This window comes from Engystomops pustulosus, chromosome 5 (assembly GCF_040894005.1).
Source record: "Engystomops pustulosus chromosome 5, aEngPut4.maternal, whole genome shotgun sequence".
Lineage (NCBI taxonomy): Eukaryota > Metazoa > Chordata > Amphibia > Anura > Leptodactylidae > Engystomops > Engystomops pustulosus.
In genome coordinates, this window is record NC_092415.1 from 196,940,192 (window position 1) to 197,012,280 (window position 72,089).

At 43.8% G+C, this 72,089-nt stretch overlaps 2 protein-coding genes across 3 annotated transcripts; both read left to right on the forward strand.

The window, feature by feature from the left end:
- The first annotated feature begins 19,138 nt into the window (after positions 1-19,138).
- On the forward strand, positions 19,139-26,921 carry LOC140133723 (metalloreductase STEAP4-like). 2 transcript variants are annotated; one of them, XM_072154277.1, is made up of 5 exons: positions 19,139-19,278; positions 20,552-21,007; positions 22,281-22,808; positions 24,260-24,424; positions 25,059-26,921. In XM_072154277.1, the coding sequence occupies exons 1-5, from the start codon at positions 19,210-19,212 to the stop codon at positions 25,302-25,304; spliced, it is 1,464 nt and encodes a 487-aa protein (XP_072010378.1). In that variant the 5' UTR covers positions 19,139-19,209; the 3' UTR covers positions 25,305-26,921. The 2 variants fall into 2 exon arrangements, with proteins under 2 accessions (XP_072010378.1, XP_072010379.1); XM_072154278.1 differs by having other exon boundaries at positions 19,154-19,278; positions 20,555-21,007.
- A 1,681-nt stretch (positions 26,922-28,602) lies between these two features.
- LOC140133724 (metalloreductase STEAP4-like) lies at positions 28,603-49,994 on the forward strand. The gene is made up of 7 exons (XM_072154279.1): positions 28,603-28,717; positions 34,948-35,067; positions 37,389-37,538; positions 41,897-42,349; positions 44,253-44,777; positions 48,385-48,549; positions 49,464-49,994. The coding sequence occupies exons 4-7, from the start codon at positions 41,900-41,902 to the stop codon at positions 49,731-49,733; spliced, it is 1,410 nt and encodes a 469-aa protein (XP_072010380.1). The 5' UTR covers positions 28,603-28,717; positions 34,948-35,067; positions 37,389-37,538; positions 41,897-41,899; the 3' UTR covers positions 49,734-49,994.
- Positions 49,995-72,089: the final 22,095 nt, after the last annotated feature.

Genomic DNA, 72,089 nt, shown 5'->3' on the forward strand with positions numbered 1-72,089 from the left:
GGGCCAAAAAATTTTTTGTCTGGATCTACAATTATAAAATATACAGTTTCGACTTACATGCAAATTCAACTTAAGAACAAACCTCTGGACCCTATCTTGTACGTAACCCGGGGACTGCCTGTACTAGACAATGACCTGGACATTTAGGAAATTGTGTGTTGTTCTCTAATTTTGGTGTCTAGTGTATATAATGGAGCAGATTTATCAAGCTGTCTGAAAGTCAGAATATTTCTTGTTGCCCATGGCAACAAATCACAGCTCGACTTTAAAATATTCATGAGCACTGGTAAAATGAAAGCAGAGTTGTGATTGGTTGCCATGGGCAACTAGAAATGTTCTGAATTTCAGACAGCTTGATAAATCTGTCCCAATGTGTACACACCCACGTATCTAATAACACTGCCACAACCAGTCTGGATTATTCTGTCAATCCTTCACAAGTGATTTCCTGCTTTTCTGTTTTGCCTGGCACCTACCATGATCCCTACAAGATCTGAATTCCGAATGTCGATGGCAATTATAGCGCCGCCCACATCTTGTAAAACAAGTTACAGTATAATCTAATAACCGGCAAGTCCTGTGTCATCTAATAACCAGTCCTGTTTTATTTTTATTTATTAAAATGTTTTTCAAGGATGTGAACAATTCCGCTTGCTGTCTGTGAACGGAATTATTCAATTTCACTATTAAGGGCTCAAAGTAAGCTTTTTTGTCTGAAAGGGATGTATATTGACAGACAGTCCCTGTCTAGTACTAGTTCCATACAGCAGCATGGTGGTGGCAGTGAGACCTGTCGATCAGGAACAAGGAAGCAGGGCAGTGCAAGTAAAACTTAATGGGGCAGATTTACTTACCCGGTCCATTCACGTTCCAGCGGCGCGTTCTCTGCGGTGGATTCGGGTCCGGCCGGGATTCACTAAGGCAGTTCCTCCGACGTCTACCAGGTGTCGCTGCTGTGCTGAAGTTCCCCGGAATGCACTGATCTTCATCAAGCCGGACCAAGTGAAGGTATGCGCGAGTCACGCAACACTTTTTTTTTTAAATGCGGCGGTTTTTCCGAATCCATTGGGTTTTCGTTCGGCCACGCCCCTCCATTTCCGTCGCGTGCATGCCGGCGCCGATGCGGCACAATCCGATCGCTTGTGCCAAAATCCCGGGGCAATTCAGGGAAAATCGGCGCAAATCGGAAATATTCGGGTAACACGTCGGGAAAACGCGAATTGGGCCCTTAGTAAATGACCCCCAATGGGTCTTATTTACTACAGGTCCGCAGATGCACTTTCGTCGGATTTTCCGACGCTTCTGGGATTTGCGCCGCTGTGACAGGTATTTAACTGGGGATTGTGACGCACGCGGGCAGATTGTGGCGCGGCTGCGCTGCTTTCATGCAACGGGAAGGGGGGGAGGGGATGCCATTGGACGATCCAACGGATTCGGACTGAGCGCGGGATTTAACAATCAAATTGTGTCGCAAGATCAACCATTTACATGCACCAGGAAGAAGAAGATGAACTCCGGGGACCTGAGCGGGGAAGCGACACATGCAGGATATCGGGCGCAGGATCTTAGTGAATCCCGGCACAGGGCATTATCGGCGGACAATGCACATTCGGTGAACTCGTCCGGACGGGTAAGTGAATGTGCCCCAATATGCAGGACCCCTTGTTTTCGTGATCCCGTGGATAGGGCCTAACTTTAGTTTGTGGGAAATCCCCTTCAAGAAACACTTAGGTCTGGTTAGTCTGGTCGTTAAGTAGTTAACTAAGGTTTTTTAATGAAACTTTCACATCTATAAAAATAATCAGAAACAATAAGTTTCTCCGAAAACATTACCCTAAAAATGTCATCACCCATCAAGACCTGGTGTTCTCTGTCCCGAAAAATTGTAGCAAGAACAGTAAATCCCGTCATTATGCAATATGTTACTGACACATGTTTTTCCTAAGGCCGAAATCACAGAACGGCTACTGTGAGCTCCTCTGCTGAGATCCAGAGCGGCCGAGCAGGCAGAGGCCCAGAGCTGACAGCAAGACCTTAACCCAATAAGAGAGGCCACGCGAGGTCCACGTTACCCGATCCGTCGCTTCAAAAAGGAAACTAAACAAATATCCTTAAAATAAAGATTGCAAAATATTATGCAAAGGTTCAGCTCTGATTAAGTCATCCATCTGCAGATTAGAGCACAATGCGAGGTTCATAGTGTTACTAGGCAATGCAGCGTCTGCTTGAGGCTGATGTATTCACGTGCTATGGTGAACTATTGAACTTGTGCTTTTCCAATCAGGCAGATTGGGACCGTGACACGGCGGGGACAGAAGGACCAATAAAGCCGCTGATGGTTGTCATAAATTCACGCCGGCTTTATCATATGCTGACTCTTTATTATACTTTTGGAAATTTTGCATTTCACCTTTATCCATGGAGCTAAATTTGTGCTAATGTTTACTCACGGAGATCGAAAATGTGTCAGGAATGAATGAAATGCAGGGAAATTTTTCCCAGACATAACTGAGCTGACAATGATATCCGAAGGCTGTATTATTGTTATTGATGTCGCCCACTTACCTGTTTTAGCATTTTTTATGCAGCTCTTGTTGTTCTAACACTAAGGCCCCGTGCACACAACCATGACTGTGATCTGGCCAATAAAATTGCTCCTGTAGAGGTCTATTATACCTAGTTATGGTGACCGTGACACAAGGGGGCTCATTTACTAAGGGTCCAAATCGTGCACTTTCGTCGGGTTTCCCGATGATTTCCGACCTGGGATTTTGACGCACACAACCGGATTTTGGCGCAGTGGCTCCAACTTTCACGCGACATAAATCAGGGAGCGTGGCCATCGGACAACCCGACGGATTCGGAAAAACCGCAGAATTTAAAAAAGAATTTGTGTCGCAAGATCAGCACTCACATGCACCGGGAAGAAGCAGGTGAACTCCGGCGGACCTCAGCGCAGCAGCGACACCTGCAGGATATCGGGCGCATGACCTTAATGAATCCCGGCAGAACCCGAATCCACGTCGGACAACGTGCCGCAGGATCAGGACAGGATCGGGTAAGTAAATGAGCCCCAATGTCTGCTCAGCTTCCTATGGAGAGAGAAGGGTTGAGGAGCTCTCACCTTTCATCTTCTCCAACCGGCCATGTGCTTTGCCCGAAATCCGGCAAATACAGGCAACAGCTGTAGCCTTTAGCAGATGCGTGTCACTAACATCACTGCTGAGCCTTTGTATGCCAGCTAAAGAGAACGGAAGGGATGGGAGGAGCCATGCTGGATTGGAGGTAAGGACTGAGTTAAATATAACTACACTGCCTAGGGTCAACAGGAAAAATATTTCCCCCCCCCCCAGACATCTCTTTATCTCTGCAGAACACATGGGAATGACCATGCAGAGTAAGGACCGGACTGCCCATACATATAAAATTAGTAGGCAGGGCCGGCTCCAGGTTTCGGTAGGCCCCTGGGCGGCAGAGCCTCAGTTGGCCCCTTTGCAATGATCTCGGGTGGTGGAATTAAAAATTCAGAAACTAAAATAGTTTCCTGTTCCCTAAAATATTCCCTTGTTTATCATCCCAAAGAGCCCCCTCATGGGTTATTTTATATTAAACCCCTACATAGGTTGCCGGCGACTGAGATTGGGCCATGTGGGCCCCTCCAGTAGCTCTGGGCCCCAGCACTTGCCCAGGTATGCCGGGCAAGAGAGTTCCGGCCACACAGTAGAAAATGCGGCATGACATCCTTCATGTGATTGCCACTCGATCGTCTGGTGTTTGTTTGTCCCCTATACATCCGTTCATTCAAAAGTTATGGCCCTCAAAAGGGAGGGGGATTGTAACACCCATGCCGGAATTATCCTCTGTCCGTAGAATATGGCTATGGATGAGCTGATTTTGTCATTGTGTTTCGCTTTGAGATTGCTAGTGTGAACACTGGTTAATACTTGCTGGCTATCTTGATTGATTTTGCATCACACCTGTCAGTCTCATGCAGTTATACTGCAGTTAATCTATAGTGACAGTATTCCTCTCCAATCACCTTCCGGACCAGGACTATGATTCTGTTTTAAGCTTTTCATGGTCAATACTCTGTAGCTTCTTTAGACTTGTTTGTACTAAGCTCCTTGTATCTTGAGTTTTCTGTACTCTGTATTTTGGTATCCTGACCTTCTACCTGTTTTCTGACTATTCTTCGGCCTTGTGATTTTGTACTGTGTTGTGTCCTCTATTTTTTGTGACCTGGTTCTGGAGACTATACTTCAGTGTGTGTTTGTTTGTTTTGTCTTGTCTTCATCTCTGTGTTTTTAACTTTGGCAAATGAAGGGAAAGTTGACTAGTTGTCCCTTAGGGCCTCGGTTAAGTTATGCAAGTAGAAAGGGACAACTCGGAAGCAAAAAAGTCTCAGGAACCACTGTCTACAGTATGTCATCAGTCCGTTCCCAGAGCCTGCATTACAGGGATTGTTGGATTTTGCAGGTACCCATTCTTGTGATTACCTGGGCCTGGTAAATAGTGGTTGGTAGAACAAACCACTTTAATAATAATAATTACTAGTTATATAGCGCACACAGATTCCGCAGCGCTGCACAGAGCTTGCCAAATTGGTCGCTGTCCCCAATGGGGCTCACAATCTAATAAACCAACCAGTATGTTTTGGAGTGTGGAAGGAGAGAACATACAAACTCTTTGTAGATGTTGACCCTGGGACTTGAACCCAAGTCCCCAGCACTGCAAGGCTGTAATGCTAACCACTAAGCCACCACGCTTTAAGAGTTAACACTTATTGAACCTCCAGACATAAGAATTATCCAACGATGCTATCATTTCTCACACCACACAATAAATGTATGTTACAAAACATCCAAATCCGTGACATTCTCAAATTACCCATAGTATATACCTAGATCACAATTGTCTCAGTATTGATGGGAAATACGACAATCCTCTCCAGGCTCTATTCACTATATAGACCACACAAGCTGCTCAACACAAAAGTGCTAAGCTAACAAAACACACTGCATAGTTCACACCTTACATCACCAATAGCCTATGATGACGCGCCCTGGATGCTTTACTTGGGTGGCACTTGATAATCTTTCTCCCATGGCCCACATGACTCTTTACACCCATATGTTGCTGTGCCCAAAAGAAAAAACAACCCCATATTATGATCCAAGTCCTCTCACCCAGCCAACTAGCACCCTACTGGTCCCTTATGAGGGCAGACACCCTAAAGCTGGTGTAATCTGTGTTGGCCTCTCATGGACTTTGATTTCCAGGTTGGACCAGTGAAATGGAAGAGAGTTCTTACCATTGTTGTTGATATGATGAGGCATGTTGTCAGGCTCCAAAGCTAACTCACTTTTCTTTGACCTGGAATTGGTACCAGATTGGTTTATAATCATAGGTTGAATGTCAAGAGTCAACTGAAGAAGTTTGAGCCATGAGCTTCCTACAATCTGTCACTTGCCTGCCCTGCGCTAATACGAAAGTGACAACTCGGTGGCAGTCCCTACTCTGGATAAGGTAGCAAAGGAGCCATTGTTTCTCTTGTCCCATCCTGAAAAACGTATTAGCATATTTCCCAGAATCCCCTAGTGGTGCATTAATGGCTATAAATCTCCACACACTTGCACGGGGTCCTTAATTGGCAAAGTCTCTGTAAGGAGAGCCCTTACTTTCCGACCTCAGTACAGTAAACAAACAGACAGCATGCCAAGTCAGACAAACCGGGTCAAAACCAAGATGACGGTGAGGTACAAAATCATAAGTATAGTAGTATAGTCAAGGTAAAAGCAAAAGGTCAGTATCACAGCAAAACATAGTAGAATACACAGAATCACAAAGAACCAGGAAGACAAATCTTAACCAACACCTGTATATGGGTCAAACAGGAATATACAGAACACAACCTAGAAGCTGATTGGTGCAGTCATAGGATTGAGTGGACACACATTACCAGCCGAGAGAGGCTGTTGACTTGCAGGAGCGCATTAAGACAGCAACAGACCTTGAGCTGTTTGAAAATTGTAGGACCCTACAATCACAGCTTTCTGTCCCAAAGTTTAAGGACCTGTATCGAGAGACATCGCCACTGTATGAGGATTTCAGGGCTGGAGGTCCCTCTCCTAATTATTGGCAGTATCAAACTTGGTGTGTGGTGCTCAGCCAGGAGAACATAATCTGCTGAGGTCGTTCCAGAAGAAGTTATGATATCAAAGAAGATAAGTGTAACTATGGATACAGAGGTTCCTTGATTATCCTAATGCAAGTAGATTCTATCCCCCGGTTGGCTTTGGGGGCCTGAAAGCTGATAGTTATGAGAACTTATTTTGGCCATAGTATTAGCCTTCAAATTCTTGTGGTTCTCCATCAATTATCCTGTTAAGAAGATGGATGATAAATCTTATTTGATAGTTACTCAGATGGTAAGTCCATTAAGATCTTTATCTAAGGTTTGGTTGGAAAAGGAAGATACCGTAAAGAAATTGGTAAGACAGGGCATTCCCTGTACCATTCCTCCAAGTTTTACTAGCACCAAATCCAAGACTTGAATAGAGCAGCTCTTTAGGTTTCAGATTGTCTTCAGATTATTCCCACTCTGATCAAGGAAGCAATGGGGCAGATTTACTTACCCGTTCCTGTCGCGATCCTGTGGAGCGTTGTCCGACCTGGATACAAGTCTGCCCTGATTCACTAAGCCCGTGCACCCGAGTTCTTGAATCCGTCGCTTCTGCACCGAGGTCCGCTGGAGTTCACCTGCTTCTTCCTGCTGTATGTGAGTGCTTGTCTTGCGACACATTTCCGTTTTTAAATTCTGCGGCCATGTCCCCCGATTTCTGTCACGTGCAAGCCGGCGCCGATGTGCCAAAATCCGATCGTGTGCGCCAAAATCCTGGGGGAATTCGACACACAATGGAAATATTCAGGAAACCCGACGGAATTGCAGTCCCGCGGACCCTTAGTAAATGAGCCCCATTGACTTTAATACCTATCAGCATGACTATGATAGAGAACCAAAGCCAACGACCAGCAAGTTTTGAGATGGCAAGAAAAAACTGCAGAATCTGGCCAATCTTGTGTTTTATCCCCTTTTATAGTTAGGGTGGTCAGTATAGAGGCCACCAAAGAGAAACTTTATATACACAACAACAACAACCATAATAATAGTAGATTTCTTCAGACCTACAGAATTTTAACAATTTTAGTAGAAGTCGGAAAGAAGATGTGAGCTCTAATTCTGGGTTATGTTTTGGTCCAAGAAGATAATGCTGGAAATAGAAGGGAATTTGACATGACTAGTAGGAATGTGTAGTCTGAGCCAAGGCTTCTCCAGGAACTTCCTACTTGAATAACAATCAAGGAACAAAACCTCAAAGCCAATCAGCATAAAAACCATGGAGAACCAAAGACAACAACCAGCAAGTTTTGAGATGGCAAGAGACCAACACCGTAGAATCAGGCCAATCTGGTGTTTTATCCCATTTTATAGATAGGGTGGCCAGTATAGAAGCCACCAAAGAGAAACTTTAAATACACAACAACCATAATAATAGTAGGTATCTTGAGGCCTACAGATTTTTAACAATTTTAGAGAGAAGATGTGAGTTCTAATTCTGAGTTATGTTTTGGTCCAAGAAGGTGAATCTGGAAATAGGAGGGAATTTGACATGTGGCCCATGAATAGTAGGAATGTGTAGTCTGAGCCAAGGCTACTCCAGGAGCTTGGTACTTAAAGAACAATCAAGGAACCAAACCTCAAAGCCAACAGAGCATAAAAACCATGGAGAACCAAAGCCAACAACCAGCAAGTTTTGAGATGGCAAAAGACCAATCGGAAAAAGTTGGCCAGTTTTGAGTATTAGCCCCTTGTTTAGTAAGGGTGGTCAACGGAGAGACTACCTAGAGAAACTTTGAATACACTGAAAATAATAATAGGTGTATAGTAGGTCTTTTGAGAAGATCTGAGCTCTAATTACAGGTTTATGATTTGGTCCACAAAGGTAATGCTGGAAATAGAAGGGAATGTGACTTGTGGTCCATGAATGGTAGGAATGTATAGTCTCAGACAAGTTATACCAGTAGCTTGTTGAAGAACACTGAAGGAACCAGGAAAAGTTCTTTTTGATGTGGGAAACATGAGAAATTCTTCGTTGGGCGAAATGTCCCGACAAGGTGACAAGGACCCATTGATATTGATTGAAATCATGTGTGGAAGAGTTATTTGGCGTTTCTTGACCAGACAACCCAGAAAGATCGAGCATTTTGAGGGTCTTAGGAACCAGGCTCTTGATCTTAAGATTTGTAAAAATGTAAAAACCTGCTTTTCTGGAAAGAACTCTGCATTGCTATCCTCTGGTAAGTGATATCCAAAAGGATTACATGTTAAATGTGACACCGCCACACAATAAGGATGACTACTGTATAGATCAATGGGATTTTTTTCCGAAGAAGAGGCTTAAATGACTCCTATCTATTCATTGAGCCCCCTCCCAGCTTCAAGGAGGTTTTCTATTGGTTGACTATAGGTTTAAAAGTTCTGACTGTCACCTGTCAACTTATTCTACAAGTAAGAACCCGATGAGATTTGAGACGGGTAAGTTTATTATATAAAGACTATGAGGGATCTTTCTAGAGGTAGACGCATCATTTCTGGCAACATGTTCATTCTACCGTATCTACTGTGAAAGTGATGCCATGGGGAAGGGAGCTGCAGATATTCCAGTTCTTAAACTTTGCATACATCAATTTAAAGGAAACCTACCGTCGGGAATCTACCTATTAAGGTAGATCTGCTGGTAGGTTCCCTTTAATAACCCTAAACTTGTCTAACCTCCTCTAGAGTTTATCTATCTAATATGCCAGTTTTTCAGATTGGGGTGTGGAGTAGCCTCTCTGTGGAGCAGGAGCATAGGCTACTCCACACATGCCCACATGGTCGCTTACACCCTGCAGGGAAGCCATAGCTACTGCGCATACGCAGAGCTCCAGTATCCGGTGGTGTGCAGGTAGGAGAAACAGCAGAGGCTACCGAGGCGAGGAGTAGCCCCATCCGTGGGGCAAGAGCACTCCAGGCACGCACACCGCTGTTCGTCCGGTACTGAAGCCTGAGCTACTGCGCATGCGCAGAGCTCCAGAGTCTGGTGGCGTGCAGGTAGGAGGAACATCAGAAGCGTGGAGTAACCCCCTCTGTGGGGCACGAGCATAGGCTACTCCAGGCATGCACATCGCTTCTCGCCCAGTACTGAAGCCGGAGCTACTGCGCATGTGCAGGGAAGCTAGGTAGGAACAGCATAGGCTACTAGTGCATGGAGTAACCTCTGTTCCCACTCCGTGAGAAGCTACTCCACGCCCCAGTAGCCTCTTCCAAAAATCTGCATATTAGATAGATAAACTCTAAATTAGGTTAGACATTGTTAAAGAGTTAGATAAGCAAAGTTTAGGGTTTAGGATATTAATAGGTAGATTCCTGCTGGTAGGTTTCCTTTAAAGGAGATTAAGATGAAGGAGATATCATCAACATCCATCATGATGAACCAGGGACATTACTCATAGATCCAGGCACCGTGACTGTGGTAATCTTTATTAACCTTCGCTTCCTTCCTTCTAAAATCAACTCTTAAAAATATGCTAAAGAGTCAGAAGGGCTGTTAGGGGTGTTACCAGAGCTGTTTCGTGTAGCTTCACTGGCTGTTACACAGTGGGGCAGATTTACTTACCCTGCCCATTCGCGATCCAGCGGCGCGTTCTATGCGGTGGATTCGGGTCCGGCGGGGATTCATTAAGGTAGTTCCTCCGACGTCCACCAGGTGGCGCTGCTGCACTGAAAAGCATCGGAACGCGCTCAAGTTCACCGGCCTATTCCTAGTGAAGGTAAGTGCAAGCTCCGCGACACTTTTTTTGTTTTAAATGCGGCGGTTTTTCCAAATCCGTCCCGCATGCAATCGCCGATGGGCCACAATCCGATCGCGTGCGCCAAAATCCCGGGGCAGTTCAGGGGAAATCGGCGCAAATCGGAAATATTCGGGTTACACGTCGGGAAAACGCAAATCGGGCCCTTAGTAAATGACCCCCAGTGAGTATGACTCCCCTGTGTGAGGTTACAGCAGGCAGAGGGAAGGGGAAGTGCCAAGGGAGCATGGGGAGGAGGAATACTCTTGCACAGTGTAACTGCCTGTGGAGCTATAGCACGGAGGGGCTCTGGTAACGCACCCCAGAGCCCTACAGTCTAATTAGCATAGCATCAGGCTCAGTTGCATCATTTAAAGAGCATATATATATATACACTCACCGGCCACTTTATTAGGTACACCATGCTAGTAACGGGTTGGACGCCCTTTTGCCTTCAGAACTGCCTCAATTCTTCGTGGCATAGATTCAACAAGGTGCTGGAAGCTCCTCAGAGATTTTGGTCCATATTGACATGATGACATCACACAGTTGCCGCAGATTTGTCGGCTGCACTTCCATGATGCGAATCTCCCGTTCCACCACATCCCAAAGATGCTCTATTGGATTGAGATCTGGTGACCGTGGAGGCCATTTGTGTCCAGTGACCTCATTGTCATGTTCTAGAAACCAGTCTGAGATGATTCCAGCTTTATGCCATGGCGCATTATCCTGCTGAAAGTAGCCATCAGATGTTACAGGGTACATTGTGCTCATAAAGGGATGGACATGGTCAGCAACAATACTCAGGTAGGCTGTGGCGTTGCAACGAAGAAAATATTCCCCACACCATGACACCACCACCACCAGCCTGAACCGTTGATACAAGGCAGGATGGATCCATGCTTTCATGTTGTTGACGCCAAATTCTGACCCTACCATCCGAATGTCGCAGCAGAAATCGAGACTCATCAGACCAGGCAACGTTTTTCCAATCTTCTACTGTCCAATTTCGATGCGCTTGTGCAAATTGTAGCCTCAGTTTCCTGTTCTTAGCTGAAAGGAGTGGCACCCGGTGTGGTCTTCTGCTGCTGTAGCCCATCTGCCTCAAAGTTTGACGTACTGTGCGTTCAGAGATGCTCTTCTGCCTACCTTGGTTGTAACGGGAGGCGATTTGAGTCACTGTTGCCTTTCTATCAGCTCGAACCAGTCTGCCCATTCTCCTCTGACCTCTGGCATCAACAAGGCATTTCCACCCACAGAACTGCCGCTCACTGGATGTTTTTTCTTTTTCGGACCATTCTCTGTAAACCCTAGAGATGGTTGTGCGTGAAAATCCCAGTAGATCAGCAGTTTCTGAAATACTCAGACCAGCCCTTCTGGCACCAACAACCATGCCACGTTCAAAGGCCCCAAATCACCTTTCTTCCCCATACTGATGCTCGGTTTGAACTGCAGGAGATTGTCTTGACCATGTCTACATGCCTAAATGCACTGAGTTGCCGCCATGTGATTGGCTGACTAGAAATTAAGTGTTAACGAGCAGTTGGACAGGTGTACCTAATAAAGTGGCCGGTGAGTGTATATATATATACCAGGGCATAAGAAGCTAAGAGAAGAGCTGATCCTGCCAGAGGGGGCACACACCATTATGTAAGTGTGCTTGGTTTACAATCCTTCATCTTGGTAGAAGATGTCCTTAAATCAGAGAAAAATGCTTCCTTCTTCACTTACTCATGTATAAGCCGATTTTTTTCAGCACAAAAAAATCAATGTGACAAATCAAAATGTGGCTTCAATTCAGCTTATACATGAGTGGATACAAAATTATAAACTTCCATACTCACCTTCCAATGCTCCTGATGCTCCGCGTGGTTCCTTTTCCTTCTTCTCCTTCACTCTTAACAGAGCGGGAGGGACGCGTCCATGTACTCTGCCCGCCAGCGCACACTATGATGCGGTGGTGTCACTGCTACTGGTGTCATAGTGTGCGCCGGCAGGCAGAGTGCATGGACGTCTATCTCCACTCTGTTAAGAGTGAAGAGAAGAAGGAAAAGGAGTCGCGCGGAGCACCGGGAGCATTGGAAGGTGAGTATGGAAGTTTATTGGTTTTACACATTGAGGGTCTGTAGGGCATTTCATTATTTAGGGGGCTGCAGGGTATTTCACAAGGGGGATGCAGGGTATTTTATTATTTTGGGGGCTGCAGGGCATTTCATTGTTTGGGGGGCTGCAGGGTATTTTCAAAAGGGGGATGCAGTGCATTTCATTACTAAGGAAGGGCTGCATGGGGCATTTTATGGGGGGAGGGCTGCATGGGTCATTTCATAACTGGGGGGGCTGCTGTAGGGCATTTCATTACTCGAGGAGGCTGTAACTAATGCATTTCCCACCCAAGGCTTATACTTGTATAAGTCAATGGGGCTTACTAAGGGTCCGCGTGTCGGACTTCCTGACATTTTCATCATTTGTGGCGCTTGAACAGGGATTTAGCAGGAGATTGTGTCGCACACGATCTGATTTTGGGCCAGCGGCGCTGGCTTTCATGTGATAGGGGGGGGTGGCGGGCAGCCGGACGATCCGACTGATTCAGACTGAGCGCAGGATTTGAGATTAAAATTGTGTCGCAATGCACTTACATATACCGGGTAGAAGAAGGGTAGACCCTTTAAAGGGAACCTGTCACCAAGAGACCCCTTTATAGCACACACACCCTGTCCCTATAGAGCATTGTACATACACTGCTAAACATGTTTTGTATAAAAACTCGGTTTTACAGAACAAAAGATAAGTTATATACAGGCGGTCCCCTACTTAAGGACAACCGACTTACAGACAACTAATTACAGACCCCTGTGACCTCTGGTGAAGTCTCTGGATGTTACTATAGTCCCAGATTGCAGTGTTCATAATCCTTGGTCCCATTACAGCTAAAAATGTTTAAACTCCAATTGTCACTGGGGCCAAAATTTATTTGTTTGGATCTACAATTATAAAATATACAGTTTCGACTTACATACAAATTCAACTTAAGAACAAATCTCCGGACCCTATCTTGTACGTAACCCGGGGACTGCCTGTGTTACCTTAGAATGACATGTGCTCTGTTTCCTCAGGAAACCGCTCTTCCATGTGTGATTTTCAAAAGACTAATCCCTCACCCGCCCTTCTCCCGTCATTTAAACGCCCCATGGGTCGCAAACCCCCCTCACCCAACCAGCAGAGGTCGACCATCCATGTCCCGCCTGCTGTCCGTAACTGTCGCTGACCGCGCCAGGTATTCTCACGCCTGTGTAGTCAGCATCTCTTGTAATGTGCGCACAGACAAGCACAGATGAAGCCGTGCGGCCACCAGGACCCCGCATTCATCTGCGCATGCGCCACACTACGCCGACGACTCGGAGTAGTCTTTTGAAAATCACAGGTTCCCTTTAAAGGAGCTTTGACCATGATGATTTTTTGTGGTAACTATATTCTGTAGGAGACAAATAAGCAGAATCCTCAGGATAGGACATGACCAGTAACCTGTATTCTTGCTGAAGGCTCTGAGATAAAAGCTGCTCTGCTGATAAGGAGAATATCTTCCTACAGGTGCAGTAAATTCTGTCTTATCAAGGGCAAAATAACTGTATGACAATGTTTCTGGTCTCACAAACTTTTTTTTTTACATCCGTCCATCGACTCACAAATTAGATTTCTTCTAGGGAACTTTTGTATCCAATGTTTGTTTACAAATCTAATTTTTTCACTTTTTTCTTAGAGGGGTTGTCCAGCAGGGGAAAGACAATGGGGCTCATTTACTAAGGGTCCGCGGGACCGCGATTCCGTCGGGTTTCCTGAATATTTCCATTGTGCGCCAAATTGCCCCGTGTTTTTGGCGCACGTGATCGGATTGTGGCACATCGTCGCCGGCTTGCGCGGCACAGAAATAGGGGGGGCGTGTCCGACGGTCAAGCCAAAGGATTCGGACAAACCGCGGAATTTAAAAACGGAATTGTGTCGCAAGACACGCACTCACATACACCAGGAAGAAACAGGTGAACTCCGGTGGACCTCGGTGCAGAAGTGACGGATGCAGGAACTCGGGCAGACGATCTTAGTGAATTGCGGCGAACCCGAATCCTTGTCGGACAATGCACTGCGGGATGGCGACAGGACCTGGTAAGTAAATCTGCCCCAATATGTTGCAATAATTTTCTGTTATAATGGAATTTAAGATTTTGCTGTATGAGTTTTTCAGTCTCTTCTTACTGTACGGTAGGATTCTCCTGTACAGTGATCCCAGCTCGTGCTCCGGACATCCCTATTAATTTGGCGGGTGATTTTTATAACCGGATTTGAGCTTAGGACCCTTGGTATCACAGGCTGCAACACATCTATATGTAGGACAACGCCAGTATCATTCTGTATTATCTCTTACTTTGTGTTCCTAGCCCCAATGTTGAGTAGGGTTGAGCGGACCACAATGTTTAGTTTACTGGTTTGGGTCCCCAAACCCGGACCCAGACGTCAGCTACAAGTTAGGGTTTGGCTCTCCTCCACCAGTAACACCCATAGCTGGTGCTGGCACCAATTGTGGGTGTTAACCCTCCAAACGGCGCCAATGTTTTCCTTAGGACCATTGCTTCCCGATGATGTCACGATTTGTCGGGAGCTTTATTATGGTGGACACCCGCAACTGGTGCTGGAACCAATCACGGGTCTTACCAGCGGGTGTTTAGGTATTTTGTTAAAAGTTCAGCCGAATTCTGTTAACCCGAACCTGAACCACTGATCAATAGTGAGGAGCGACTTATCTGATGTTCTAGTTTCCATATTTGAACCCTTTCAGAAATTTCGGATAGATGTTTTTATACATTTTACAAATTTTTTCGATATGAGAAATAAAAGTGAATCCGTTCTAGATCAGTTTTAGAAAGTATTTCTATGTTTGTTTATGTGAGGATGTTATGCATGTCCTGTACCTGAAGAAGATCAGATTACTGGATCGAAACGCAGCACCATTTATCAAATGTACGCAGCCCTTTCTTGCCTTGAACAACTGTAAACCACGGGTGCTTTTCTTTAAGAAAACAGAGGGGCCCAGTTTGTGCGGTACGTTTTTCAGTTAGGGAACCCAATTCTGCTATTATTGCCCCAGCCAAACTGCCAGTAGGAGGCGCTGCTCACCAATTGGGGTCCCATCTGCACATTCTCTAATTCACTGTTATTTAAAAAAAATGCAAAATTTCACAGATATAATTCCAACCGGTCTCTATCAGTCTCTATGCACAATTTCGGTGGCCCCGGGATCCGACCATAAGTGTGGTCAGACAGGACAGATTCTTCTCATGAATAGCTTCTCCTGTCTGCACACTGCAGTGCTCTCTGCCTCCTGCCCCTCCCTCCTTCATTACAAAATGAGCTCAGACTAGTGATGGGAATTCCGGCTTTTCTTAGTGAGCTGGCTCACACATTAAGGCTCCGCTCACTAAGAAGAGCCGGCTCTTCTGGCTCCTGAACGGCTCCCTTTTAAATATATAATAGGGAGCCCCAGGCTAGTCAATCACCCCATTCCACACCACTTTTAACCCGATTGTATCAGGTTAAAAGGGGTGTGGTGAGCCGCTTAGGGCGTGGTTATCTGAGTTGTTTTTCATGAACAAAAGTCGGCTCTTAGAGCCGGCTCGTTCGCAAACGATACATCACTAGCTCAGACACAGGCACGTCCTCCTGGCAAGCAGCATCATGCAAAGACATACTCTACAAACTACAAGATAAGATCTTTATAGCAGGGGGAGGAGGTATAGCAGAGCTGACTGTGTGTGTTATAGCTGAGATGTAGCAGAACTGAGAATGTCATTGTGTGTTATATCCATCTCATGGATCTCATCATCTCTTATCTCTGATCTGTCTCATCTCTCTTGATCTATGTGTCAGATATAAGTAGAACATTCAGAAGCTAAATGAAAGTGTATATAAACCTGTACCCTGATAATCTAAGCACATTGTCAGCACAAAGCATCTCATAGCACAGAGGGATCATGTTGTGTCTGCTTAGAGAGTCCCAGCCCACACTCTGGATTATTACACTGACCATCACTGAGTGATAGGAGCTAAAACAGCAATAACACTGAGTAACATTGTATAGTAAGGGGTTAAAAATTATCTTTATTGTGTAAACAACACTAGGGGGTTAACATTTGAGAACTTTCTTTCATGAGCAAACCCCTTAAAGTTAAACTCCACCCACATTCAAAGCTGCATTCAAAAAGATAGCACATGTAATGCCAATGTTATGTGCTGTGCCATGGTGTATAGATGGCACAGGGGGTTGTAAAGTCCAGGAGCAGCACAGCTGGAAACCTAGAAGATTCTTAATACAGTTTTTTTTATATAAATTGAGCAAAAGACATAGGGGGTCATTTACTAAAGGCCCGATTCGCGTTTTCCCGACGTGTTACGCGAATATTTCCAATTTGCGCCGATTGTACCTGAATTGCCCCGGGATTGTGGCGCACGCGATTGGATTGTGGCGCATCGGCGCCGGCATGCGCGCGACGGAAATCGGGGGGCGTGGCCGAACGAAAACCCGACGTATTCGGAAAAACCGCCGCATTTAAAAACCGAAAAAGTGTCGCTTGGGGAGCGCTTACCTTCACTTGGTCCGAGGTGGTGAATTCCGGCGCGATGAGATGACTTTCGGCGCAGCAGCGCCACCTGGTGGACGGCGGAAGAACTACATTCATAAATCCCGGCCGGACCCGAATGCAGAGCAGAGAACGCGCCGCTGGATCCCGACTGGACCGGGTAAGTAAATGTGCCCCATAATATTACTCAAGATACCTGCAGGACATGTAGAGAGAAGTCAAGAATAAAAAGATGGTGCATTCTGAAGATTAGGAGATAATCGATAGAGTTTTAAATGCAGCTTTGGATGTGAATAGAGAAAATGACATGGGCCAAGAGCAGGTAAACTGTCTCAGTGTGTTTGAGTGGCAGTGTATACATACGGGAGCCTCTTAAAGAGATCTGTCAGCAGGTGTGACATGGAAAACTGCAGCTAGGGCTGGGTATTGTCCCTGGAGATCTGAGTAGTTATAGCTTTGTGTGTGGATGTTGTTAGTAGCAGCAGGACTGTGATACATGGATTTATATTCCAGGATGGTAGCACTGAGGCCATGTCCTCACACTGCTGTGCTCTCTGCAGGTAGTGTTAGGTATTGTCCCGAGAGAGATGTGTAATCATACCTTTGTGTATGTTGTTGGTAACAGCAGGACTGTGAAATATGGATTTATATTCTAAGATTGTACTTTTAGTGCATTATGATTTGTGCCCTACACAACAGCCATGGACTGACTGAATTCTCCAAAATGCATTCATAATATTGGGGCATATTTATCAGGACCTCTGCGCACCGCCACTGGCGCAGAGGCCCTGAAATTATCGCAAATGCTAGCTTTTGCGATTATTTTCCCCAATCTGCCACCTTCACGCCAGTGGAGCGTGAAGGGGCGTGAAGGGGGGGGGTGTGGCCGGCCGAGCGGGGGGTGCGGCCGGACGGGAGTGGGCCGGCGCGGGGCGATACTGTCCCCGCGCCTGCGCACTCGCTGCTGCCAGCGACTTTTCATATGTGAAAAGTTGCCGGCTGCGTTCTTTTCTACACCAGCGTATGCTAAATATCCCCCATTATGGGGGTCATTTATTAAGGGCTTGATTCGCGTTTTCCCGGCGTGTTACCCGAATATTTCCGATTTGCGCCGATTTCCCCTGAATTGCCCCGGGAATTTGGTGCACGTGATCGGATTGTGGCGCATCGGCACCGGCATGCACGCGACGGAAATCGGGGGGCGTGGCCGAACGAAAACCCGACGGATTCGGAAAAACCGCCGCATTTAAAAAAGGAAATTGTGTCGCGGAGCTTGCACTCACCTTCATCCAGGATAGGATCGTGAACTTCAGTGCGTTCCGATGCTCTTCAGCGCAGCAGCGCCACCTGGTGGACGTCGGAGGAACTGCCTTGATGAATCCCGGCCGGACCCGAATCCACAGCAGAGAACGCGCCGCTGGATAGCGAACGGACCGGGTAAGTAAATCTGCCCCAATGTGCAGGCAGTGAAGCAGTTCAATGCATAGAGATAAGAGAACAGCAGTGGGAGAACACACCCCAATGCACTAAATCCAGCTACAATCCTGGAATATCATTTCATTTTACACAGTCCTGCTGCTGCTAACAACAACAAACACAGATCTCTAGGACCAATACCTAGCACTTCAGAGAATTTAGAAGTGCGAGAACACACCCCAGTACACAAAGTCCAGCAACAATCCTGGAACGTAAATGCATCTTTAACAGTCCTAGTGTTACTAACAACATACACAGAGGTATCATTACACATTACCTAATACTGTCTGCAGAGAACACAGAGCACAGCAGTATGAGGACACACCCTCAGTGCACTTAGTCAAGTTACAATATTGGAATGTAAATGCAATTTAAAAACCTGGAACAGAAATGCATCTTTCACAGTCCTGGTGTTACTAACAACTTACAGAAAGATATGATTACACATCTCACCAGGGACAATACTTAAAGTTGTCTGCAGAGATCACGGGGCAAAGCAGTATGCAGACACCCCCTCAGTGCAGGTAGTTCAGCTACAATCCTGGAATGTAAGTGCATTTTTAAAAACTGGAATGTAAATGCATTTTTACAACCCTAATGCTACTAACAGCATACAGAAAGGTATGATTACACATCTCTACAAGGACAAAACCTAACACAGTCTGCAGAAAACACACCCTCAGTGCAATTAGTCCAGCTGCAATCCTGGAATGTATATGTTTTTTTTTCACAGCCCTGCCGCTACTAACAACATGCAGGAAGGTATAATTACACATCTCTCCAGGGACCATACCTAACATTGTCTGCAGAGAACACAGAGCACAGCAGTATGAGGGAACACCCTCAGTGCACTTCTACAGCTACAATCCTGGAATGTAAGTGCATTTTTAAAAACTGGAATGTAAATGCATTTTTCACAGTCCTGCTGCTACTAACAACATGCAGAAAGGAGTTATTACACATCTCTCCAGGGAAAATACCTAACGCTGGCTGCAGACTTTATGGTCAAAACTCTTGCAAGACCCCTTAAGAGTCATTTGGGGATTCTGAATGTGTGAAAATCTTATGTTTTTTTTGAAGAAATTCATGTCTTATGAAATATTGGGACTTTCCCTCTGTTACCTTACCCAAACTTTTCCTGGTATGGGAGGGATTTAGTTCTGACTCTAATAAACAGGACACTTCATGTTCTTGGCTGGAGGCTGCAGACGACTTCATGGACAATGAAGCGCTGCTGCGGGGAGGATTAGTGATGTCTTCTCCAGACCTGGAAAGAGACCCGGAGGTAAGTGCAGGGTCATGCTATGGCAAGGTTGTCTCGGGTAGGTACATCTAAATCTGATAGAGTGTGCGGTATTAACTGTGTAGCTGCTGCCTCATATTTACAGGCACCGGGTAGTAATGAAAATGTGGCTGCAGCTTCTTCTTCTTCCTGGAAAAATTTTGGAACGTTATTGAAATTCCTGGGAAGTGAAGTCATCTCCGCTTTAAAAGGAGCAGAGCATCAAAAAATGACTTGTTTTCATTTGAATATTTAGTACTTTTTTTTAAAGGTAGTTTCTGTTTTCTGCAAGTCACTTGCTGACTTTGCTGTACAGACTGGGACAGAATCAGCAGAGGTTTTAGGGTTCACCATGTTGCTGGAGGCTGACAAAGGAGTTTCTGGGCTAAATATATACCATAGAATTGGTCATCAATATCAGATTGGTGGGGGTCTAACACCCACCACCCCAAAATATCAGTGGTTCTGTCCAGCAGCTGATGTCAAGAGATTTGAATGGCAAGCAAACAGCGCCATTCTCAGTTTAGTGGCTAAACCTAGTCACTGCAGATCAGCTCCCATTCATTTAGATGAGAGTGAGCTGCAGTGACTCGGGTCAGCCACTAGGAGGGAGCAGTGCTGTTTGCTTATTGTTTCATTATCTGTGTTTCAGCTGCTGAGAACATCAGGGTTTTTGTGCCAGTTTTTTGGCTAACGAGCCCTGATACAGAAGTAATTTCCAGCACATAGGAAAAGATGTACTTTGTTCAATAACTACAGATGTGCAAAAACTATTGAAAAGGGACTGGACTTAGCAGGAGTGCAGAAAGCTAAGAGCACAGCACAGTGGAATATAAATCCATATATATTTCACAGTCCTGCTGCTACTAAAACAAAATACAGTACACACAGGTAAGAGGTTACACAGCTCTGCATAGAAAATACCTAATACTGGATGCAGTCTACCGGGCCATTTGTGCTGATCAGCCAACCACTAAGCAGCTCGAAGAACCACAGCAGCTCTGTGATTGGCTGACAAGGATGTTGCTTCGCTGGTAAGGGTCCTGCATAGAGTGTGATATCTGAATAAACAGAAGTAGGGCTGTGCAGAGCGATGGCGCCTGTGAGCTTACTGTCGGGCATTGCTTCTAGAGACCCCCATATAAGCAAAGTGGTGGTGGCCCAGGGGCACGCACCCCTGGAGCCCTCCCTATAATCCAGCCCTGACTAAATGTACCGACATATCTACCTATTTCTAATTATTACCTATAATACAATTGCCGTTTCTCTATTCCAGAAGATGTGTGATTCATCAAACTGTTTTCCGCTTCAATCCATGGAGACTGCAAAAGCTGAGACTCTTTGTATTTTTGGAACGGGTGATTTTGGAAGATCACTCGGACTCAAATTGCTCCAGTGCGGCTACTCTGTAGTTTTTGGGAGCAGAAATCCTAATTCTTCCAATCTTCTCCCTAAGGGAGCGGAGACAATGAGCTACGCGGCGGCAGCGAGGATGTCGTCCATCATCATCATAGGTGTCCACAGGGAGCACTACGGCTTCCTCCCCGGCCTTGCTGAGGTTCTGAAGGGTAAAACCCTGGTAGATGTCAGCAACAACCTGAAAATAAACCAGTACCCAGAATCCAACGCCGAATACCTGGCAGGGTTGTTACCGGGGTGTAAGGTAGTTAAGGCCTTCAATACAGTCTCTGCCTGGGCCCTACAATCCGGGACATTAGATGCGAGCAGACAGGTAAGAACCATAGCAATACCCTAAAAAAAAAATGTTTTCAAAAACTTGAAGAGAGGGTTACAAAATTATAACCCAAAAATAAATTGTGGTATTTGGGTGTAGGAAGTGCAAGGTCAATGAGAAGGTCCCCCTTCTAAGGTCCTCAGGAAAGAGGTTTAATATGTGGTTCCCTGCAGCACCTCTAAAGGGCAAGTAAGGAATTACACATTGGTTATTCACATCAATGGGGCTCATTTACTAAGGGTCCGAACGCCGCGCTTTCGTCGGGTTTCCTGCCAATTTCCGATTTGCACGGAATTGCCCCGGGATTTTGGCGCACGCGATCGGATTTTGCCGCATCGGCTTTCACGCGACACAAATCGGGGGGCGTGGCCGTCGGACAACTGGATGGATTCGGAATGCGGAATTTAAAAAAGAATTTGTGTCGCAAGATCAGCACTCACATGCACCGGGACGAAGAAAGTGAACTCTGGCGGACCTCGGCGCAGCAGTGACACCTGCAGGATATCAGGCACACGGACCTTAGTGAATCCCGGCAGACCCGAATCAGCATCAGACAACGCGTCGCGGGATCGCGTCTGGACCGGGTAAGTAAATGTGCCCCAATAGGGACATTCAGATATTCTTTTGACCTTCTGTCCTCTTTAGCCAAGAGTAGAGGGTCCAGAAGAATCACCATTGGCGGATGTTTTTTGCTCTACTGACACAATGGGGCAGATTTACCCGGTCCATTCGCGATCCAGCGGCGCGTTCTCTGCGGAGGATTCGGGTTCTGCTGGGATTCACTAAGGCAGTTCCTCCGACGTCCACCAGGTGTCGCTGCTGCGCTGAAGTTCATCGGAATGCACTGAAGTTCACCGTCCTATCGTGGGTGCAGGTAAGTGCGTGTCAAGCGACACTTTTTTTTTAAATGCTGCGGTTTTTCCAAATCCGTAGGGTTTTCGTACGGCCACGCCCCTCGATTTCCGGTGCGTGCATGCTGGCGCCGATGCGGCACAATCCGATCGCGTGCGCCAAAATCGGCAATTGAGGGGAAATCGCGCAAATCTGAAAATTTCGGATAACCCGTCGGAAAAACCCGATTCGGGCCCTTAGTAAATGACCCCCTATGTGTGGGGTGACTAATGGGTGGCATTACTGGCGTGAAGTCATGATCTACAATATCGTTATTAGAGATGAGTTATATCTCAGGTTCTCCCCCCAAAAATTTTCTTGGTTAATTCTACTGTAATGTTATTTTACAACTTCATATAGTTGACTTGTCTCTCAACAGGTCTTTGTGTGCGGTGACGATGCCAAGGCAAAAGAAGCTGTCATGGATATTGCCCGTTCTCTAGGCCTCATGCCACTAGACCAAGGATCTCTACTGGCAGCCAATGAGATAGAGAACTACCCCCTACAACTCTTCCCCATGTGGAGGCTGCCATGTTATATCTGTGCTGCATTCACTGTGTTGATCTTTCTCTACTGCTTGGTGTTTGAAGTGTTTTATCCCTTGACCACGACTAAGGAGGACACGTCCTACCTGATAGTCATGACCATTGCCAACCGAGTCTTCCCTATTGTGTCCCTCATTCTACTCGCCTTGGTGTATCTACCAGGGATCATCGCTGCTATCATCCAGCTCTATCGAGGCACAAAGTACAGCCGCTTCCCAAACTGGCTGGACCAATGGATGCTCTGCCGAAAACAGTTGGGCCTGGTGGCGTTGGCCTATGCTTTTCTCCATGCTATCTACACTCTGATTATGTCACTGCGCTACTATGTACGATGGTGGTCGAACAATTATCTAATCACACAGGTAATCACAAAGCTGAGCACGTGTTCATGTATGGTGGGGGGGCAATGTTGGACTGGCATAACCATCATTGACTTCTAATAAATGGACCATAGCGAACCTGGGATTGGGTAGTCTTCTGCTGAACTTCTGTGGATCATTATTATGTTGGTGTTGAACCCATCAGAGGGTCCTCTAGTGCCAGGTGGGCCAGTCCAGCAAAGGACAAACTTTAGTAAAGACAACTCTTTGCATCATTTTATAGGAATTGTACCACTGCTTCTGGAATTACTTCTCTAGCACCATTTCCGAGTGATCGGTGGCAACATTTTCAGCTCTGAAATGGCCACATCAAGGCCATCTTCTCCAGCTCAGGACCATCCAACTGATGGAGAGCCTTATTAGAGTAGTTACAGGGTAATGTCATTACTAGTGACCAGCATCTTACACAGACCCCCAACCAGTAACACCGGTCACGGGCCAACTAGCACCGATCACAGGTGTTAAGGGTAAGGGGGTTGAGTCGAACTTGCCCCAAACTTCTAATGAAGTTCTCAACACCAGTCATTACCCATTATGCTAATTAGCTCTATACTGCTAGATGGTTGGTCTGGAACTGCCCATCTGATGGTTGATGTTGAAAATAATTACATTGATTACTCGAGAATGATCGGCGTTGGAGAAAACATTTCAACCACAATGGGGGGGGGGGGGGGCATCTATTAAATACTGTAAGGAGTTGCAGTTGATGGAAGTAGTGCAAGGTTCTTTCTTAAGGCTTGTGGGCCCTGGTGCAATTACACCCGTTATATAGACCATATCAATCTACTCCTCTGTTATTTGGAGTCTTGGTAGTTGGCTGATGAATTTTACTAGCAGACATATAGGGGGTCATTTACTAAGGGCCCGACGGCTTACCCTAATTTTTCCGTTTTGCGCCGATTTTCCCTGAATTGCCCTGGGTTTTTGGCACACGCAATCGGATTGTGGCGCATCGGCGCCGGCGTGCACGCAACAGGAATCGGGGGCGTGGCCGAACGAAAACCCGACGGATTCGGAGAAACTTAAATTCAGACGTATCAAAAAAAAAAGTGTTGCTGGACACGCGCTTACCTGCACTCGGCTTGTCTTGGTGAAGTTCAGTGCATTCCAATGAACTTCAGCACAGCAGCGACACTTGGTGGACGACGGAGGAACTGCCTTATTGAATCGCCGGAAGACCCGAATCCTCCACATAGAATGCACCGCTGGATCGCGAATGGACCGGGTAAGTATATCTGCCCCATAGTCAAAAATTCAAAAATTTCATTTGTTACAATTTCCTTCTGTAACACAATTGAACACCACCAACACTTTAACCATTTTTGAGTTACCGCTCAGCAAATAATGAAAAATATTTCAGGGGGCAAATGGGGCTGATCAAGGGATCAAGGGATCATTTCAAAAAAATAATTATCCGGACTTTTTTCGTTTAGATAAAAACCAATAATACATATCCATTCAGCAACTACAATGCCTGGCTTTCCGACTCCTACGTGGCATTGGGCATCCTGGGATTCTTCTTTTACGTGTTATTGGGGATCACATCACTGCCGTCAGTCAGCAACGCTGTCAATTGGAGAGAATTTCGCTTTGTTCAGGTGAGTGCTGGGGGTATTGTTATACATTAACCTAACAAAGGTTACAATTTTACATTCTGTGATAAGGGGCACAGACACAAAGATATATTTTCCCCTCACCCAAAAATAAATCAATCAGCATATCAATAATGTATATTTTATAACAGACAGCTTAGATACAGCAGCTGTAAGGTAGAGGCCTATAAAATGGCAGCTTAGATACAGTGGCTCAGCTATATGTAAGGTGGATGCCTACATAACAGCAGCGTGTATCATAAATCTCAGTGCACAGAGTAAGTTTGAAGGATTGAAGATGCTTAAATTGCCAGATGTCATAGAGTAATAGATCAAAGTTTTGTACATCGGCTTCTGGACTCCCCCGGCTTGTTATCCTAAATACAACCCTCACGCCTATTGTTCCATATGACTGTTTGTACTCTGTAATGTAGTATATATTTGTATATATTGATTTGTAAAGCGCTGCAAGATTATTATTATTATTATTATTATTATTATTATATTTACTGCCCCCAATGCAACAAAAAAGTTAGCAAAAATTTACCATAAATAAAAAAAAAATATTATTTTAGGGGTTTTTAATTACAATTTTTAATTTCTTTTTATTTCTTTTTTATATTTTATTATTTATTTACAGTCAAAATTAGGTTACCTGACCTTGGTCCTGTGCACAGCCCATACTCTGGTCTACGGTGGAGACAGATTCATCTATGGAACCTTCTACCGATGGTTTCTTCCTCCGGCTTTTGTGCTTTCATTGATCATCCCTTGTGCCGTTCTGGTCATGAAATTCATCCTGATCGTGCCGTGCCTGGACCAGAGGATCACAAGAATCCGGCAGGGTTGGGAAAGGAAATCGAGGACAGTCTGTCCAGGCCATTGAAACTTACAATTACCTTTCAAACTGCTTTGATACTAAAAAGAACAAAAATTCCCCTATAGACCATTTGGGAAAAAAGGTTCACTTGGAATGGAGACCACGTGATGTCCCAAGTGTGGTCCAAATGTTCAGGCCTTTACCTTAAAAAACTGGAGATAATGGGGGTCATTTACTAAGGGCCCGATTCGCGTTTTCCCGACGTGTTACCCGAATATTTCCGATTTGCGCCGATTTCCCCTGAATTGCCCTGGGATTTTGGTGCACGCGATCGGATTGTGGCGCATCGGCGCCAGCATGCACGCGACTGAAATCGGGGGGCGTGGCCGAATGAAAACCCGACGGGTTCGGAAAAACCGCCGCATTTAAAAAAAAAAAAATCTGTTGCGGAGCTTGCACTTACCTTCACTCAGCCCGAGCCGGTGAACTCCAGCGCGTTCAGATGATTTTCAGCGCAGCAGCGCCACCTGGTGGACGGCGGAAGAACTACCTTAATAGATCCTGGCCGGACCCGAATCCAGCGCAGAGAACGCGTCGCTGGATCGCGAATGGACCGGGTAAGTAAATCTGCCCCATTGTTTCATCTTCTGAGTACATGGGGCTCGTGCAAAGGCCTGAATATTTTTGGGTCAAAAGGGTTTGTTCCAAAAATAATGTATCATGGTGTCTATACGATAAGTTGATGTAATGTGGCCTAAAAATAGAGGGCCGGCTCTGTTTGGACCCATCACTTTGAGTGGCCCCACAAGATCTGTAAGGTTGGAGGTGACATATACTAGTAGGGGGCGCTCCGATCTTACTATGCAATGTCCCTTCCAATGGTTACAATATGGAACCTTTAGTTTAGGCACAATTTTTTAAATTGTCCTCTGACCTCTCCCGACAAGTCAGTTTCACTAAATACTCATATTCCATATGAAATACAAGTTGTGATGAACCTCTCGTCACATTTCTTCATTGTGCTATTGCTTTCTTATTCCTCCTGAAAATATTTGGATAAATTGACAAATGGGTGTTACCTTGTCAGGGCAGAGTCAGATGATTCTTAGTCAGTAGACTGGGTGCGGTCTGACAGAGGCAGGTTGTGTAGGGTAGGACACACCTTATCGACAACAGGAAAATGGTAACACCCAGTTGTCAATTTACATATATATTTCCAGGAAGAGAATCAGCACAATAAAATGATTTAAGGTGAAATAACTTAGGATTTGATGTATCACTAAAACACACTTGTCGTGTAAGCGGACAGATCCTTTGTACAGTATGTAATTGTTATATTATAAGTAGACTTTTTTATTGGTAATCACAGACATATAGGGGGAGATTTCTCATCAAGTCTCTGAGGTAAAGCTAGTTGCCCATGGAAACCAATCAGAGCTCAGCTTTAATTTTATAAACAAGTGTGGGAAAATGAGAGCTGAGCTCTGATTGGTCGCCATGGGCAACTAGAACAGTTCTGCTCTAAGAGAGATATATTTCCCCCATAATCCGTATGTAAATACCCAACACAGGACTACAATATTTGTCCATACCTCAAGCATGTGTCACACTATATATATATATTGAACATTATACAGTGTGAATTTATCCACTTTTATTAATAAACAAACAATAAATACATTATATTTGATATATTACTTTCTACCAGTGGAGGCTGTGTTTATATACTGGATGGGACCTGGGTTTGGCTGGAACGTAAAATTTTACAGCATTATTTGAATGGCTAAAGCTTCCAACTCTGTGACCCTGTATCCAAACAATCTACCTGTAGTCTGTGGGAAGTGTTAGCTTTAAAAGCCCCATTTTTACCATGCAGGCAGAATTTAAAGGGGTATTCCGGGAATATGAACGTCTGACACAAAAACCCATGATGATATAAATAAATGAATATGACAAAACTCAATGTCATTAGTCACAAAACGGAGCTTAAATAGTTTGATTTTATGATTTACTAAATTTATGGCCTCTCTAAAGTAGGTGGAGTTATCACTAAGATGGCCGCCACTGGAAACTACAAGTCCCATGATCCTTCTAAATTGTGTATTGCCATGGGACCAAGGATTATCAATAAAGCTTCATTACATACATCTTACAGCTGATCATTGCAGTCTTGGACCAAGGTACTTCACCATGGGTCACAGTTGGCAGAGAGGTCCGTCTGTAACTAGGGGTCGTCTTTAAGTCGGGTGTCCTTACGTCGTTGACAGCCTATATATTTGTTTGTCTCGCTGTTCACTTGTTATTTGTTTCGGTACCTTGCCACATACTCAAAGTAGGGATAGTCTTCAGGTTGTCCCTTAACGCTAGGGTAAGCGAGGCAAATAGCTAGGGAACTGGTGTTGTGGCTGAATTTAGAGCCTGCACCCTCTTTCTCTATCTTGTCAGTAGGTGTTTGCCCCTCTGGCAGGATGCCCTCTTCTTATGTGCTTGTTTACAAAAAAAAAAAAAGTTTTACAAATTATGCAAATGTACCTGAGGGGCTCCAGGTTCCATTAATACCTAGGAAGCCTGGAGCCCTCAGGCTAATAGCTAATTTGCATAATTTAGAAGCTTTTTTTGTAAAAACATGGGCATAAGAAGCTAAAAGCAGGTCCTGTCAGAGGTGGCACACACCAGTATGTCAGTCCCTGGTTTACAATCTTTCATCCTGGCGTCCTTTAACCTTTATAAACTGGCAGTATGGAGCACCAGACCAACCATCTCCAGAAAGGGGCGCTCTACTGCCAGTTTATTTTACAAGGAGCAGATTGGTGGCAGTATTGTTGAGGTTTGACTCCCAGCAATCCCTACTACTACATCAGCAATCTTTGTAGGGAGCCGTGGGATAAGTCCAGGACTCTGGTGGCAACTATAGTATTCAGAGTCACCGAAACACATGTGCTTAAGAGAAGAGAAGCTACTCAGAGCATCTCTAAATCTGGAGGAGCAGGTTTTGTCCTGTATTACACATACAACATATACAAAAATATTGATGTGAATAAGCAGGGTGTAAGCAGGGTGTAATACTCACTTTATCCTGCGGGGGCAGTGCAGGGAAACTGTCAGGTAGCAGATGATCACTTGTGATCTGAGCAGCTTCTTATATAGGATCCAATCTTACAAGTAGAGAAAGTCAGAAGCAGGGAGCCCCTTTACTAGACTTTTACTGTATATAAGAATCACATTAGCATTACAAATCCTCCAATCATCATCTGTCAATGTAAGACGATGGAAATAGTGGAATGAAAGGGATACATCAGCTCAGTGCCCCTGAAAATTTTTCTAGGAAGTGCTCGGCCATGAGGATTACAGCCCTTACATTATATCCCATTGTTTCGGAGAGGGTTGCTAAGCACCTGGTGCGTCTGTAAATGAGGAGTCTAATGAACGGGCGATGATAGATGCGATAATTGGGGAGAAGAAGGAAGATCTGATTTATGGTAAGTGATGTGTCTCATAATCCATGAAGAACATGGCGAGAGATTAGAGACGGGACATTCCATGTGTCAGCTGTGCCCGGCCACGGATCCCTGTGCCAGGATGATAACGCTGGTGAAAGGTGGGGCAGGATCTCCTTCATCATATAATACACAATGCACAGGATATTGCCCCATGTGATGACAGCGACCGGATCACAGTGTGATCAGACCCATCCTTAAAGGGATATTCATGAAGGATAGTCCCTCCCCACTATGTTGGATCTTGAGTGATCTCATAATCTCACTAATTCAGAGAAGTCTGGTGTTAACATTGGTTACAGGCAGTCCCCTACTTAAGGACACCCGACTTACAGACGCCCCCTAGTTACAGATGGACCCCGCTGCCCCCTGTGACCTCTGGTGACCTCTCTGGATGTTACTATAGCTCCAGGCTGCAATGATCAGCTGTAAGGTGTCTGTAATGAAGCTTTATTGATAATCCTTGGCCCCATTACAACTAAAAATTTTGAAACTCCAATTGTCACTGGGGCAAAATTTTTTTCTGTCTGGAACTACAATAGTAAAATATACAGTTTCGACTTACATACAAATTCAACATAAGAACAAACCTATGGAACCGATCTTGTATGTAACCCGGAGACTGCCTGTATTTGGTGACACAATCAAAGAATAAATTCTTGTAGTTAAAGGGAATGTGTCATCAAAAAATGTAAGTTTTTAATTTTTTAAATTGCTATCATTTCAGTTTAAGACTTTGGGGGGAAATGTAATTTTTTTGCTTATTCATAAAATATTTTTAAAAAATAAAATAATTATTTATTTTAAATATACCACTGCCGGCCAGTAGAGGGATCGTCGGCTATAAACTGTATCATTGTGATTTTTACTTTGATTATATCATGATTGAGGAGATTTGAGGGTCCTGCTCTTGTTCTCCTGAAAACAGGAGAGCAAGTTTTGAGATTTGATGGTTAGAGATCAGTACAAATACCTGTAACAGCGCAGACAGAGGTATATATATATATATATACATTCACTGGCCACTTTATTAGGTACACCATGCTAGTAACGGGTTGGACCCCCTTTTGCCTTCAGAACTGCCTCAATTCTTCGTGGCATAGATACAACAAGGTGCTGGAAGCTCCTCAGAGATTTTGGTCCATATTGACATGATGGCATCACACAGTTGCCGCAGATTTGTCGGCTGCACATCCATGATGCGAATCTCCCGTTCCACCACATCCCAAAGATGCTCTATTGGATTGAGATCTGGTGACTGTGGAGGCCATTTGAGTCCAGTGACCTCATTGTCATGTTCAAGAAACCAGTCTGAGATGATTCCAGCTTTATGACATGGCGCATTATCCTGCTGAAAGTAGCCATCAGATGTTACAGGGTACATTGTGCTCATAAAGGGATGGACATGGTCAGCAACAATACTCAGGTAGGCTGTGGCATTGCAACGATGCTCAATTGGTACCAAGGGGCCCAAAGAGTGCCAAGAAAATATTCCCCACACCATGACACCACCACCACCAGCCTGAGCCGCTGATACAAGGCAGGATGGATCCATGCTTTCATGTTGTTGACACCAAATTCTGACCCTACCATCCGAATGTCGCAGCAGAAAGCGAGACTTATCAGACCAGGCAACGTTTTTCCAATCTTCTACTGTCCAATTTCGATGAGCTTGTGCAAATTGTAGCCTCAGTTTCCTGTTCTTAGCTGAAAGGAGTGGCACCCGGTGTGGTCTTCTGCTGCTGTAGCCCATCTGCCTCAAAGTTGGACGTACTGTGCGTTCAGAGATGCTCTTCTGCCTACCTTGGTTGTAACGGGTGGCGATTTGAGTCACTGTTGCCTTTCTATCAGCTCGAACCAGTCTGCCCATTCTCCTCTGACCTCTGGCATCAACAGGGCATTTCCGCCCACAGAACTGCCGCTCACTGGATGTTTTTTCTTTTTCGGACCATTCTCTGTAAACCCTAGAGATGGTTGTGCGTGAAAATCCCAGTAGATCAGCAGTTTCTGAAATACTCAGACCAGCCCTTCTGGCACCAACAACCATGCCACGTTCAAAGGCATCAAATCACCTTTCTTCCCCATACTGCTGCTCGGTTTGAACTGCAGAAGATTGTCTTGACCATGTCTACATGCCTAAATGCACTGAGTTGCCGCCATGTGATTGGCTGATTAGAAATTAAGTGTTAACGAGCAGTTGGACAGGTGTACCTAATAAAGTGGCCGGTGAGTGTATATATGAATTAAGATATCCATATGGATGCAATGGACTTCATCAGAATATGGCAAAAAAATTCAAAAAATTGCTCCAGAAATGTTTGAGGAACTCAACAAAGAATTCAAGGTGCTGACCTCTATACCCTCTGGATCTTTGGTAGGTACTGGAAAAAGTCAGATCCAAAAATTATGTTGTATCCTTGTCTTTCACATTTTTGACATTCTATTAGCCACTACAGTTGACATTATAGGCCTATAATTTTTCTTGGCTTCGTTGTATAGACTGGTGCAGATATGCAGAGTCACCTCATTCAAATTACAGGGCAGGTGAACTTAATAGCATGTGACCCCCTACTGTACTATACACAAGATGTGTACAGCTCCTCTGCTGCAGCCCAGTCTCAGGGGAAGGGGTTTTTCTTTATAATTTACAGGGGTAGATCCATCAATCAATTTCCGACATACAGGCAGTCCCCGGGTTACGTACAAGATAGGTTCCGTAGGTTTGTTCTTAAGTTGAATTTGTATGTAAGTCGAAACTGTATATTTTATAATTGTAGATCCAGACAAAAAAAAAAATTTGGCCCCAGTGACAATTGGAGTTTAAACATTTCTTGCTGTAATGGGACCAAGGATTATCAATAAAGCTTCATTACAGGCACCTTACAGCTGATCATTGCAGCCTGGGACTATAGTAAAGCATTCAGAAAGCTTCACCAGAGGTTAGAGGGGTCTGTCTGTAACTATGGGTTGTCTGTAAGTCGGGTGTCCTTAAGTAGGGGACCGCCTGTAATTCTAATAATAATAATTCTTCATTTATATAGCGCACACAGATTAAGCAGCGCTACATGTAGCCGGTTAAATTGGTCCCTGTCCCCAATGGGGCTCACAATCTAAACAACCTAACAGTATGTTTTGGAGTGTGGGAGGAAACCGGAGGACCCGGAAGAAAACCCACGCAAACAGGGAGAGAACATACAAACTGTTTGCAAATGTTGACCTTGGTAGGATTCGAAACCCAGGACCCCAGCGCTGCAAGGCAGAAGTGCTATTCACTCAGCCATCGTGCCACCCTAATTCTGTAGTAATTAGCACCAAAATTTGTCTAAAATCCCTTGTACCACATTTATCAAAGGTTTAAAGGAAACCTACCATGAGGATTCTCCTATCAGAAGTAGATCTGAAGGTAGGTTCCTCCGGCTGCCTCTGCCCTAATCTGTAATGTAATAATCCTGGAATCTAACTTGTTACAAACTTTATTTTAGTAATATGTAAAGTAACTACTGCAGAGGATACTGGGGCAGGGAGTAGCCCAGGATAGTACACGCCCCAGTAGCCTCTGCAGATAATTTACATATTACTAAAATAAAGTTTTTAACAACGTTCCAGGAGTATTACATTTCAGATTAGGGAAAAGGCAGCAGGAGGAAACTACTTCTGATAGTAGTTTCCTTTAAGACTGTTTTGAGACACTTTTAGGACAAGTAAAGAAAAGCAGTTGGCCCACTGAAAAGGGGGCGTGGTTTCACAGGAAAACGGTTGTGTGCTGAAAATTATGCAGATGTTCCACAATTTGGCTGTCATGTCTGCGCCTGCTATCTCCTCTAACCATGCTGGTATGATTAGGAGACACTGGGGGTCATTTACTAAGGGCCCATTTCGCGTTTTCCCGATGTGTTACCAGAATATTTCCGATTTGTGCCGATTTGCCCTGAATTGCCCCGGGATTTTGGCGCACGCGATCGGATTGTGTCGCATCGGCGCCGGCATTCACTAGACGGAAATGGGGGGGGGGCGTGGCCGAACGAAGACCCAACGGATTTGGAAAAAACGCCGCAATTAAAAAAAAATGTGTCGCGGAGCTTGCACTTACCTTCACTCAACCCGGCTCGGTGTATTCCAGTGCGGGAACTTCAGCCCAGCAGCGCCACCTGGTGGACGGCGGAGGAACTACCTTAATGAATCCCAGCCGGACCCGAATGCAGCACAGAGAACGCGCCGCTGGATCGCGAATGGACCAGGTAAGTAAATCTGCTCCACTGAGTTTTTAATCATCCTGCAGTGTGAACTAGGTTCTATGGCTGTTTGACCTGTCCCATTGGCGCAGTTTTCTGGTGTAAGTCAGCTCATAGGAGGTGCATAGATTACTATACATCTACAAACTACTACCGTAGTTTTTCGACGATAAGGCGCACCGGAGTATAAGGCGCACCATCAATAAATGCCTGCCAAAACGTCAAGGTTCATATATAAGGCGCACCTGATTATAAGGCGCACCGGATTATAAGGCGCACCGGATTATAAGGCACACCTGATTATAAGGATGAATGACCAGCAGGTGGCAGACCTGTGCACAGTACAAGGCAGCTGTTGTCTGTAAGTACGGTTCATATATAAGGCGCACCTTTGATTTCTGAGAAAATCAAAGGATTTTTGGTGCACCTTATAGTCCGAAAAATATGGTACTTATAGTCACCTAGTATCAGACACTGTGATAAATCTGGAGTGGTATAAGTGTATCCATTCACTGTGATTCCATGGGATGTATTAGAGGAACTGCACAGCTCAAACATCTTAGAAATGTGTTATTTTCTGGTGAGGACATGTTTTTATTATTAAAATCGTCGTCATGTCACTAGAGGCGGCAGTTCCCCTATAAGTGTATGAGTACGGCATCGCCATAGTGCGGTAATTGGTTCATTTCCATTCAACATCACAGAGAACAATGTATCCAAGGAGATGAGGAATTCCAACATTTCTCCGTGTCCCTTGAACTATGTTATCTCCGGGTTATTTTCTGGTATGTCAACACTGGCTAAAAAAAAAAATAAAAAAGCTGAAAAAATTCTCCAAGAGGAACGTGAGGACAGAACATGTTCTTATATTGTAACAACTAATCAGAGAGAGTTTCTAGCAGTCACGGGGTGATCTGCTATGAGAGGGGCCACTGTCGCCCTCTAATATAGAAAAGATAAGCAAATGTATTCATCCAAGTAATAGGAAAACACAATAATAGGAGTGTAATAATAGTCTTTCATTATATTGTATTAGTGGTTCGATCCTAAGGGTCAAAACACCCTGTAAAGAGGGGAAGGGGGGCACATATTAATACAAAATCGTAAATTAATTTGGTATCCCACGTCCCATAATGCCTGAATAATTTTGAAAAGTAATATTAATTACCGTATTTTTTCGGACTATAAGGCGCACCATCAATAAATGCCTGCTAAAATGTCTAGGTTCATATATAAGGCGCAGCGGATTATAAGGCACACCTGATTATAAGGATGAATGACCAGCAGGTGGCAGACCTGTGCACAGTACAAGGCAGCTGTTGTCTGTAAGCATGGTTCATATATAAGGGGCACTGGACTATAAGGCGCACCATCAATAAATGCCTGCTAAAACGTCTAGGTTCATATATAAGGCACACCTGATTATAAGGATGAATGACCAGCAGGTGACAGACCTGTGCACAGTACAAGGCAGCTGTTGTCTGTAAGTAGGGTTCATATATAAGGTGCACCGGACTATAAGGCGCACCTTTGATTTCTGAGAAAATCAAACAATTTTTTTGTGAGCCTTATAGTCCGAAAAATACGGTATTACATTTTATACATATGCGGGGGGGGGGGGAATCATTAATTTGTTTGGTCCACAGGCTAATTTCCATACCTCCTCTTTCTCTAAAGACACGTCCCCGTTCTCGGAAACGGCCAAAAAATGATCGGAAGACCCTTTTTTTTGGCACAAAACATCCTTTTCGGCAATCATTGCTGCATTGGGAAATACAGATCCATGTTGGAATGGACAACATACTTATGACTTTAAAAAAAAAATGTTTAATGCAATTTTATTTTGTGAAAAAAAAATTTTACCGAAAAAATAGATTTTGGGAAGCAATTTGGACTTTCCTATTAAAGGGATTGCACAACATGACCGTTACATTTACTTTTTCACTTTGTCAAATATTTCAAAAGCTTTTTACCTTCCAGTAAGTCGGGAGATTGTGAAATCATCAAAAATAAATAGATATTACGGTTGAACCTGGACCTGGACAAACCAGAAACACTGAGATTCCCCGAGGCGCCGCGTCTCTTATCTCCTCGGTGCAGGTGAGTGCGGAGCCGCGATTTATCATTATTTGCCTCCTCTTAAGGGCATCTGTCATCCGATCCTATCTATGAGATTTTCTTATAAAGAGAAGCTAATGGGTTAATCCGGACAATACTTAAGCCCCGGGTGGCTACAAGGTATTTTATCCTGTTTACCAATTACCAACACTTAGCCAATCAGGAGGATGACCCGCTGATTGTAAAAGTTTGCTTATTTTTACACTATCTCCTTTAAATTTTTTGTAATCGAAGTCAAAATTCTTCCTTCTACTTTGTGTAATGTTTGTGTTTTTTTGCTTTCCCTTTAAGCTGCTCTGTGCCTGGTAATCTATGGGTGCGACATCATCACCTTGTGGTCACAAACGTAACTGCGTTCTTTAAGGAGAAATATAGAAATTTAAATCAAGTCTTTCAAACTCTGTCTGACATGTCGGTTTTTGCTCATTATTGCTTTTCTTATAAAATAACAATACTACGGCATCTTTTTTATATAATTCTGTGATGTGCTGTTCCTCTGATATTTCTCCTGGGGGTGTATTCATAAATGAACAAAGGAGTATTACAATTCTCTTGTCAAAGGGGTGTGTTCTTATTTACTCGGGGGTGTTACCATTCCTCCTGTCAAAGAGGTGTGTTCTTATTTATTGATGGGTGTTACCATTCTCCTGTCAAAGCGGTGTGTTCTTATTTACTCGGGGGTGTTACCATTCCTTCTGTCAAAGAGGTGTGTTCTTATTTATTGATGGGTGTTACCATTCTCCTGTCAAAGGGGTGTGTTCTTATTTACTCGGGGGTGTTACCATTCCTCCTGTCAAAGGGGTGTGTTCTTATTTACTCAGGGGTGTTACCATTCCCCTGTCAAAGGGGTGTGTTCTTATTTACTCGGGGTGTTACCATTCCTCCTGTCAAAGAGGTGTGTTCTTATTTATTGAGGGGTGTTACCATTCCCATGTCAAAGGAGTGTGTTCTTATTTATTGTGTGCTGTTACCATTCCTCATGTCAGATAGGTGTGTTCTTATTTATTGAGGGGTTTTACTATTCTCACTGCAAAGGGGTGCAATCTTCTTTAGTCAGGGGTGTTACCATTCCCCTGTCAAAGGGGTGTGTTCTTGTTTATTGAGGGAAGTTACCATTCTCACATCAAAGGAGCGTGTTCTTATTTACTCTGGGGTGTCACCATTCCCCTGTCAAAGGGGTGTGTTCTCATTTATTGAGGGGTGTTACCATTCCCTTGCCAAAGGGGTTAACTCTTATTTATTGTGTGGTTTTACCATTCCTCCTGTCAAAGGGGTATGTTCTTATTTATTGAGGGGTGTTACCATTCTCACTTAAAAGGGGTGTGTTCTTATCTACTCTGGGGTGCTGCAATTCCACCTGTCAAAGGGGCGTGTTCTTAACTATTGAAAGGTGTTACCATTCTCAGTTTAAAGCGATGTGTTCTTATTTTCTTTAGGGTGTCATCATTCTCCCTGTCCAAGGGGTGTGCCCTTATTTTCTCTGGGTTTAAACATTCTAACTTCAAAGGGGTGTGTTCCTATTTACTCTAGGATGTTACCATTTACCTGTCAAAGGGGTGTCTTTTTATTTATTGAGGGGTGTTACCATTTTCACTTCAAAGGGGCATGTTCTTATTTATGGAAGGATTTTACCATTGGGAATTCAAAGAGGTGTGTTCTTACTTACTCCGGGGTGTTACCATTAACCTGGTAATGGGGTGATTTCTTATTCACTCTTGGGACGTTACCACTCCTCTGTCAAATGGGTGTGTCAGCTCTGATGAATGTCAAAATATGTAAATACACCTTCCACAGCTGATCACACCCAGTTGTCAATGTATTCTGACATTTTTCAGAGGAACAATAGAGGAATGGTTCTAGAATGTTCCACACTGTGGGGAATCCATGTTTTTATATCGGGGGAGGGGGGTCAGCTTTCCTTTCAATGGGACGAGGGATGAATCTTTGATAGTTTTGGGTCTGACCAATGGGATCCTCAGAAATAATAAGAATAGGGGTCCACGAGTGCCCTATGTGAGCAGGATGGGGGTGCGCACATGTGACAACTGCACTTCTACAGGAGTTCTGGTTGTCACAGGCAGAATATTTGTAATTAATGGGGGCCACATCAGCCGATGCTTGGACCCAAAAAATCTGTACTAGAACCCCCACTACAATCTATGAAACCCCTCATAGGGGGGGGGGGGGTGAAACACTGAAAAAGTCAATGGGGGCGCTATAGAGCTAACACATCTCCATGGACATAAGTGGGTTCCCTATTTCTCGCCTTTTCCCACACTTTTTTTTTCAATGTTTTTTTATAGCCGCTTCCTATTGGGTTCGTCACATCTGCTCGGGGATTTGGTGATGCCAGAAACTCAGAAGTTTCCCAAAGAGAAGCTCATTATCCTGCTGTGAGGGGCGGGCGTCACATCCACTCAGCAGCTGGAAGAGAGAAGATACCGGGCGGACGGGTGAGTATTTGTATCATGGGGGAGAGGGGGGGGGGTGAGATGTAGCAGAGCTGAGTTTGACAATCAGTAATGTGATAAAACTTAATGTTAGTCGTTGTACACAGGATTGTTCAGGGATAACTGAGTCAGCTCTGCTACATCTGGTTGTGCTGCAGCCTGGGGGTTGTCTTGGTATGATTGTCTCTATGATGTGTTCTTAGATTCTGTCTTATGATACACAGTGGTGATTGTAAACTAATCTCTATCAGTAGTGCAGTGAACAAAAGCTAGTGTACCCTGTTATCAGCCACATCAGTCCTACCCAGTTCTATCCACTGTCCGCAAAATGTGTCAAAAGAAGATCCGCATTATGATTGAAAACATTTTGGAAAAAAATTAAATTGGTGGCCATTTACACTGTAACAAAATCTCAGCGGTGTGAAAGAGGGGTGTCAGACTTCTGAACATCTTCATGTCTTTATTTCCTGAAACGATGAAAATGGAATCACAAATTAAGAAAATAAGTAAATTAAGAAAATTCTCTTTTATTATTGATTATGCTTTAAATCATTATTTAGATTTTTTTGGAATTTTTAAAATATTTTTATAAAGAGGTCAGCTTAAAATTCCCCAAACAGACACAACTAGATAACAAAGCAACCACCAACAATAATGACTTGCAATGTGCCATCACACTGCTGTGCTCTGTGCTCTCTGCATTGAGTTGCTGCACTGCCCCTCCCTTTTTGCTCTAAATGACTTTTACGTAGTTTATGTGGTTGAAAAAAGACACATGTCCATCAAGTTCAGCCAAGGAAGGGATTGGATGAGGAAGGGATTTAGGGTAAAAAAAATTCTGTATTATAACATCAATGTTATTTTGATATAAAAAAGGCATCTAGACCCTCTCTGCTGCCCCTGCTGTGCTCTGCTCCTGAGCTCTCTCCTCTCCCTGCTGTGCTCTGCTCCTGATCTCTCTCCTCTCCCTGTTGTGCTCTGCTCCTGAGCTCTCTCATCTCCCTCCTGTGCTCTGCTCCTGATCTGTCTCCTCTCCCTGCTGTGCTCTGCTCCTGAGCTCTCTCCTCTCCCTGCTGTGCTCTCCTCCTGAGCTCTCTCCTCTCCCTGCTGTGCTCTGCTACTGAGCTCTCTCCTCTCCCTCCTGTGCTCTGCTCCTAATCTGTCTCATCTCCCTGCTGTGCTCTGCTACTGAGCTCTCTCCTCTCCCTCCTGTGCTCTGCTCCTGATCTCTCTCCTCTCCCTGCTGTGCTCTCCTCCTGAGCTCTCTCCTCTCACTGCTGTGCTCTGCTCCTGAGCTCTCTCCTCTCCCTCCTGTGCTCTGCTCCTGAACTCTCTCCTCTCCCTGCTGTGCTCTGCTCCTGAGCTCTCTCCTCTCCCTGCTGTGCTCTCCTCCTGAGCTCTCTCCTCTCCCTGCTGTGCTCTGCTACTGAGCTCTCTCCTCTCCCTCCTGTGCTCTGCTCCTCATCTGTCTCCTCTCCCTGCTGTGCTCTGCTCTTGAGCTCTCTCCTCTCCCTCCTGTGCTCTGCTCCTGAACTCTCTCATCTCCCTGCTGTGCTCTGCTACTGAGCTCTCTCCTCTCCCTCCTGTGCTCTGCTCCTGATCTGTCTCCTCTCCCTGCTGTGCTTTGCTCCTGAGCTCTCTCATCTCCCTCCTGTGCTTTGCTCCTGATCTCTCTCCTCTCCGTGCTGTGCTTTGCTCCTGATCTCTCTCCTCTCCCTCCTGTGCTCTGCTCCTGAGCTCTCTCATCTCCCTCCTGTGCTTTGCTCCTGATCTCTCTCCTCTCCGTGCTGTGCTCTGCTCCTGAACGCTCTCATCCCCCTGTTGTGCTCTGCTCCTGATTTCTCTTCTCTTCCTGCTGTGCTCTGAACTTTCACAAGTCTACCATTCATATTCTTTGGTTCGGTACAATAACTGTGATACCAAATTTCTATAGGTTTTATTGTGTTTTAATACATTTTCAAAAATTCAAAAAATGTGTCGGAAAAAAAATATTAGTTTCGCCATCTTCTGACGCTAATAACTTTTTCCTACTTCAGTGTATGGAGCTGTGAGAGGGGTCGTTTTTTGCAAGAAGAGCTGACGTTTTCATTGCTACCATTAGGTCACTTTTTATTAAAAAAATTTATGTGATGTAAAATGGCATAAAAATGATGTTTCGGACATATGGCCACTATTCTCCATTAAGGGGTTCAACGGCGGGAATAAGGGTTTTTTATGTTTTTATAGTTCGGGCAATTACTGTTTATTTAGTTTTATATCAGGGAATGGGGGTGATTTAAATTCTTAGTTTTTTTTCAAAGATTTTTTACTATTTATTTAACCCCCTAGCGTATTTCAACTATTTCACAGATTGACAGTTTTTGTCACCTCTAGTGATTACACCTTGTTTTCTCCAGACAGCGCCCCCTTGTGTTTTGATTCGATTTAACCTGGAACCACATTTTTTTGTTTGCACCATTCATATACAGGCAGTCCCTGGGTTACATACAAGATAGGGTCTGTAGGTTTGTTCTTAAATTGAATTTGTATGTAAGTCGGAACTGTATATTTTATCATTGTAATCCCAGCCAGAACTTTTTTGGTCTCTGTGACAATTGGATTTTAAAAATGTTGGGTTGTCATAAGAATCAAGATTAACACTAAATCTTCATTACAGACGCCTGTGATAACTGTTATAGCTGATTATTGTAGCCTAGGACTAAAGCACAATAAATTACCAATATCCAGAGGTCCGTTTGTAACTAGGGTCATATGTAAGTCGAGTGTTCTTAAGTAGGGGACCGTCTGTATTTATATAAATTAATCATGTCCCCTCTTGATGTTGTAGTAATCAGCCCAAACTTGTTAAAATGCCTCAGAGGAGTGGACATGATCATTGTACAGAACACTAAGCACAGCGGAGAACATATGCAATGCATTATCCTGGAATATAAATCTATATATCACAGTCCTGCTGCTACTAACAACATACACATCAAAAGATGTTCTATTTGTAGCTGTCACTAGGGGGAGTTTACTTTGTAATCATGGAAATCAATATATAACACATTATAAAACTAGCTCCCTCTAGTGGTGGCCACTAGTAGCTGCTATTTTACAATTTCAGTATTTTTTATTGAGTCATGCAAGTCATACATATCATACATAGTGGGGGTCAATTACTAAGGGCCCAATTTTTCCGTTGGGTTACCCGAATATTACCGTTTTGCGTCGATTTTCCCCTGAATTGCCCCAGGTTTTTGGCGCACGCAATCGGATTGTGGCACATCGCCGCCGGCATGCACGTGACGGAAATGGGTGGCGTGGCCGTCGGAAAACCCGAAGGATTTGGAAAAAACGCCATATTTTTTTTTAAAAATGTGTAGCTTGACACGCACTTACCTGCACTCAGGCTAGCTTGGTGAACTTCAGTTAACTCCGACGGACTTCAGCGCAGCAGCGACACCTGGTGAACATCGGGCGCACTACTTTAGTGAATCGCCGGAAGACACGAATCAGCTTCAGAGAACATGCTGCTGGATCGCGAATGGACCGGGTAAGTAAATCTGCCCCAGTGTGTTTACATCAAATGTTGCCATTTGGCTCAGGTTTTTAGGATTTTCCCGCTTTGATCTGGAACTCAACAGTAACAATTATAGATTCTAAACATAGGTAGATAGTCAAAGGGAGAAGAAAGGGATTTTGGAAGGTATGTTTAGTTACGGTCTTCCGTGTTTGTGAGGAGAGAGGGGTCTCTGATATTTGGGACCTTGATAATAGGGTCCCACATAACGTAGAATTGTTTCCAGGACCTTTGTCCGCAAACAAGAAAAAGTCAAGATCATGGGAAACAATCAGCAGTCAGGAACTGTCAAGTGATATAATTCTACTTATATACAGTCACCACTAGGGGGAGCTACCTGTATATGAATTTACTACGCTATTATATACCTGAATGGGTGCTCTATACATCTGTAGGCAGTGAGCTCCCCCTACAGAGGCTTTGTCTCAGTGACCTCCCTAGTTTTCACCCTTTAACCCCTGTGTATGGACTTAGTGGGGATAAGCCGTAGAGATTTTTAAGCAGAGGCAAGTCATAGTCTACACAGGAAGATATCTAAGACAAGATACAGAAAATAAAGTCAAGATAAAAGGAAACAATCAGCAGTCAGAAACAGGCAAGTGATATAATTCTACCTATATGCAGCCACCACTAGGGGGAGCTAACTGTGTATGAATTTATTACACTATTATAAACCTGGATGGGTGCTGTATACATCTGTATGCAGTGAGCTCCCCCTAGTGTTTAATGAAGTTGTGAGAATTTCATATTAAAGTAAGGGAATCAGATCAGTGTCAATGTCAATGTTTTTCTCTGCCAGGCAATGGGGACAAAGGTCATGATCCCGCTTTGCTCTGATTTCTCAGAGAAGAGAGACAAAATATGCATTTTCGGAACAGGAGATTTTGGACGATCCCTTGGATATAAGTTCCTACAAAGTGGTTATTCCGTGATATTTGGAAGTCGAAACCCTGGAGAGAGCAGTTTACTGCCTCGGGCGGCGGAGGTCCTGAGTCACACAGAGGCGGCACAGAAGTGCTCCGTCATCATTGTGGCGGTACATCGGGAACACTATGGTTTCCTGAAGGAGCTCGGGGACGTTCTGCAGGGTAAAATACTGGTGGATGTCAGCAATAACCTGAAGATAAATCAATACCCCGACTCTAACGCCGAGTACCTCGCCCAGGTTGTGCCCATGGCCTCCGTTGTCAAAGCGTTGAATACCGTCTCCGCCTGGGCGCTGCAGTCTGGGAATCTGGACGCCAGTAGACAGGTAAACCATTGATCGCAAGGTTAGAAAAACATAGCTGCTTTCTTCTATAAACAGCGCCCCCACTGTCTACAGGTTGTAATCGGTATAGAAGTTCAAATGAAATTAATGCTGCTGAGTTGTAATTCCACATGTGACCCGTGAACAGGGGTGGCGCTTATTTTGGAAGAAGAAATGAATGTTTTACTATGTTTTAAAGTAACACAGAAACTTTGTAGGTCATGAATTGTCTTACAGACACTTACTGAACACATTCTTAAAGCTGTACACAGACTATTCACAAAAAAAAAAAAATTCCAGGAAAAATCTATTCCAACAAAGTATCCAGCGAGTGCAGACACATTAATAACATAACAGCTACAGAAGTGAACGTTCTATGTTTCCTCCTCGCTTCTTCCATCTCAGGTGTGGGATGTGTTACCTGTAATAGATTCCACTGCAGAAAACCCCATGGGAAGCAAAGTTTAGGAAGTTTTCCATAGTGAGTGTATCCTCATAGTAACAACCTCTAAATATAATACTGCCCCACACTACAGCCCCATACATAGCACATACCGCTACCTCCTGTGTCTCCTAGAAAGTATATTACTGTACACTGCGCTCCTAACAAGAGCAACACAAATAGTACCCCCAGATTTCATACTAACACATACAATATATATAGTATAATATATACCTGTCACATAGTATACCTCCTGGAAATAATACTGTCACACTGTGTGAGCTCTTTCACTATACTACTACACAATGCACTGCAGAAAATAAAGCGGTCACAGACATGTATAATAACACACACTGTACCCTCTGTAAACCATACTGCCACACACATATTCACTGTAAACAATACTGTGTCATAGACTGTCCATCTGTAAACAATACTGCTACACACTTGTTCACTGTAAACAATACTGTGCCAAACACTGTCCATCTGTAAACAATACTGCTACACACTTGTTCACTGTAAACAATACTTCCACACACTGTCCACCTGCAAACAAGACTGCTACACACATGTTCACTGTAAACCATACTGTGCCATACACTGTCCATATGTAAACAATACTGCTACATACTTGTAAACTGTAAACAATACTGCCACATATTGTGCCTCATGTAAAAAAAAACTGCCACACACTGTGCCCCCCGTTAAACAATACTGTGCCATACACTGTCCATATGTAAACAATTCTACTACACACTTGTTAACTGTAAACAATACTGTGCCATACACTGTCTATCTGTAAAGAATACTGCTACACACTTGTTCATTGTAAACAATAGAGCTCCACACTGTACCCTCTCTGCAAACTATGCTGCTAAACGCCGAGTGTAAGCATACCGGCCCACACTGCGCCTCTTGTAAACAATACTGCCATACACTGTCCACCTGTAAACAATACTGCCACACACTGTGCCCCCTTCACAAACTACATTGCTACACACCGATTCTCCTAAAGTACATTGGCCCACACTACGCCTCTTGTAAATAATACTGCTATACACTGTCCCCGTGTAAATAATCATACCACACAATACTGCATCCGACAAAAACAATACTGCTATACAGTGTGCCAACTGAAAATACTAGCACCAGACACTATGCCACCCAAAATAATTTTTCTTTATATTGTACCACCTGGGAAAAGTAGTCTTCTTCACACTGTATTGTTATAACAGGTGTATATATTGTTATATATATTATGTGTATCTAGTGGGAATCATGGAGGCATCACCATACTCTTTGCTATGGAAGGTGAGGCCTATGGTGGCAGAAAATGGTCCCATAGACGTCTATAAAGACACTATTCGGCTAGTCTTCCAAAAATTGGGTTCTTGATGCATTTGGACACCTTTATGGTGCCTGGTCTGTCATTGGGTCGCTTATGTTTGTATATTTATATCTCAGGTCTTTGTATGTTCTGATGACAATAAGGCCAAACAACAGATAATGGATATGGTCCGTGCCATGGGGTTGACCCCACAAGACAAGGGATCTCTTGTGGCAGCCAAGGAAATAGAGGACTATCCACTACAGCTCTTCCCGATGTGGAGGCTCCCGGTGTCCACCTGCGCAGGACTCACCGTCCTGGTCTTCCTGTACTGTGTGATAGGTGACATCATCTACAATGCCGTGAAGGACAAGGACGTCTCGTATTATCTCATGGTCACGATTGCCAACCGGATCTTCCCCGTTGTCTCGCTGATGTTGTTGGCCTTGTGCTATCTGCCCGGGGTGTTTGCTGCCATCATTCAGTTATATCGAGGAACCAAATACAGCCGGTTCCCGGACTGGTTGGACCGGTGGATGTTGTGTAGGAAGCAGCTGGGGCTGGTGGCCTTGTCCTATGCCTTCCTCCACGCCATTTATACTCTAGTTATTCCCATCCGGTACAGCGTCAGACACAGGACGGAGATGTTCATAATCAATCAGGTAATGAGTCCCTACGAAGAGGAGAGCCTCACCACATACGTACAGGACTACTATGGAAAGGTCCAGACAAGGACGGTCTCTGAACCTTGGGTTTTTGCAACTTGTAAATGAATAAATACAGAGGAACCTTGGATTACGAGCAGAATTCGTAATCATGCTTGTAAACCAAATCGCTCATATATCAAAGCAAGTTTTCCCGTAGGAAACCATTGAGTCCCCATTGGTCTTGAAGACCAAGTTATTAGTAATCCAAGTCTCACACTGACCCAAGAAAGAAAAGATAGTTGAACGCCCAGCCCTGGGTCCCATTTCAATAACATCTCCTAGATGGAGGCCCATGTGATGCAGGGTGGATGGGTTTTCCAGAGCATATTCCATGGGCCAACCATGCATCTAACCCTAGGACATGATCATGAAGACCCTTCAAATTGAGTTGTCTTTTACTAGGTCCATAATTGTGTTGAAGCCTAGGTCCACCAGTCCTTGGCTGGGTTGGTGCCCGAACCCCCGGTGGACACTAAATCTATCAAGAGGATCTGGTCTCCTGGTAAATCCCAGAAGGCAGCAGTGATGTGCTGTGCTGATGGGGCAGTTCTGCACCAGGTCTTATCTGCATAGAACTGCACCCTAGCCTGCGCCTGAACGAGCGCAGGCTATAAGCAGTGTGGAGGCACGGGGCAGCAACACTCAATGTCGGCTCACAGCACAGCCTGGCTCCTCCCCCTCCCCACCCCCAAATGCTATGGAGGACGGAGAAGTCACAATTACCATCTCTGCACCGGGAATTGCAACTAAATCAAAGCTTGTATACTTTTTTTCAATCCGTGATAAATCCTCTAAAAATGCCTTACCATGTAAGATGATCCCTTTAAGAAGATATACCCGAGTATAAGCCGAGACCCCTAATTTTAACACAAAAAACTGGAAAAACCATTGGTCACAGCCCCAGTATATAGCCAGCCCCCAGTAGTATATAGCTCCCCAGCCCCCAGTAGTATATAGCTCCCCAGTGCCCTGTAGCATATAGGCAGCCAGCCCCATGTAGCATATGGGCAGCCAGCCCCATGTAGTATATAGTCAGCCCCCTGTAGTATATAGCCAGCCAGCCCCCCTGTAGTATATAGACTGCCACCCCCCTGTAGTATATAGACTGCCACCCCCTGTAGTATATAGACTGCCAGCCCCCTGTAGTATATAGACTGCCAGCCCCCTGTAGTATATGGCCTGCCAGTCCCCTTTAGCATATAACCTGCCAACCCCCTGTAGTATATGGCCAGCCTCTTGTAGTATATAGCCTGCCAGCCCTCTGTAGTATATAGCCTGCCAGCCCTCTGTAGTATATAGCCTGCCAGCCCCCTGTAGTGTATAGCCTGCCACCCCCTGTAGTATATAGCCTGCCAGCCCTCTGTAGTATATAGCCTGCCAGGCTCCTGTAGTATTTAGCCTGCTAGCCCCCTATAATATATAGCCTTCCATCCCCCTGTCGTATATATAGCCTGCTAGCCCCCTGTAGTAGATGCCCTGCCAGCCTCTGTATATAGCCTGCTAGTCCCCTGTAGTATATAGCATGCCAGCCTCTGTATATAGCCTGCCAGCCCCCTGTAGTAGATGGCCTGCCAGCCTCTATATATAGCCTGCTAGCCCCCTGTAGTATATAGCCTGCCAGCCCCCTGTAGTATGTAGCATGCCAGCCCCCTGTAGTATGTAGCCTACCAGCCCCCTGTAGTATGTAGCCTGCCAGCCCACCTGTAGTATATAGCCTGCCAGCCCACCTGTAGTATATAGCCTGCCAGCCCACCTGTAGTATATAGCCTGCCAGCCCACCTGTAGTATGTAGCCTGACACCCCACCTGTGGTATATAGCCTGCCAGCCCACCTGTAGTATATAGCCTGCCAGCCCACCTGTAGTATATAGCCTGCCAGCCCACCTGTAGTATGTAGCCTGACACCCCACCTGTAGTATGTAGCCTGCCAGCCCACCTGTAGTATATAGCCTGCCAGCCCCCTGTAGTAGATGGCCTGCCAGCCCCCTGTAGTATATAGCCTGCCAGCCCCCTGTAGTATATAGCCTGCCATCCCACCTGTAGTATATAGCCTGCCAGCCCCCTGTAGTAGATGGCCTGCCAGCCCCCTGTAGTATATAGCCCGCCAGCCCACCTGTAGTATATAGCCTGCCAGCCCACCTGTAGTATGTAGCCTGACACCCCACCTGTAGTATGTAGCCTGACACCCCACCTGTAGTATATAGCCTGCCAGCCCCCTGTAGTAGATGGCCTGCCAGCCCCCTGTAGATGGCCTGCCCGTAAAAAAAATAAACTCAGTACTCACCATTCCCAAGGCCCGGGAAGCTCCTCTTCTATCTTCATGTCCGTGGTCAGCGCCTCTTCTTTCTTCAAGCTGGCTCCAAGTCTGACCCGGCCAGGGCGCGCTCTGTGATGTAAGCAGTAGAAGTCAGTATGGTGAGTACTGAGTTTATTTCTTTTTTATATACCGGAGTATAAGCCAAGTGGGGAATTTTGCAGCACAAAAATCGTGCTGAAAAATTCGGCTTATACTCGAGTATATACGGTATTTGCAAAATGTCTTATCTTTTTAGCAGCAGCTACCCTCAAGGGAAGAATTGTAGGTGGATCGATAGATTGATGGATATATGATAGAGAGATAGATAGATGATAGATTGATGGATAGATGATGCAACGTTTCGTTGGTGGCACCCACCTTTCACCAAAACGTCGCTTCGGAATAAACGTCACCTTTGAAACTTTGAATTACTTTGGAGTGCTGCCTATTTTTGGATTTAAAAAAAAAAGATAGCTATGCGATAGATAGATATGAGATAGATGGATGGATAGATGATAGATAAAAAGATAGATAGATATGAGATAGATAGATAGATAGATAGATAGATAGATAGATAGATATGAGATAGATAGATAGATAGATAGATAGATAGATAGATAGATAGATATGAGATAGATAGATAGATAGATAGATATGAGATAGATAGATAGATAGATAGATAGATAGATAGATAGATAGATGATAGATATGAGATAGATAGATAGATAGATAGATAGATAGATAGGAGATAGATAGGAGATAGATAGATATGAGATAGATGGATGGATAGATGATAGATAAAAAGATAGATAGATATGAGATAGATAGATAGATAGATAGATAGGAGATAGATAGATAGATAGATAGATAGATATGAGATAGATAGATAGATAGATAGATAGATAGGAGATAGATAGGAGATAGATAGATATGAGATAGATGGATGGATAGATGATAGATAAAAAGATAGATAGATATGAGATAGATAGATAGATAGATAGGAGATAGATAGATAGATAGATAGATAGATAGATATGAGATAGATAGATAGATAGATATGAGATAGATAGATAGATAGATAGATAGATAGATATGAGATAGATAGATAGATAGATATGAGATAGATAGATAGATAGATAGATAGATAGATAGATAGATATGAGATCGATGGATGGATAGATGATAGATAAAAAGATAGATACAGATAGATATGAGATAGATATTTTTAAACATTTTTCTTACAATATTTGAATTGCACTTTTATTAGATCAAGCAGAATACTACCAGGGCTTTTGAGAAGCCGCTCGCCTGGAGAAGTGACACCTATTTGGCACTAGGAATCTTGGGATTTTTCTTCTACATAGTATTGGGAATCACATCCCTCCCTTCCGTCAGCAATGCCGTCAACTGGAGAGAATTTCGGTTTGTCCAGGTATGTTCTATCTAGTCATTACTATGAATGTTACTCAGTGGCCCACATTTATTAAAGCCCCTGCGCCAGATTTTTGTTGGACTCTGCACATTATTTTCAGTGCACCCTGCCTGCACATGTATTTCAGAGGTGTCAGCACTCAAATTGTGCCACCGCTGCACTGTACCCGACGCACCACATTTCGCACATATAGGGGCATTGCAGTGCATAGTTTTTCTACATATTTATCATGCAGAGTCCAATAGAAGTGCGTCATACACTCTATGTTAAAGGTGCACCAAAAGAAAGCGCAGGGGACGCCAGATTCATGAAGAACTAGCGCCAATTTTTTGAATGTGGCACACACTGGTGCAGATTTACTTACCCGGCCCAGTTGCAATCCCGCGGCGCATTCTCCGACGCTTATTCGGGTTCTGCCGGGATTCACTAAGGTTGTGCGCCCGATGTCCACCAGGTGTCGCTGCTGCGTTAAAGTCCGTCGGAATTCACCTTCTCCGTCTCGGTGTATGTGAGTGATATTTTTGCGACACAAATTTTTTTCAAATTCCGTGGCTTTTCCGAATCCGTTGGGTTTTCTGATGGCCACGCCCCCCCCGATTTCTGTTACGTAAAAGCCAATTCCCGATGCGCCACAATCCGATTGTGTGCGCCAAAATCCCGGGGCAATCCGTCGCAAATCGGAAAATTCTGGAAACCCGCCGGAAAAACGTGATTTGGACCCTTAGTAAATGTGCCCCACTGCACCTAGTTGGAACTACTTTTGATAAATGTGGGCCTATTTATACTCCAGTCACATGCAAAGCAGCATTCAAAACATTTTCAGTTACCATATTGGAATGTGTCAGTCCCTGGATAGTCAGTTCCCATAATGCATTGCATTCATTTATAGTAATCTAATGATTTTTCTATTTCAGTCCAAGCTGGGCTATCTGACCCTGGTGCTGTGCACGGGACATGCAATGGTCTTTGGCTGGAACAGGTTCCTCTTACTTGAGAGATACAAGTGGTACATGCCTCCTGTGTACATGTTGGCGCTCGTCATCCCGTGCATTGTTCTCATATTGAAGCTTATGCTAGTAATCCCTTGCATCGATACCAAGATTACCAAGATCCGCCAAGGATGGGAGAGGTCCTCAGGCAAGACATCTGAAACCAAGCTAAAAACTTGCAGCGTTGCTCTATAACATTATTTTCTAGGCATGGACTGGCTCATATACTTATTGCAGGTCTGAAAAGCCACACAAACGTAGAGTTTAGTCGGTAGATTTGGGCTGTAAATAGCCTCCACTAGGGGGCACTCACTGCAGAAAGCTGTAGACAGATCCTACTATGATAATACATTATAATCCTACAGCTGTGAGAATGGAAGCTTCATAATGATACATTTTAAAAATCATAAGCACGGAATTAGGATCCAGTTAAGGCACCTTTTTGTATATGTAAATATATTTTAATAAATATGCAAATCTGAAGCCTTTGAGTATTTTTTTTATTCATATCTACGGTAATTATGTAATAATCTAGATAATATCATCTCTCTATCTACAGTATTAATCTATTGTCAGTAGTGATGTAATGATGGGTCAGTGTTATTTATATAGAGGTCATTGTACAGGGAGGGGGAGGGGATAAGCTGTGACATCATCTATTGTCAGTAGTGATGTAATGATGGGTCAGTGTTATCTATATAGAGGTCATTGTACAGGGAGGGGGGAGGAGATAAGCTGTGACATCATCTATTGTCACCAGTGATGTAATGATTGGTCAGTGTTATCTATATAGGGGTCATTGTACAGGGAGGGGGAGGAGATAAGCTGTGACATCATCTATTGTCAGTAGTGATGTAATGATGGGTCAGTGTTATCTATATAGAGGTCATTGTACAGGGAGGGGGAGGAGATAAGCTGTGACATCATCTAGTGTCAGTAGTGATGTAATGATGGGTCAGTGTTATCTATATAGAGGTCATTGTACAGGGAGGGGGAGGAGATAAGCTGTGACATCATCTAGTGTCAGTAGTGATGTAATGATGGGTCAGTGTTATCTATATAGAGGACATTGTACAGGGAGGGGGAGGGGATAAGCTGTGACATCATCTATTGTCAGTAGTGATGTAATGAGGGGTCAGTGTTATCTATATAGAGGTCATTGTACAGGGAGGAGGAGGAGATAAGCTGTGACATCATCTATTGTCAGTATTGATGTAATGATGGGTCAGTGTTATCTATATAGAGGTCATTGTACAGGGAGGAGGAGGAGATAAGCTGTGACATCATCTATTGTCAGTAGTGATGTAATGATGGGTCAGTGTTATCTATATAGAGGTCATTGTACAGGGAGGGGGAGGAGATAAGCTGTGACGTCATCTATTGTCAGTAGTGATGTCATGATGGGTCAGTGTTATCTATATAGAGGTCATTGTACAGGGAGGGGGAGGAGATAAGCTGTGACATCATCTATTGTCAGTAGTGATGTAATGATGGGTCAGTGTTATCTATATAGAGGACATTGTACAGGGAGGAGGAGGAGATAAGCTGTGACATCATCTATTGTCAGTAGTGATGTAATGATGGGTCAGTGTTATCTATATAGAGGTCATTGTACAGGAGTGGGAGGAGATAAGCTGTGACATCATCTATTGTCAGTAGTGATGTAATGATGGGTCAGTGTTATCTATATAGAGGACATTGTACAGGGAGGGGGAGGGGATAAGCTGTGACATCATCTATTGTCAGTAGTGATGTAATGATGGGTCAGTGTTATCTATATAGAGGTCATTGTACAGGGAGGGGGAGGAGATAAGCTGTGACATCATCTATTGTCAGTAGTGATGTAATGATAGGTCAGTGTTATCTATATAGAGGTCATTGTACATTGAGGGAGGAGGAGATAAGCTGTGACATCATCTATTGTCAGTAGTGATGTAATGATGGGTCAGTGTTATCTATATAGAGGTCATTGTACAGGGAGGGGGAGGGGATAAGCTGTGACATCATCTATTGTCAGTAGTGATGTAATGATGGGTCAGTGTTATCTATATAGAGGTCATTGTACAGGGAGGGGGAGGAGATAAGCTGTGACATCATCTATTGTCAGTAGTGATGTAATGATGGGTCAGTGTTATCTGTATAGAGGTCATTGTACAGGGAGGGGGAGGAGATAAGCTGTGACATCATCTATTGTCAGTAGTGATGTAATGATGGGTCAGTGTTATCTATATAGAGGTTATTGTATACTATGACACTATGATTTCCCTGTACATTCCTGTTTTCTTTGCACCACAATAATTTCCTTTTTTCATCACAAAAACTTTGCCGTACCTCTCCGCGCTTTTATGGTTCGCAACTTTTAAATTACTTTGTATTTGTAATTCAGCGCCGTAGGCCGGATTCCAGACTTGTAGATCATCTCCAACATAAACACTCGGCTGACGTTGGATAGAGACTCGTGAATCGCTCGCTTCCATGTAGGACGGCCAATAAAACTTCTGTTGCTGTTGTTTTTTCGCCAGTTGTATATTACCTCGCGAGCCGCACGTCCTATCCACATCCTCCCGTCCTCTGTGGCTCCTGTTGCTTTCGCGCCTTGTGATAAATGTTTTGGAAGTAATTTATAGGGCGGTAAATGTGAAATGTGCACTGGAAATGACCTATAATGTCGCAGCGAAGTCATTTGTATATTGTTTAAAGGGATCTCAGATCAAAGCCCTCGCCGGGGTTTATGTATCGTAGACTAATCCCAGATGTTCTCTGCTTAGCCCCGGGCAGGGAAATGCAAAGTGCGATACATATTTATGAGCTATAAAAAGTAATCATGTGAAAATTAAGTCATTTTAATCACAAAAAAATTGCAATTAAAACTGAATGAGGGGAACGGCACAGCCAACTCCATGCGGTAGATGCTAAGCCTGGTACGATGTGAGGGCACGGGGTCTAGAGAAGAAGCGCTGTTCACACTGGCACCATGATGACCATGATGATTGATTGGTTGTAATCCTATTATTCATCTAAACCAGTTCTAGAAGTCTAGTTCCTGGTCCGTCATGCACCCATTCCCCAAACTTAGACCTATTCTAGTCTACAAGGGCAACTGGTGCCTGAAGATGACATGAAGTCTGGTGGACTACTTACAGAGGAACCATCCTATCACGTGTTGCCTGATAGTTGTGATACATCCTTCCTCACCATGTTCCTGGGCAGTTGCTACTATGAACTTGAGTCTTGTTCCTGGCCAAGCAGCCACCAAACCCTTTGTGCATTGTGCCTCATTACTCAGACCTATTCTGGTCACACAGCAGCTCTACAAGGGCAACTGGTGCCTGAAGATGACATGAAGTCTGGTGGACTACTTACAGAGGAACCGTCCTACCACTTGTTTCCTGATAGTTGTGATACATCCTTCCTCACCATGTTCCTGGGCAGTTGCTACTATGAACTTGAGTCTTGTTCCTGGCCAAGCACCCACCAAACCCTTTGGGCATTGTGCCTCCATACTCGGACCTATTCTGCTCACACAGCAGCTCTACAAAGGCAACTGGTGCCTGAAGATGACATGACGTCTTGTGGACTACTTATAGAGGAACCGTCCTACCACGTGTTGCCTGATAGTTGCGATACATCCTTCCTCACCATGTACCTCTGCTGTTGGTACCATGAGCTTGAGTCTTGTTCCTGGCCAAGCACCTGCCAAACCCTTTGGGTATTGTGCCTGGTACCTGTGTTGCTACTTCAGATTTGGATCTCACCCTAGTTTACAAATGTGCACCTGCCTAATTCTTTGGATACTCTGCCTGGTACCTGTAGTTCTGATTCTGCTCTTGACCTCAACCGAATAAGCCCATACCTAACCCTTTTGGGACCTGTAGTTCTACTTCAGATCTTAACCTCAATCAAGTTCCTGAATAAGCATCTTCCTGACCCTTTAGGTAATCTTCCTGGTACCTGCAGTGATGCTTCAGATCTTGGATTCAGCATAGTTTCCATAAATGCACCTGCCTAAATTTGGGCCTCATCCTGGTTTACAAATGTACACCTGCCTAACTCGTTGGATACTCTGCCTCACTGCCTGGTAACTGTAGGTCTTATTCTGCTCTTCACTTCAACCGACGTAGCTCATACCTAACCCTTCGGGTAGCTGTAGTTCTACTTCAGATCTAAATCTAGTTCCTAGCTAAAGCACCTTCCTGGTAATCCTTCAGGTCAGATCTTGACCTCAGCATAGTTTCCGAATATATACGCCAACCTTTGGATACTGTGGCTGCTACATGTAGTGTTACTTTTGATCTAGTTCATCTGGTTTGTAACTCAACTTTCGTTGACAAAGCACCTGCTTAACTTTGGGTATTTCACCTGCCTTACCTTTGGGGTATTCTGCCTGGTACCTGTAGTGCTACTGCTGATCTTGACATCGATCTAACTCCTGACCAAGAACCTGCTTACCATTCGGTTACTCTGCCCAGTACCTGTAGTGGCGTGGCAATTCTGATCTTAACTTAAGACTAGATCTAAAATATGTGTCTTTGAACCTTTGTACTGGCATGTCTGGTACCTGTAGTGCTACTACTGATCACAGGTTAGTTCCCATCTATGCACCAGCCTAGCCCATATATATACTATACCATCTACCTGTATGACTACGCCTGATCCTGAACTCAGCTTAGTTACAAATATCTACCTACCTAACCCTCTGGATGGTACATGAGATACCAGTATCATTACTTCTGATACAAGTCTCAGGTTAGCTCCCAACTATGCCCTTACCTAACCCGTTGAATGCTACACTTTGGGGCAAACTTACTTACCCGGTCCAGAGAGTTCACCGATAGATCATTGTCCGTGTATAATGCACTGTGCCGCGATTCTCTAAGGGTACATTCACACAGCGGTATGCCCGCCGTGCAGACATACCGCCGTGTGCTGGAGAGGAGAAGGTGACCCCTCCTCCCTCCATAGAGAATAGCGGTGCACGGCCGCACACACGCCAAAAGATAGAGCATGCTCTATCTTTTTGCGGTGTGCGGCCCGGATCGGTGCCACACATGTGTGGCACCGTATCTGCGCCGCGCCGCTATTGCCGTCTATGGGGACGTACATGCGGCCGCATGTACGTCCCCGCAGACGGCCATGTGAATGTGCCCTAAGATCGTGCGCCCGATATCCTGCATGTGTCGCTTCCCCGCTCAGGTCCACAGGAGTTCACCTCCTTCTTCCCGGTGCATGTAAGTGCATCATCTTGCGACACAATTTGAAAGTTATTTCACAAGTTCCCGAATTTTATAATCGTATTATGAGCAAAACCACTCGGATCAGGGATTAAACAAGATATGTTTCTGCATCAGTGTAGCTACAGCATTCTAAATACAATAAAATAAATGATAGGTTTCCTTTAAGCAGTGAATTATCTCTACATTAGGTGAGAGGATCTTAATGGACCTGGTCTAGAACCTTCCATGTAAATGCCAATATTAATCCCCTCGGAAATCCTAAATAAAAAAGTCCCAGCTGTACCGGATCACGCACTCTAAACTGTTTATACAATAGGTTATTAACATGTAGAGTTTATAATTGTTTGGTTAGTAAAGTTATTGTACATTAAAGGATTTTATGGCTGTAATTAAAAACTCTACAAATATTTTGGAATTCCCAGAAATAGAACTGAGGGAAAATGTGAAGGGTTAATTCCCAAGAATGTTTTTCTTTACATGATATCCTCGCCTAATCCGACCACTGTATGCTGACCCCATAGTAATATAAGCAGCTTCCTGCTATGAGGCTTTACTAGGTGAAAGTCCTTGGAGTCCATGCAGATCCATAATATGGAGCTTCCGGTAACTAATGTCCCACCATATGGTATAATCTCTTATAGATACTGTCAGGGTTTGTATCCAGTGAGATAAGTATACAGACATATGAGTATCAGGCAACAGGCACTGAATCGGGGTACAAGCTCTGAAACAGGGTGCAGAGTACAGGTTCTGGGTTCTGGATTAGATTGGGTTTCAGGGCTTCAAATCAGGTTAGAATACAGGCAGTTCCCGGGTTACGTACAAGATCGGTTCTGCAGATTTGTTCTTAAGTTGAATTTGTATGTAAGTCGGAACTGTATACTTTATAATTGTAATCCCAGTCAAAATTTTTTTGGTCTCTGTGACAATTGGATTTTAAAAATGTTGGGTTGTCATAAGAACCAGGATTATCAATAAATCTTAATTGTAGACACCTGTGATAACTGTTATAGCTGATTATTGTAGCCTAAAACTAAAGTACAGAAAATTACCAACATCCAGAGGTCCGTTTGTAACTAGGGATCGTCTGTAAGTCGGGTGTTCTTAAGTAGGGGACCGCCTGTACATGGTTCTGGATCAGGTCAGAATAAAGCGCTCCGTATCAGATCAAGATACAGGGGTCTAGATTCAAGTTAGGATACAGGGATACATCCGGATCAGGTCAGGATACAAGGATCTGTATCAGGTCAGGATACAAGGATCTGTATCAGGTCAGGATACAGGGTGCCGGATCAGGTCAGGATACAAGGTTCTGTATCAAGTCAGGATACAGGGCTCCGGATCAGGTCAGGATACAGGGTGCCGGATCAGGTCAGGATACAAGGTTCTGTATCAAGTCAGGATACAGGGCTCCGGATCAGGTCAGGATACAGGGTTTTAGATCTGGTCAGGATACAGGGCTCCGGATCAGGTCAGGATACAAGGTTCTGGATCAGGTCAGGATACAAGGTTCTGGATCAGGTCGGGATACAGTGCTCCGGATCAGGTCAGGATACAAGGCTCCGGATCAGGTCAGGATACAAGGCTCCGGATCAGGTCAGGATACAGGGCTCCGGATCAGGTCAGGATACAGGGCTCCGGATCAGGTCAGGATACAGGGCTCCGGATCAGGTCAGGATACAGGGCTCCGGATCAGGTCAGGATATAAGGTTCTGGATCAGGTCAGGATACAGGGCTCCGGATCAGGTCAGGATACAGGGCTCAGGCACAAACTTTGCACTGGGGCACATCGCCTTAACGTTACGCCACTGGATAAGACAATGTTCTCCTCTCTTTCCTTTCCTTCTCTCCTCCTCTCCGTGATGCTGCGGACGTTCACTCTTCACTTCTGAACCTTTTCAACTTTCAGGATAAATAAGTTATGTGACATTTTTTGGCAACAGGTGGGATGCGAGTTCCCCGGTATCTGTCACAGATGTTTGCAGGACTCCGCCATCTGTTTGAATCTCTCAGTAATGTATATTTAATGTCCGAAGGTCAAAAATTCATGGAGCGGATCTAAATACACAATGCAATACTTCACAAATGTCCTGTTTCTCCGCTGTATAGCAGATCAGATACTGTCAGAAAAGGTCCTTTTTTGGGAAATTTTTCAACTAGAAAAATATTAAGCTTCTTGCTTGTCACCAATTTTTTATGACATTTGCTCATGTAAATTTCTAATATTCTTTTCACCGGGTATCTTTCTATTTATTTTTTAGGAAATTTCGAGTTAAATGAGGGAGTATTTTGTTCGGTATCCTTATTAATGGGACATTGAGCCAGAGTGGTCACAAAAAGAGACTGGAATACCAGTCCTCACGGGCGGACTTACTCATGAAGCAATGCAAGCAATTGTCCACGCCCCCCAAAGAACAGATGATGTCCTCAAGGTTAATAATACAGTTTAAAGTTATGCGCCCCCTCCCCCCCTCTGTCATTGACCAGCAGGGTGAAGCAAAGAAGCAACATGGTAACAGCCTGGAAACAATATCAGTGGCAGTGGTAGTAATAGCTTCAGCACTGGACGAAGAGTTTTTATGTGGCTAGAATCAGCAACCTTTTTCGTAGAGGAGCCAGATGAGCTCTGTTGCATGGGCAGCTGAATTTGGTTTAAACTTCCAGATGCTAGAGATCATCCTCTGGACACTAAAAAGGGCATCCAACCTGATTCCTTACAGGTGGTGAGAGAGGCTTGAGAGCACATTGGGGCACATTTACTAAGGGTCCTCATCGCGTTTTTCCGCTGGGTTTCACTAATTTATCCGATTTGCTGGGAATTGCCCAGGGATTTTGGCGCACGCGATTGGATTTTGGCGCAAGGGGGCATGGCCGTCAGAAAAACCGACAGATTCGGAAAAGCTGAGCAATTTTAAAAAAAAATTGTGTCGCAAAAATAGCACTCACATACACCGAGGCGGAGAAGGTGAACTCCAGCGGACTTCAGCGCAGCAGCGACACCTAGTGGACATCGGGCGCACAACCTTAGTGAATCCTGGCAGAACCCGAATCAACATCGGAGAACGCACCGCGGGATCGCGAAAGGACCGGGTAAGTAAATCTGCCCCATTATCTCAGTACAGCTGGAAGCTAAGAGCATCTATCCAGACTAACTTACTACTAAAAACTAACTCAGAATCACAGACAGGGCTTGAGTTACATACCCTTTGTCTGTGGATATGTGGATTATGGGAGAACCAGCCAATGACAACTGTGAAATTGTGCAAATGAAACATCTACTGCAAACTTAATGCAAACAAAGTATATGAAGGTGTAATTACATGCCTGGTTGAGTATAGGTCAGTAAGTAGACACCTGAGTCGCAGGGACCAGTAGGATGGCCTGTCCCATTCGGGTCCACTTGCATGAATGCCGAGTTATTTAGTAATGGCCCAACTACAGAACATTACAGTAGCATGACGCAGAAGGAGTTAGTGCTTTGGCAGCTTTAACCAGTAGTTCTCTAGTGGGAAGAGCTTCATTCTACTTACACCACAGAGTTGCAGCTTGTCCGCATAATGAGCTGAGCCTGTACGGTCCCTACTACTGGCACCAGACTAATCACTTAAATGGGAACCTTTAAGATTCTTTCAGTTGAAGTGTCCTGTATCATAAGCATGCCTCCATAGAGAAAATATGTGGCCTGGATGCCAAGACACATTCACAATTACAGTTTAGGTATACCGTGGGTGTGGCCACAAAATTAAATCCACCTTTTCTTGCCCCGTTTCACCCGCCAATACCTGTAACTAAGCTTTGATGGACAGTGCACTACTCCCAAGGCTTCAAGTAGGGGGTAGCAGTTGTTTGGCCCCATTATGGAGAGCCATAAAAGTCCTGGAACAGCAGCATTCAACCAACTCACATGAGAGAGCATACAGAAGAGGTCACAGGGGCATCTCAGCTGGGCCTACCTTATGGACAGTCCCACGCTCTCACCAAAGAGACAATATACAATCTCATAACTTTCCCCAAGTCCCTCTGATCGGCCATTCCTGTTGACCACTGTTTAATGGTGAGAAGCTGGCACGTTCCAGGTGTCACGCCACCTCAACCATCATGGGGGACATTTTATATGCATTATTATATACATTTTTTGTAAACCCCGCCCCTCTGTCATGCCCGATACATCAGGAGGCTCCAAGTGCATAGTCATGGGGCAGGAACATCTCGAGCCACCCCACTCTGGCACCGGGCATGTCCCTTTCACACCCCTCCATAGAGGTGGCATAAAGTGGGAAATAGTCATAATTCCTTGCAGTTTGCAAGGAATTATGATTATTTCAAGACAAAACTGATATGCAAGCCCTGATAAATGCCCCCCATATGTTTATATTTAGATGTGACCCCCCTGCTGACGGTGGCCCTGTAGTTGGATGTGAGATGAAGAGATGGGTCTCTGGTTCCGATCCCATCCAATCAAACATTGACTGCCTATAACTTTTGCACCAGGGAGAATTTAAAGGTCCTCAAAACCTTCTGTAATGATTGAACCAGCTGTAACACTTGTACCGAGCGCCAGGTTCAGCAATGGAGACGCACCGAGTACCGGTATATGGAAGTCATGTCATGTAGTACGGAAACTTTTAATAGAAAACCCATTGAAGAGAGTCTCGCGGCCCCTGAACGGATGTGTTCCCCGACATGTGAAGCAGCTGCGCTGATGGAAATGGAACTATAATAGCAAATGGTTTTCATTACATGGAGAGATGTAGAAACAGAAAATATATTAAAGTATTTATTGCTGCAGTACATCAGCGGCACTTCAGGGCAACGCTCCTGGAAACGGCTCCATCATATATAATATTACAAGACAGTACAAGATAAAAGAAAACTTCTCTCACGTCGCTTATGGTCCGTCTATCTCTGTGTCTAAGATTAGAAGACATGGACATAAACAGCGCCACTCAGTTACATAGGTTGGATTTGGTATTGCGGGCATTCCCTTGAAAGGCATTGAACTGCAATACCAGAGGAAACCTTAGGACATGGGTGGCGCTGTGTCATTCCTGGTTCTATAAATTTAAAGGTGTTGTATAGATCACTGGTGGTCATAAACCTTGGTGCCAAGCCATAAGCGGTTTCTGTTCAAAATGCATCCTGTGCACACTGGGGAAGATTTACTTACCCGGTCCTGTCGCGATCCAGCGGCGCGTTCTGTGTGGAGGATTCGGGTCTTCCGGCGATTCATTAAGGTAATTCCCCCGATGTCCACCAGGTGTCGCTGCTGCGCTGAATGCACTGAAGTTCCCCGTCCTACCCTGAGTGCAGGTAAGCGCGTGTCAAGCGATACTTTTTTTTTTTTTAAATGTGGTGGTTTTTCCGAATCCCTCGGGTTTTCGTTCAGCCACACACCCCCGATTTCCGCCGCGTGCAACCAGGCGCCGATGCAACATAATCCGATCGCGTGCGCCAAAATCCCGGGCCAATTCAGGGAAAAACAGCGCAAATCTGAAATATTTGTGCAACCCGTCGGAAAACCGCGATTCAGGCCCTTAGTAAATGACCCCCATTATCTTGTCCCCTTTAGTAAGGACATATTCACAAGGTCGAGTTTCTTGAATCAGACACAGACCATTTGCACCCATTGAAGTGAATCCACGCAGAACTGTTCTCAACCATGAAAAACATGACCGAAGGGAGAATGAAGGGGATTAGAGCACGGCTGGCTGTATGTGATTGGATGAAGAGACATCAGCTCATCCCTCCCTCAGGAATTCTCTTCAGCAAGGGGAAGAAAGAGTCACGGTGAGAAGAAGGACATGAATATGACGATGACTGTAATCACATGAGGTCATTTGCATCGATGGTGAGTCAACTTTACCAATAGACTGGAATTTTTAGGCATGAGGGATCACAATATAGGGATAGTTGTACTACTGTATATGTTTGGTTAGTGTAGATTAGTTTAACTGACAGGTTTGTTGTAAGTATAAAATCATTTAACTAAATTTAAAAAAACTATATAATAGTATTAATAGTATAATTCCACCAAACAGTGACAACATCCCTACAATGCATAAATAATACTGCAATACTGTGGGGCTCATTTACTTACCCGGTCCAGTTGTGATCCCGCGGTGCAGTGTCTGACGCTGATTCGGGTTCTGCCGGGATTCACTAAGATCGTGCGCCCGATATCCAGCAGGTGTCGCTGCTGCGCCGAGGCCTGCCGGAGTTCACCTTCTTCTTCCTGGTGCATGTAAGTGCGTGATCTTGCGACACTTTTCATTTTTTAAATTCCACGGTTTTATTGAATCCATCGGGTTGTCCGACGGCCACGCCCCCCGATTTCTGTCGTGTGAAAGCTGGCGCGATTGCTCTGAAATCCGATCGTGTGGAATTCGTCGCAAAATGGAAAAATTTGGGAAACCTGGCGGAAATGCGGCCGCGGAGCCCTTAGTAAATGAGCCTTTGTGTCTCCCACGTATGACCTGCAGTTTTTTGCGGGAGCTATATAGTAAAAAAAAAACTACCATACCATGACACCCTAATCAGACAGTCCATAAATAATACAGGCAGTCCCCGGGTTACATAGAAGATCGCTTCTTTAGGTTTGTTCTTAAGTTGAATTTGTATGTAAGTCGGAACTGTATATGTTATCATTGTAACCCCAGCCAGAATTTTTTTGGTCTCTGTATCAATTGGATTTTCAAAATGTTCATTGTAGCCTAATGCTAAAGTACAGTTAATTCTCAATATCCAGAGGTCTGTTTGTAACTAGGGGTCGTCTGTAAGTCAGGTGTTCTTACCCTATAAATTTCCCCCCCTGGGCTGAGTTATTTATAGCACCAGCCCTGACTCCACACATTAGGAGGAAGGTGGAGATTGTTATATACTGTGATAACATAGTAATTATAGATATGGGGATGGGGGGGGGGTGCAATAAAAGGTCTAAAACCAATCCAAAAATAACATAAAAGTATAAAACTTGTAAAACTACATCTTCTCTCCGAGCCTGCGGCTACAGTCCGTGTCGCCCTACGTGCTGCACAGGTGTTTCCCACAGACTAATGAGCAGCAGATGGTGCAAACTGAACATTGCAATATCGCTCCATTTCATTGCACAATATCACAGGAATAATAAATGTGGATGGTTTTCTTATTATCACTTGCAGCTTTTGCCCTAGAAAATAATTTTTTTTTTTATGCCACCAAAAACGTCTTATGTTTTTGAGTTGACAGAACTACTGTACATTAGGGCTTGTTTTTTGCAGGATGCGGCCATGTTTATTAGTATTTTAGTCGTGTTATTTTGTTGTATCTATGACTTTCTGATCAGTTTTTATTTCAGTTAGTTTTTTAAAATCAGAAAACAGCAACTTTGATAAATATACAGTTCAGATCATAGCAGACTAAATAAAACAATGGGGCAGATTTACTTACCCGGTGCATTCGCGATCCTGCGGCGCGTTTTCTGCGGTGGATTCGGGTCTTCCGGCGATTCACTAAGGCAGTTCCTCCGACGTCCACCAGGTGTCGCTGCTGCGCTGAAGTTCCCCAAGGTCCGCCGGAATGCACCATCCTATACCTGGTGCAGGTAAGCGCGAGTTCCGCGACACTTTTTTCTAAAAAAATGCGGCGGTTTTTCCGAATCCGTCGGGTTTTCGTTCGGCTACGGCCCCCGATTACTGCCGCGTGCATGCCGGCATCGATGCGTCACAATCCGATCGTGTGCGCCGAAATCCCAGGGCAATACAGGGAAAATCGGCGCAAATCGGAAATATTCGGGTAACACGTCGGGAAACCGCGAATCGGGCCCTTAGTAAATGACCCCCAATATATTTTTTGCAGTATGTATAACTTGATAGAGCGGCTGTAAGTAAGGGCCTGTTTTTTGCAGGACGTTGTGATGTTTATTCTTGTTTATGGTGATCAGTTGTTAGTCCAATTATTTTAGGAAAATAGGTACAGCAATTGTCAGTTCAATTTGTACAGTTCAGATCAATAAAGATAAAGTAAAACAAATTATACATAGTATTTGGGGTTTTTTTTTTACATTTTTATTTAAAAAACAACTGACTTTATAGGAAAATAATTTTAAGCTTCTTATATAAAGTATGCTACATGTGGTCGGAGAAGGGGAGGGGGGGGGGGGAATGCTCCTCACCCCTCCCATCTCCACAAGGGGATGTGCAGCCATCAAAAGATAGAAGATACCGTTTTCCATCTGTGGCACAATATGGTGACTGTGCTCACTGTTACCGCGCTGCGCACAATGCACTTCTTTGTCAGTCGTATGCGAGCTGCCATTCATACGGCTAGCATATGGCCACCATATACGCTCTTGTTTACTTCTACATGTCAGTCTAGTATACCTGTCAGTGTTATGCTGACAGGTAGCCCATCAGACCATGCTTCTGCTGGGGGTAAAAGACACCAGTAGAGGGCAGAGCCCAAAAACCATTGCTCTGTCTCCCCCATCAACCACCAATGATTGTGGTAGTGAGTCCATGGGCTATAGAGGAGCCCCTTATTCTGTTAACCACTTAGGTGCTGTGGGAGTTATTGACGACAGCATCTAAGTTGACCAATAAAGTAATCTGCAAAGAGTTTGCATGTTTTTGTGGGTTTCCTCCGGGTCCTCCGGTTTCCTCCCACACTCCAAAACATACTGGTAGGTTTAGATTAGGAACCCCATGGGGACTGGGACCAATTTGGCAAGCTCTGTGCAGCACTGCGTAATCTGTGTGCGCTATATAGATAAAGAATTATTATTAAAGTGCAAGCTAAATGTTATTGCTGTCTCCCAATGGCCCCGTACTTGAGCATTAGCTGCAGGCTAGTACAGGCAGTCCCCGGGTTACATACAAGATAGGGTCTGTAGGTTTGTTCTTAAGTTGAATTTGTATGTAAGTCGGAACTGTATATTTTATCATTGTAATCCCAGCCAGAACTTTTTTGGTCTCTGTGACAATTGGATTTTAAAAATGTTGGATTGTTATAAGAACCAGGAGTAACACTAAAGCTTCATTACAGACGCCTGTGATATCTGTTATAGCTGATTATTGTAGCCTAGGACTAAAGCACAATAAACTACCAATTACCAGAGGCCCGTTTGTAACTAGGGGTCATATGTAAGTCAAGTGTTCTTAAGTAGGGAACCGGCTGTGTTTGCCTCCAAATACCCGTTATGTGCCAGGCTGTGTTCTTTGATGCCAAGTCCTACCCTACACGCGATGGGCAATGGTCAAAAACCAAACGATCGAGTTTGTATTCCTTGTGGATGTCAAAGGTATTGCGGCTTCATTCCTTTTCCAAATCAGATCCCATAACTCTCTGTTTTATCTTGAGCGCTGGAGACTTTGGGAAGTTACATCCTATTTTAAGAAAAAAAGTTGTATGAAAATATTTGGAGGCAGACATCTTCCTCCGCTCCCGCTGACCTACTTGAAATGAAAGTGTCAACATCACTCAACGCTCGGTGTTTGTCATTCCATCTAAAATTCTACATCAGCATCTTATGGGCAGCGATTTCATATTCCGGTTACATAAACAAAAATTTCACTTGTAGGTTTTTTTTTTATTTTCTGCTAAAAATCATTTCGCTAAGCAAAATGAAAACGTAGAGGTTATAGGGAAAGTAAAGAAGAGGCGCGGGGGAGGGAGCGAGAGATGAAGTGCGGCTACGTGGTATCCACTCCTGGGGCACCGGATATGTTAATCTCCCGCAGTCTTGCTGAAGGCGTTATCACACTGTGTTCCCCGTCTCAGGAGATCGACTCTCGCTGTCACATAATAATCATTTTCCTATCCTGATTTTTTTTTCACTTTCAACAATACTAAATATAAGTTCTATGGGGACACGTCCCGATCACATTGTCACATCAAATCACAACTTTGTTATAGTTCTTGCTGAAAAGTTGTGAGACAAACAATATGGCTGCCATGGGGTTAGGCAGTGAAGGCAGCTGCCTAGGGCACCATTAAAATGGGGTGTAAGGACCTGGCCATGGATTTTACTATAAGGTAATGGGGATTGGCCAGAGCTAATTTTGGGGGCTTCAATCAAAGTAAAGCTTGCGCAAAGATCAATTGCTGCTGGAGATGTGCCAAAAGTATGGGCCGGAGCAGGTAGAGGTGGGTCTGTAGTGGCTACTGGGGGTGTGGAGTAGCCTTCGCCCCCCGGAGCTGTCTGAGGCTGCTCAATGCCCCCAGTAGCCTTAGAAATTAATTTGCATATTTTAGCATTAAACTTTTCTGCAGCAGCTGCATACCTGAATTAATGAAAACCGGGAGTCAGCTGCTGCAGGGACGGGGAATCTACCATGGGGAACCTATCAAAATGTAGATTCCCCGTGGTAGATTTCCTTTAAGAGGAACCACAGAAAGAGGGTCAATATAATGTAGACTTTAGGAAGGATAATACTGTATGGACATAATGGGGCACATTTATCAAAAACAGTGCAGTGTGTGCTATGTGCAGTGTGTACTATGTGCAGTGTGTACTATGTGCAGTGTGTACTATGTGCAGTGTGTGCTATGTGCAGTGTGTACTATGTGCAGTGTATACTATGTGTAGTGTGTGCTATGTGCAGTGTATACTATGTGTAGTGTGTACTATGTGCAGTGTATGCTATGTGTAGTGTGTGCTATGTGCAGTGTGTGCTATGTGCAGTGTGTACTATGTGCAGTGTGTACTATGTGCAGTGTGTACTATGTGTAGGTGTACTATGTGCAGTGTGTGCTATGTGCAGTGTGTGCTATGTGCAGTGTGTACAATGTGCAGTGTGTACTATGTGTAGTGTGTACTATGTGTAGGTGTACTATGTGCAGTGTGTACTATGTGCAGTGTGTACTATGTGTAGGTGTACTATGTACAGTGAGTACTATGTGCAGCGTGTACTATGTGCAGCGTGTACTATGTGCGGTTTGTACTATGTGCGGTTTGTACTATGTGCAGTGTGTACTATGTGTAGGTGTACTATGTGCAGTGTGTATTGTGTTCAGTGTGTACTATGTGCAGTGTGTACTATGTGCAGTATGTACTATGTGCTGTGTGTACTATATGCAGTTGCCTGTGTAGTTTGCAGGGGGCGCCAAATTCAGGATTTGTGGCGCCCCTTCTTCATGAATCTGACACCCCCTGCACTGCTCCGACAGAGTGCACCAACTTTTGGTGCTCCTTTAACATGGGATGTGCGAGACAATTGACTCTGCATGTTAAATTGACTTCCTATGGAAGTATCCAACCTCTAAATACAAGCTGGTCCAATAGAAAACAGCAGATTTTCTATTGAATTTGACAAATAAGTTTTCCCCATGCATTTCTCATCCTCATAATATATTAGCACATAATGAATATACAAATGAGCATATTAATAATGTAACCCTCTTAATAAGCTACCTACCAGTAATAACTTTGCTGCTCTACCGGAAAAAATGCAATATGTCCCTATAGTAATTATACAAACTGTATGTACAATATAAGACATCATGTCCTATAAATGGGTCCAATTGGACAAGATTGAGAATGCTAATTAGCCTTACTTCTGATTACCAATAGAGAAGATAACGACATAATTGCAGAATACGTTATTTAATCACCGTTTAATCCCAATTCTGAATTCATTACAGATGACAGGAACAATAATGAGATGGGATGTCACAACGGTTTATATATATATGATTTCATTATGTAAGAAGAGAACACAGTGAATGTAAAATAGTTAGTAAAGGAGCGTCGCTAAGTAGTGGCTTATCAAGACTCCCATGGATCAGATCAGGGCTCCATATGTCTAAACCCTCACTGCTTTACCTAATTAGGCCTAGGTAAAATATATTTCTAAATATACCAGCAGTAAATATACAGCACATATAAGTATGTAACTGCAGTGAATATACCATGCAAAGATATATACAGTCTGTCCCTGGGTTACGTACAAGATATGTTCTTTAGGTTTGTTCTTAAGTTGAATTGTCAGAACTGGTATAGTTTATAATTGTAATTCCAGACAACAAAAATTTGTCCAGGTGAAAATTGGATTTTCACAGTTTTGTGCTGTCATGGACACAAGAATTATCAATACAGATACCTTACAGCTAGCTGATCACCACAGCCTGGGACTAAAGTAAAGCGTCCAGAGAGCTTCACCAGAGGTCACAGTGGGCAGAAAGGCCCGTCTGTAACTAGGGGTCGTCTGTAAGTCGGGTGTCCTTAAGTCGGGGGACCACCTGTAGTGGCTATGAATAATGCAGGAAGAACCAGGAGAGCAGAGGAATAACCAATATACAAACTAGGGTCAAGCCATAAGAGAGTGAATAAAGCCATAGCCAAGAGGAAAATCCAGGTAACAAGAGAGTCAGGTTAGGAGAAGTTCAGAGAAACAGGTATCCGAGTACTAGACAAATAAACAGCAACACACAAGATCATGTTGAAATTTAAATACCTTGTCCAGGGATAGGATTGGACCCCGAGTCAGGATTTGGATTGGTACAACATTCCAAAACTCAGCATCCTGGAGGACTCTTCACCATCAGGTATAGAAACGTTATTTCTTCTAGCCACAACTTAGCATTGAGAATTTGTTGCCCAGGTGTCTTTGGCTACTTGTCACACTACTCCACACTGCATACCTGAAAATAACACAGGCACTTAAAGTATGTCATCCCTTAATGACCATGCCCCACACTGTGCTCCTAAATAGTTTACACTCCTCACAACTGGCCCTAAGATATATTTTAAACAATGAACTGTGACCCCACAACAAAATATACTATAGTTCATGAATAAATTATTATATAGTACTCACTATACTCACTAATTATTATATAGTACTCTCAATAGGTTGACACACAGAAAATACAAACAAAAAACCTTATCCCTAGCCAAAAAAAGAATTGGAAACATTAACCGCAAATATTTATTAAAAAACAAACCTACAAGAGAGAGAAATTGTGACGGTTTATCTGACATCAAACCCATTGCGTTTGTTACTACATATAGCAAACAATTTAACCAAATCAGAAATATAGTGAATAAATTTATACCAATTTTAGAGCAGGACAATAATGCTAGAATTTGTCTTTCCCAAGGAGTGAGATACATCTCAAAAAAAGCACCCACCATTGGATCAATTGTATCTCCAAGTTTGTTTAATAGCAAGAACGATAAACAACATAATTATAGCTGGTTGCATCATCCAGGCAACCACAAATGTGGACATTCCAGATGTTTAGTGTGTGGATTTCTTACCACCACCAATTTCTTTATCTCACACACTACTAAAAAGAGATATAATATAACCAGTTACCTTAATTGCAACACAACCTATACCATTTATTTAATATCCTGCACCTCTTGTGAGAAACAATACGTAGGATGCACTACGAATTCCCTTAAAACCCGTATTAGAAAACATCTTTCTGATGTAAAAAACACAAATTTGAGTAATATGTCAGCCGCCTCAAAACATTTCCGCGACCTACATGATGGGAATTGTGATACTTTCAGGTGGCAGGGAATAGAAAAGGTTACAAAACCAATAAGAGGTGGAGACTACAGGAAGAAGCTTTTTAATAGGGAGACGTATTGGATGTTTGTCTTAAAGACTGCCCAACCTTGGGGCATGAATTTAAGACAGGATCTGATATTATGTTACTAGACGAATTGTATTATCCGATTATTTTTTGATAATCCCTTGGCTCCTGTACTGTGGTATATATGCTTCTCCTATAGTGTTCAAGGGTTTTGAGATAAAGTGTAATCATTTATTGTTTGCTTCGTTTCCTCTTGTCATCTGTAGTTTTTCCATGTATTTTATATGTTCAATTGCTGTGTATATATGTTTCCACAATATGCATTACCTACAAATTGCTATGTATGTATTCACAATATGCATCACCTACCTTCTCTAGTGGCATTTTTTAAGATCTTACAAGTTTTTATATGTATATACAAATACTTACTCTGTATACAATCGCGGCCTTCCAGGGGCGGAGCTTCCTGGATCATGTGACGCGGGTCACGTGACTGTGACGTCACTCACATGGTCTTGGATCATGTGATTGTGACGTCACACGCCGAGGGGGACCGCGATCTTTAAATAGCCGTAACTCACATTTTGTAAGTAGACCATGAGTAAGCTCACCTGAGCGAAACGCGTCGGTCATTTCCTGCAAACCATGAAAATAGAGGCTGTGTATCTTGCCTAACGATTTTATGCCTTTTGGAATCTCAATAAAAGAAAATTTTTTAGCATCATTTTCCCCTGAGACGCTGGATCGTTCTTCTTTGTTTGCTACTAGATCACAGACCCCCAGTCCGTGGGGCTCATCTCGCTATCCGTGCGACCAAAGGGGTTTTCTGCAGAAGGTGAGCTGAACTTCTCTTGTTCCTATATATGAGTACTCACTATTACATATTTATTTTAATCATTAAATTATTCATATTTAAACCCCCCCCCCTTATTTCACCATAGTCCCTGTAAATTAAATTTGTACAACCTCCACCTATATTTATCACGAACAGTTCATCCCCCACCCCCATGTTATCCTTTAACATCCATGTCCCACACTGTGCCCCTAAATAGTTCACACTCCTCACAACTGACCATTCTGTGGCCCTAGGATGTACCAAATAATACAATGTGACCCCACAACAAAATATACTATAGTTCATGAATACATTATTATATAGAACTCACTATTAAATATTTATTTTAACCATTAAATTATTCATATTTAAAATACCCCCCTTATTTCATCATAGTCCCTTTAAATTAAATTTGTACAGCCTCCACCTGAATTTATCACAAACAGTTCATCCCCCACCCCCATGTTATCCTTTAACATCCATGTCCCACACTGTGCTCCTAAATAGTTCGCACTCCTCACAAATGACCATTCTGTGGCCCTAGGATATACCAAATAATACAATGTGACCCCACAACAAAATATACTATAGTTCATGAATAAATTATTATATAGAACTCACTATTAAATATTTATTTTAACCATTAAATTATTCATATTTAAAATACCCCCCTTATTTCATCATAGTCCCTTTAAATTAAATTTGTACAGCCTCCACCTGAATTTATCACAAACAGTTCACTCCCCCACCCCCATGTTATCCTTTAACATCCATGTCCCACACTGTGCTCCTAAATAATTCACACTCCTCACAACTGACCATTCTGTGGCCCTAGGATGTACCAAATAATACAATGTGACCCCACAACAAAATATACTATAATACTATAAACTGTTATATAGTACTCACTGTTACATATTTATTTTAATTTCATTTTACATTAATTTAATTTAATTATTCATATATACAGTCCCCCCCCTTATTTCATCATAATCCCTGTAAATTAAATTTATACAGCCTCCACCTAAATTTATCACAAACAGATCACCCCCCCCCCCTCAGTCCCAAATTAATTGTATTAACTTTCTCTCTGAATTATATACATTAACCCCTTAATTACTCTGTGTACAACAGCAGCACCACCTCATTAATTCATCTGCATCCTCCCATCGTTAATTTGTAGCTCAGCCCTGCCTATTAGTTTATGTGTAGTGACGCTGGGGTCTGATATTTATGTGGAAGACTCTATGGGGGCATCCTATCTATTAAAGGGATATTTCCTGGTTCCCCTTTAACAAAGTTTTAGCACATCATTAAATTCCCTCTAAATGTAAAAAGAAATTTGAGAAAATCTAACTTTGTGTTTCCTAATTAGAAATCAGAATTCATCCTGACATGTTTCTTAAATACATCTAATTCCCTTATGTTCCCGAGCAAACAAGAATATATAGCAGCCGGCGAAGTGTCAAACTGCATCTGCACATGGAAGAAGAGAGCGGAGAGCGACTTATCTGTATCTACACCCGGCTATTTACATCTCTGTAGTCAGACTCGGGGGAGGAGAGACCCCCAGAGAGCACAGAGAACCTGACGTGATGGGCAGATCCTCATGGCAATGTAACCTCATTAGAAACTAATGAATTTCACTGCAAATGAATGCATTTAATTAGACAATTAATGATTCTTTGGAAAAGAGTGTGTACAATAAACTCACAGTGGACATACAGGGCCCAATTTAGGTGAACTAAACCTGGACCCCTCACAGGTGACAATTCTTCTCCATCAGATATATAAATAAGACTTCTTTCAGACATGACTTGCTCCAGACTTTTCTTACCAGTTATCTTTAGCTCTTCTCCACACTGTGTCCCTTAAAATTCTGCAGTCATAGTATAGTGTCTCCTGGATAGCAAATGTGCCCCACACTGTGATCCTAAATAATACATACTTTTCACAACTGACCACTCGTTGGCCCCAGGATATATAAAATTTAATAGAAGAGAATATTTTCTTAAAGAACACCTAAATTACAGACTACCACTAGTCACAGACGGACCTCTGGATGTTGGTAATTTACTGAACTTTAGCCTAAGGCTACAACAAACAGCTATAACAGTTATCAAAGGTGTCTGCAATTAAACTTTATTGTTAATCTTGGTTCTTATGACAACCCAACATTTTTAAAATCCAATTGTCACAGAGACCCAAAAACATTTTGGCTGGGGTTACAATTATAAAATATGCAGTTCTGACTTACATACAAATACAACTTAAGAACAAACCTAAAGTACTTATCTTGTACGTAACCTGGGGACTGCCTGTATATAATTTTGTGTGGTATATTCACTGCAGCTACATACTTATATGTGCTGTATAGTTACTGCTGGTATATACATAAATATATCTTACCTAGGCATAATTAGGTAAAACAGTGGGGGTGGGACTGCCTGTATGTATTTAAATGTGTGGGCAGTGACCTAAACCTTCCCACCTGGTAAAGTAATGATTGGCTTCAGCTCTACCAAAAATTCATCACTTGCCTAAAATCTAGTCTCAAATATTCTATTTCTCAATCTACTGGATCGATATGTAGCTGTTCACTTATGTAACAAACAGCAAGTCTTGTATCCACTAAGTCACCTAACTAGTTGGATTTGGGCAACTTCCCTGGTCACCCTTTAACACCTCTACAGAGATCTGGATGTTACTGCGTGTAGGTCACTACACCACTATCTCTTGAAGAGGTCCTGGGGTAGGTCACAGCCTATCTATGTCTAGGTTATGAGGTACAGGTCGGGATGTAGGTCGGTGCAGATTTATAGAGTTTATCCAGGGTCAACATGGGAGATCAGTAAATTAAGAACGAGAAATGGAATAAAGTGGAGATAAGAACCAAAGTCATGAAAGCAGAACATCTAAGCCGTAATTCACAAACTGAGACTCAATATGAGTTGGTACCAGGAG

What these genes read in the sequence shown, in the direction of transcription:
- LOC140133723 (XM_072154277.1), top strand. Translation starts at nt 19,210, where the DNA reads ATGGACAATGAAGCGCTGCTGCGGGGAGGATTAGTGATGTCTTCTCCA. An exon ending in ACAATTATCTAATCACACAG is followed by an intron (nt 22,809 to 24,259) that starts GTAATCACAAAG and finishes TTTTTCGTTTAG; the next exon opens with ATAAAAACCAATAATACATA. An exon ending in GAGAATTTCGCTTTGTTCAG is followed by an intron (nt 24,425 to 25,058) that starts GTGAGTGCTGGG and finishes ATTTATTTACAG; the next exon opens with TCAAAATTAGGTTACCTGAC.
- LOC140133724 (XM_072154279.1), top strand. Translation starts at nt 41,900, where the DNA reads ATGGGGACAAAGGTCATGATCCCGCTTTGCTCTGATTTCTCAGAGAAG. An exon ending in ATCTGGACGCCAGTAGACAG is followed by an intron (nt 42,350 to 44,252) that starts GTAAACCATTGA and finishes TTTATATCTCAG; the next exon opens with GTCTTTGTATGTTCTGATGA. An exon ending in AGATGTTCATAATCAATCAG is followed by an intron (nt 44,778 to 48,384) that starts GTAATGAGTCCC and finishes CACTTTTATTAG; the next exon opens with ATCAAGCAGAATACTACCAG.